A 60983-nucleotide genomic window follows, 5' to 3' on the forward strand; every position below is an offset into this window, starting at 1 on the left:
TCTGGGTCTAGTTTATGGTTTGTACTCTTCTAGATCTTGTGAAGAATATCTGTGGTGCATCCACTCAATTGTGGACATCCAATGTGAATCCTTCGACTAAATGTTTATAAATCTAGCTATTTGGCTGACAAGATTTTTATTTGTTCACAAACTTTTGTTACAACTAATTAAATCGTGGACTATTTGTAATACCAACTGATACCAGCTGTGGTTATTATACCAACTGTGGCTATTTGATATCAAAAAAATGGATTCTATTATAGGTTCTGATCAACTGGACGAGACATCTTCTACTTTATCTCGCAGTGTTGATCCTATACCGATAGTGATCTTCTGATATCAACTATGGTCTTCTTATATTTGCTATGGGTTCATAGGTCATCTTCCTTTCTTCAGGGTTTATTGTTGCTACAAAACCACTAGCTGACACTATGATTATAGTCTCCTAAGTGATTTCCCATGCATTCCCTCTTCTATGTGGATTATGGATCTGCTTCAGCTGCACCATAATCACCAGATTTTTCACCTTCATGCTTCTTATGTACCAAAATACTCCTCTGTTGAGGTAAAGCATGAATTTTTTTTATTGGTACTTCCTTCTGAATATTGTGGTCGCTTCCCACAACTTTGTTTCCTTTATCAGATGAACCTTCATCTAGTCTTCAGAATCTTCAGAATTCGTCACTTCCTCACACGATTACTATTACCCTCTAGATCTATAGCATCAAGTAAGGACTTGATATTGCAACATGCATTTGCATATCAAAGTCAAACTTCATGTATGGATCTAGTCAAACAATGAAAATCCATAAAATCCAAGAAGATTCAGCTTTGTGCTTATAATACACACCATCATAGGCCTGAATAAAATAGTTGAGTAAGACATCTCTAAACATCAGGCTCTGATGTGTAGTATATAACACCACATAAGATAGGTTTATATCGTGATACTTAGCACGAGTATATGGAATTCTACTATTTGTCTCAACATTTACCTTAATTGCACAATTGCAATGAGATAAACTTGACACAAAGTGGTCTGGAATAGTTGAAGTTAACCTAGTTTTGTTTGGAAGTACTAACAAAGTATTATACCATATATAAGTGCTATTGAGGACTATTTTGTATGATACCACTAGTTCTAATATGGTTACTCTGAATACATATTTATTAGGATATAGTTCCTATACTTCTAAGTGTTTCTACCATAAGCATCTGGTCATGTTGTGCTTGGCACACTTCCCATGGTTCTGGAACACAAATCTTGCTTTGTTGCTGAACAAATGGCTTCTTATTGTACTTCTCCTAAATTTTTATGATGCTCTAGTTCATCACATAATGATTCTCAGGTGAATCATATATGATTAACAACTCTACTCTGTAAGTAGACATGATTTATTTCTATTTCTCTTCCTTACTTCCCATGATTGACTCATCATGGTCTATACTACCTCATATAACTCATAGTTATCAGTTACTATCAATTGTTTCACATATCTAGATAATTTTACTTACTCATTACTTATCTTGGTCTGCATCTTCTATTAGGATATCTTAATTACCTTCATCTTTTGATATTACTCCACTTACAGGTCTGGATATATCTTACTTGACCATAACATGTGTTGGTACACATCTTCCAATAGGATAGTTTCCTTATGGTTGTATCCTCTCTTTGGACTACCATGTATTGTATACCAACTGTGATCTACTCATCTATTGTTTAAGGACTTAATGGTGCACTACATGTTTGGGATTAGCTGACTAACTTTACTTTATCTTGGTAAGTTAGGTAAGAAATGTTGACTCAAGTGTGTCAGGATTATTCTCAAGAGAATATCCATCTCAAGTCATAAGAATTATTTGGTTTACCTAGGACAACTTCCTATAGACACTACCAATCCTATAGGTCTCCTTTAAAGGGTTTTAATCCTAGGTCAAAGCATTTGCTCTGATACCAACTGTGGTGACCCGGCATACCACTGCATGGTGTAGTATGCAAGTCTGATATAACACCAATGAAACACAGTTCCACGGGTATTATATCGCTCAGAGTGGTACAACAGAAACATATGTGGGTCCAAGGCATGTCTATAGAATTACAACATCGACTCTTTACAAAAGATCCACACAGCCTCCTACTTTACAATGAGGTAAAACTGCAAATAAACTCCAGAAGAACGACTCGTGATCTAAGCCTATCACGAACTCTATTTGTAGAGTATTTCACTAACTACAGAGGCTAAGAATAGACTCTAGCTAAATAGGAGCTAGGTTTAGGAAGCTAGTTCCCTTCTATGGCTAAACTAGGTTTTCTTCTTGTTGGATGTGGTATTTGACTCCTCTGACAGGTTCCTGTATCTTGAAGTAGTTGTTGACTCCTCGTTCTTCGAGTTGCACTATGGATCCTCCTTCGATGCCTCCATATCTAAGCAGGGGATTTAAGAGTGGGATGAGTACGAGCGTACTCAACAAGTTCATTATAGGAAAGAGGTGTTTAATGCACTAGCTACAGCATTAGACCAGAAAGTCTAATACCAATGCAAGTTTTCATAACCATTTCTTCAAAAGGTTGCTTTTATTCAGAAGAACTATGTCCGTCAGCCTTCACCGGTTTACTAAAACTTCATGGAGCTCCTTTCCGGCAGCGTTCGCAGTTCCATATCCCGGAACAGGGAGTGACAAGTCACGGTTCATTACACTCTGCAGAGGTGTGTTGCTTTACCCATAAGAGATCTTAACCTTGGTGCCAACCGAGTCTAGTTCTCGTCCACACTTCCTTTGGTGTGGTCAACACCCGGATTTTTAAGTCCAGATGCCTATTATGCCGTACATCGCAATCCCAGGAATAATGTTTTTGCGAGACATAATAGTAAGTAGCATAGAGTCATCATTTATTACAACACATAATGTCTTACAACCATAGATCACATGATCCAATATTACACGAATATATTGTTCAACATCACGAATAGTAGCGGAAGCGAAGTAGTAGTGGACGGTCTATTCCACAGGCAACGCTTGACGTTAGAAGATGATCCTAGTTATCGTAGACGTCCTGTTGTCCGTCATCCTGATACTGGTGCTCTCCTTCATAGTCTGGCATTTGAATAGCCAGGGCAAAGCCATGAGTACTTTTAAAGTACTCGCAAACTAACTCTAAGATAAATACTCATTAAGTGTAAGGGGATGCTAAGCTCTAGGTTTATTTGCATAAAGCCAAGTTTTAGTTTCATAAATCTTTGATAAAAGCCTAATTCATGTGTTAGACTAACTCAAGGGGGAACATTAGTGTCATTCCCACCACTCATTATGGATCACCATAATGTCACCTTTCAAACCACCATTCATTTCTAGAACCAAAACATTTTAATGATAACGGAGATAGTATGGCCTTTCCAATCGTCCGTAACCGTGGACACGGCTATTCGAATAGGTTTAACACTCTGCAGAGGTTGTACTCTTGTGCCACAACTTTTGATTACATCCGTCGAGGGTAACCTCGAATCATCGTAGCACAGTACGCGGATCATCAATCGAAACCTTTCACTTATATATGCTAGTATGAGCACCTCTCCCCCATGAGCTTGGCCTCCCGGTGAAAACCGCAGTCAACCCGGGAACTGCACAGGGCTTGGGCCGTACATTCACCTCGTTTCAACATCAATCCACAAGTAACGGAGGCAGCCGCAGCGTAACCCCTATGATGTTTGTTCAGAGGGAACCCATACTAAAATACACAAGTTTCTAGTTAAGCCCTACCCATAATCAGGTATTGTGGGGGTACTTGTATAATTGGAAGGGTATCGCATTCAAACTCAATCATCTATTTTGTCAAAAATCACCATCTTCTCTTGGTCATATTCACCTTCAAAAATCTTTCACTTCAGTTTATTTCACAAATGTTCCCATCTAGAGTAGTCCATTTTAGTTCTTAGCAATAGCAACTAGTCATGAGGGGGTGCTATCTAGCTTTATTTGCTTAGGCTAACTTTGATGCTCTTGTTCTATCTAGACAAGTGAATCATAAATCAAAATGGTACTTTGAAATAAATGAGCAAAAGTAAATGTAAGTAAAAATATGGGATAGGTAATACATAAAAGTAAAGGGGGATGGTGCCTTTGCTCTTGTAGAGCTAGGCACTTGTGTTTAGCAAGGGTTAGCTTGCCTTGAGCTGGGTAGTTATCGAAGTTCTCTTCTTCTTCCTGTGAGTAGCCCTCCTCCTCTTGGTATTCCTCGTTACTAGCGTCTATATACGAATACGAGGTATAAATACTAAACCAAGCTCACATACTAAACTAGCAACACTCAAAGAGTTCACACACTAGTCCTAGTATCAATCAAACATGGCATGGTGGGTTATTTGATTTGTCTTTAGTAGAGAGAAAATAATTTCCTCTCATTATTCCTATTTCTTTAATTTGGTATGTAGGTCTTTAAAAGAATTCATTCCTTTTTATTACCTCTTATTAAGATTTAATCTCTTCATATAATAATAAGGTATGAAATATAGGTTGACCCAAAGTCAACATTTCATATCTATTATATGTGAGTTCAATTTAATTGAAGTGCTATACTTCACATGGTTTTAAAACTTAACATTTAAATGAATTAAAAATCTCTAAGTAATAATTCTCAAGGGTTCATTAGCCTAAGTCATTCCCCCTGGTTATTAGTACTTAGGATCAAAATTTTAAATGAGAGATAATTCTCACATTGGGGTTGAGTTTGAATTCTACTATAAAATGCTCTAGAAATGACTACATAGCCATTTTATTTGATCTAGTCCATGATCATACAAACAACAGGGCTATGTTATTGCATAATCAATTAGAGGACATCATTTGTGATTTATTAGAATTGGAATTACTTCAAAATCTATTTTGGTTGAATTTTAAATAAAGTTTGAAAGTGTAAAAGTCCTTGTCTTGTCTTTTTTGTCAAATTAAATCTACAAAGAAAATGGAGATGGGGCCAGTGGCATTGGATAGGTAAATTCATGGGCTTTCCAACGGTATAAAGTTTGCTAGATTTGGTTTGGTAGAATTCAAATTATTCAAATTTTACTAAACATTCAGCAGAGCAAAATTTGGATAAAGAATAAACTGGATTTGAATTGGTGGGCTAGGCGGGAAAAGTTAATGGGCCGAAACGAAATTCGGCAGCACTTCGCAGCCCAACACGCGGCTGGCGCGCTCGGGCCGCGCTGACAGGGTGGGGGCCACCTGTCGGCGCCTCTTAACTCAGCGAAACGGTATGCGAAAGAATAGCCGTAGGATTAGAACTGAGATCTACGGCTGGGGAGCGTCGTCGTCACCGACGGGATTCCGACGAGGTCACGGCGGCAGTAGGGGGTCGGGGAGCCTACCAGGCCGATGCAGGACTCAGGCAGTATGCGCGGTGAAGGTGTAGTAGATGGGGAAGAGGTTGGGAGCAGCGGCGGCGCTTGGGGAGGCGCCAATCGTCGACGGTGAGCTGCGTCCCCCGGCGGCTCCGATCTTGAAATTGCTCCTCCTCTGGCGGCAATCGATCAAGCTATGGTGGTGAGGAAGATCAGTGGTGAGAGGGGAGTCGAGTGGTGTGAGAAGAGCTTGCTGGGAGGGCCTCTATTTATAGCGTCGAGGGGTGCCGTGGGGTGCTGCAAGGGCGCGGCCATGGCGTGGCGTTTCCGGCGAGCGAAAGGGCAAGCGAAGGATGGCTATGGCTAGCTGGTGTACGGGAGATGCTCAACCTGTATCGAGACCGAGAAAAGGGTGATGGGAGAGCTCGGGCGCGTGCAATGTCTATCACTGGGCGCGCGGCATCATTTTGGGCTATGGCGACGGCGACGATGCAGGGCAGGCACGGGCGTCCGTCTAGCGTGTAGAGGGTGCCGAGGCGATGCTCGACGCGGTGATAGGGATGCAGGGCGAGGACGGTAGCGGTCGAGTGCGTGGCGTCCTTGCGCGTCCAGGGCGTGATCACCACGCCGGCTGGCACGTCCTGGCAAGGTTTGGACACGGGCGTTCTGGGCAGTGCCGTGCAGTGGCGATCGATCCAGTGGTACGGGCGTGATCCTTATGTATCAGAGATGCTTGCAGACATGGAGAAACGACGAGGGAGAGGCTAGGGAGAGGGGTGCCAAAGGTGGCCGGCATGGCATTGTTTGGCATGTTTTAGGGTTTCTCCTCCACTTTAATCAGCCATGCAAGTACTAGGCTAGAGGCAGGGGGTGTAGGGGAGGCTGATGATCACTTTGCAAAAGTGGTTTAGGGTCAAAACTGCTGGATAATAGCATGTATCACTTAGTCTAGAGGCTGCCTGCCACCTGTTCGACCAAATGGCCGCAAGAAACTTTCTTTCGAATTTTGAAAATATTTTTGGTGATTCTCATTTATATAAAAATTGTGATGTATTGGTGGTGGTGGCACTCAATTTGGAATTGATTTGCAACTTTTCAAAATTTGGGGTGATCTTCTTCTCTCTCTCGGGTTCCCTCTTTGCCCTCTTATTCTGGTCAACCTAGTCAACTTTAGGGAGGGTGGTCAACATCAAAGTTACTCACCTTGACATGGTCTTGGATGACCTGGCTTTAGTTGACCTTGCTTAGTTCAAGATTTGAGAAATACAGAGGGGTAAAGTAGTGAAGAAAATAAATTTGGGGTTATGTGACCATTATCACATGTATGAAGAAATCTTGATTTCTTTTGATTTGATTCTTGATCCAAGGATGCAAAAGGGTTAGTTTATCACATTGAAGTATTTTAGAAGCAAAGGGGCGAGCTAACTTGGCCTTGGTTGAGGATTGGTTATTTTACATAGAGTGTATGTGGGTGAGAGTTGGGGTTTTTCCCATTTTCTCAATTTCCCCTCAAATTAGGGTTTGGTGATCTTGCTTAGGGTTTACACAACAATACTTAGTCATACTAACACTCATCATGGCAATTGCAAGAAAGAAAATCACTCAAATGCATATATCTATATGTGGCACTATATGCATAGAAAAAGTTTTTGTTAATTGCAAAATTTGACTTTGGGGAATTTCTCTTTCTTGTTTATTATTGTTGAAACTTGGGATGTTACAGGCCCGGTATAAGGTCTAGCCAATCATGTTCCTCCGCTACCTCGAACACCCACCCTTTGTTGCATGCGCTGACCCTGGGTCCACGTCGGTCCCATTATTCCTGTAGATTTCAAGGTGGACCCCGACCACGACAACAGTGCTGGGCTCTACCATACACTCCTACGCCGGTGGCTGCAACCCATCATAGACCGCAATACCGTGGGGACTTAAGGCTTCCCCAGCCTACCGCTTGTTCTTCGAACGACAAGTGTCTACGGACTGTGCCGTGGGGACTTAAGGCTTCCCCAGCCTACCGCTTGCCGCTGACAGATACAAGTGTCTACGGTAAAGCACATCCGTTGATGAATGAGAGGTGGAAACACTTTTGACTACTCCGTCCCACTCCGGATCTTATGGTTAACACGGGTATTACGGCACAAGAATCACTGGCGACATTTGTTGTTTAATCCTAGATGGATATAAACCCGTGCAATGGAACCTCCACCATATCAACACAATCCATGGTTCCATTGCCCACCACATAGTCATATTCATAGTTATGAAAGTAGTGGTTTTGATTTTTGTGCAATAGTGATAACCATAATACTTTGCAAGTAATTTGATAAAAATACTCAAATGACATGAGCAAGTGATGAACTTGCCTTTCTTGACTGCAAGATTATGCAGGCAAGGTCTTCGTTACGCAATAACTCCAAATTCTGAAATAGCATCATCGTCTGGTAAGGACGATGTTTAAAAGATTGGCCAGGATGCAATAATGCATAAGTATGAGATGCAATCGCTCTAAGCGTGACCTAACCCCGATGATTTAGGATCAGTGAGTTGTAATGATTGGTTCAGGGTGTGTTGCACTTTTAGAATGATTCACAAACAAGGTTCTTATTAAGAATTGGTTGCTTGTTATCATAAGCAGGTGCTGTAATAAATCATAATAACAACAATAATAGCACACAACAATAAGGTTTGGTGTAATCCTAACAGGTACTGAATAGTGGTTAGTTTTAGTACTATATGTCATGGTTAATGATTGATTATTATATACTTCAAAAGAATAACTTTTGAAGATCATGTTCTTTAACAAAGAACAAGTATAGTAATCAGGGTTATGGGGCCTTATGGTTTACTATGGTTCTAATTGGTTTCTGGAGTAGGTAGTAGATGGATCACAACCTAGTTGGATTAATCAACACTTAGGGCTTGTAGGGTTGAGTTAAGCCTGGCATTCTAAGCAATTATTCATACAAGGTTGCTATCAAGACTGGTTCATCTTGTTGGTGATAGCTAGCTAGGGTTTATAGGTCCTTATAAGCAGGGTTGATGATGATTCTGTATTTTCTTCAAAAGAATAACTTTTGAAGAACATACTTCTTAAATAATAAGAAGTATATCAATTAGGTTGAGGTTGTTTGGGTTTGCTATTTAATTCCCTAAGTAAAGAATGGTTGGTTCCTAAATAGGATGTTTGATAATTATCTAACACTAGTAGAGTTTAGTGGAACATGGTTAGGTAATGCTCAAGATTTGGTATAGTTGCTCCTGAGGTTCATCACATTAGTGTGATGCTAAGCATGGATGGTTAAGGATGATTGTTTTGGTAATAGGATCTAGGGTTTACACTTGGTTAACCCTACTTGATCCTCTTGGTTTAAGTGTATGCATAAATGGAATACTACATGGCTAGTGATAGGGTTCTACATTTTATGTGGACATAGGTATGTATTTAGTTGCTACTATGGAGCTATGAATGAAAATAAGATACCATGATCACATGCTCTAACCTAGAGTTTAGGTTAGAAGTAATTTAGGTTTCATATTGATTATTGGAGCTAGGGTTTGGTGCATAATTGAATTAGGGTTTTAGAGTTTCCCATGAAATGATAGGATTATAATATCATTCAAAATGGAATTAGGGTTTTCTAATTACCATATAGGTCTATGATTAATAACTTCAATTTAAAGTTGAAGTTATTAATAATTTTGAAATAAAAATAATATTGAATTTGGCATTTTATTATTTTTAAATAATTAATAATCAAGATAATTATTAATCAGGATTTAATTCCTATTAATAAAGATTTAATAAATTCCAAATAAAGAAAATTAGTTTTATTGTTTTCTATATTTATTTCACTGGTTTTTATTTATTTTATACCTTTTTCCTAATTATTGAATTTTAATTGAATTTAGAATTAAAATTAAAGGCTTAAATAGCAAGTATTAAATAATTGAATTTTTATTAAAAATAAAAATTTCATTTTATATTTTTATTGGATAGAGTTTACTTTTATAAGAATTTTGATATCTTATATTTATTTTTCTGAGTTTTTATGAATTTTCTAAGCATTTGCAAAGTTTCAGCAATTTTCTGTATTTAGAATTAAATGAAAACACGATTTCTACCGTGGCCTACCCTAGCTACTGCCACTGACTGGTGGGGTCATGTCCACCTCAGCTGCCACATAGGCGAAGACTAGTCAAATTGACTCCAGAGTTGACTAGCCACGTCACCTCGCCGGAGAGAGCTCCGGCGATCGACGGCGACGCCGATACTGAGCTCCAGAGGTGGTGAAAATGATCTCGTTCGAACCGGTACTCGATGCGGAGTCTTATGGTACCATCGCCACCAACTAGAAGTCACCGGAGTAGCTCCAGCGAGCTCTACTGCGGCGGTGCGATTCCGGCGATCTCGGAGAACATGCTACGGTGGACCAAATCATGCAAATAAATAGTCCAAAGATGCGCAATCATACCCTGGTGGCGTTGGTGTGGTCGATGGCGCCATTCGTGGACGGAAACGAGCTCAACCTCGCCGATACCGGCGATGAGCTGCGGAAGGAAATCACCAAATTCGCCCGTCTCGGGCCATCACTGGAAGCTATCTTCCTCCCAGAGGGAATAGAAGATGGGGCGCACCTCCAGGACCTCACCGCTGGGCTTGAGACGGCCCCAATCGGCGGTGAGCCGAGATGGCCGGAGAGCTAGGGTTTCGGGATGGGGAGGAACTGGGGCAAAACGAATGAAAATGGAGAGCTCCCGCGCTACTTATACGTCTCCAGGCATGTGCTGGCGGTCAACAACGTCGGCGGCGACGCGGGACGTGGCCCTGGTGGCTCGGTGGCGAGCTCCTGTGCTCCCAGCGAAGGGAACGAAGACGACGACGTCTCCTTCGTTCTTATCCGAGGCGAATGGGTATTGGGCTGATTTGGGCTGTGCTTCAGGCTGGGCCTTGGGCTGCTCCTGGGCTGCCACGGCGAGCTGTCGGCAAGCTTCTCTGCAGCCGCCATTGAAGCTGCGAGCCAGGTAAGGTCCAGGTGAGTTTTTCTTTTCTTTTCCTTTTCCTGTTTTTATTTTTCCTGTTTTATATTTTCTATTTGAATTCATATTTGAATTAAATTTCTATTTGCAGGTATTTGTAATTATATTAATTCAATCAGGATATAGTATACTGACTAAAGTACCAGTATTCTATTTGGACAAGTATTTTATTTTGAGGATATTGCATACTTTTGGGCTTATTCAGAATATCAATTAAGCATGAATATAGGTGTTCTTTAAGTTCCTTTTTCATTTGGAATGCAACTCCCTTTTTACTGGTTATGGTTGATAATTCCCACTTCAATTAATTTTAGAGGTTATCATTAGGACTTGACCTCTTATTTTAGAAGTTGGTTAGTTGCATATAATTTCATGTGAGCACCTATTTGTTAAGGTCATTTAGATTTTTCTCATAACCCTATTTTGGATTTAGCTCTAGAATTATATTTAATAACACTTTGAATTACTTGGAGTAGATATTACTCTCATCATGGTTTGGTCTTGGTTATAATGTTAAGTGGTTGATCAACACCTATGGTTCTTAATAATATAATTTAGCACTATGGTAATCTTAAGTTCATAATTGAAATATAAGATGTAGTTTGTGAGCAATTCTAGGGTTCTAATGAGGTTCACCTAATGGCATGTGGTTTGGAACTCACATGTGCACTAGGTTCATATTATGATCACCATAGTGATGCATAAACTGGGGTTGAGATATACTTCTAGTTTATAGAATTTGGATGACATTATGTTGCATTAGCTAGGGTTTAATCTCCCCTAACCAAAATAGGATGGTTACTTACTTTAATTGTAATTGTTCTCATTTAGTTGTTAAGGATCTGAGAATTGATTCTATCTTATTCCTATAGACTTCTTTTATATCCTTAATCTATTATTAAAGTAACTAAAGTAGTTATACTTCTTTTTATAATTAACTTTGGTTATATTGATGAAGGTTTTCTCACCATATGAATTATAGGCTTTAACTCTAAGCTTTTCTTATGTGCTAAAATCCTCTACTTCAAGTTCTTAGGGTTCATGATCACTACACAATTTATAATGATCAAGGTTTGGCTTCCTAAAGTATTTCTAATGGAATGGTTTTCACTTCCATGATCAAGTGTTGTCTTGATCAACTAGGATATAACATTTCTATTTTACTTTCTAGGATAGGACTACTATGGTTACCTCAATAGTTTATATCCCAGGAGAATTCCTGAGATATTACTTAGGGTTCTTTCCAGAGAATGATGATATGATCGTCTGGGTATATGGATATTTCTTTCCCTCAAATCCAAGTGTTGCCTCAATTAACTTGAGGGTAGCACTATAGCTTGAGTTCTCTCATAGGAATAATTATTCTAAGGTTTAGGGTGTATTCACAATATCTCAACAGATATCAAGCCTAAAACTCCACTTGGGTATCTTGGTTAAATTAACCTCCTCCTTACTCTATCAATTCATGGATATGATATTATTCCATGTGATATTAGATTATCTCACCACTCCAAAGGAAATGGTTTACAACCTAACACTTTAGTTCAAGATTTGTTCTTGGTTCTTAAATAGGTAAACCTAGAATTGGTATGAATGGTCTCTCTCATCTGGGAAGGACTTCAATACTAACCTAAGGTTGGGCTCCATAGAGAATGATGTTATCATCAATATCTATGTTTAGAATAAATGGTCTCTCTCTCTCTAGGAATGTCTTGAATAATATCCTAGGATTACTCTTAAAGATAATGGTTTGAATACTTGGATGTATGTCCAAGGTTTAACTCAAGGTTTGTTAATGCTTCTCTAATAATTATAATAGAACTCTCACCTCTCTAGGTTTGATGCTTTACTATTTGGTATAGAGAAAGATATATTTCTAGAGTTGATCTCCTTGTTATGTTTCCTAGAATAAAGTAGAATAAATACCATGAGGTTCATGGTAGGATCAAGGATTGATTTAAGTCATGGAAAGGATAAGTCAAGAATTACTTCTCCATTTTATTGTTACTTGATCTGCAATTAAATGTATGTTCATATGTTGTGGCAAGGAATATCATGTTGTTGTCTTTTAATAAGATCAAGTAGTTGGTACTTGATTAATAAGTTATTGTGTTGGTTGTAATTCCATTTGATCTAACCCTTGAGTTCAAATCATCTCTACCCAAAACAAGGTTTTAGCAAAGTCACATTGAGGTTTATAGCGCTTGACTTGATGAGCTACTTCAATTCCACCAAGGTCAAGTGAAACTTCGATTCTTGTGGATGTTTTTACTTTAAAGCGCGAAAATTCCCCAGATTTTCTATGCATGAATGCAATGCACACTTCTATTTCCTCTATTATTGTAACCCCATTACCTGGGATATTACAAAAATTAGATCATATTAAACAGTAGGGATTACACGCAGTTCTAATTCAAGCTCTCGAGGATCAACATCTCGGGCCGAAACAAACCGAACAAAAGTTCTACTCTCTATTCTTGCCCAATTGGCAAGGCAGTGGCTTACCCTAACCTGCCCTCGATCCACTTTTACAAACTTGCATAGTTTACCAAAACTAGCTAAGCTTTTGAACTCTAAAATTAAATGTGTGTAATCTTGCGAGGAATGCAAGAATGCTACTACAAATTGCGAACAGTCAGAGTCAATAATGATCTGGAGTGACATTTGTTGGATAGCTAGTTCCAAGCCTTCACGATAAGACCGAAGTTCCGCCTCCAATGCTTCCTCACGTGACTCCAGAAACCGACATGTTGAGAAGATAAACACACCAACTTCGTCTCAGAGTATCATACCAGCACCTGCGGTTCCATCTTCCTTCTTGAAGGAACCATCGGCCGTAAGTTTTACCCAAGTAGTAGGAGGTTTTACCCATGGTTTATAAGGAGGTTTTACGCAGGGTTTATCAGGAGGTTTTCTTTTTCTTTAGCACACTAGTTCAAGTTCTAACCTGAACAAGCGGTTGCTTTCCTTCTAGAATCTGTTCCATGGGCATGTCTTGGATATCACACAACATCCTTGAGTAGCTGATGAGGAAAGTTTAGACCCTTCCACCAAAGGAAAATGTTTATCATGAGCAATTTTGTTCCTCGCATACCGTGCTCTCCATGCTACAAGTAACATATTGTTCCTTTCCTGATCAAGGATAATGCTACATTATTGATCGTTCCGCACATTTCTGTTCCTTGCATATATACCATGCTTTCCATGCCACAAATAACATATTGTCCCTCACCTTATCCAGGTTTGACACATCACAATGACTTCTGTCTCTAAATATATCTTATTTCTCACTCCTCGTCATTTTGTGTGAAAAATACTCAAAAACGACATTTATGTGAAATGTTGCACTCAAAATTATGTCATGAAAAGTACACTTTGTCTTTCCCTAAGAAAATAAGCATTGTTTAAATCAATGTCGAAACAAATTGAAAAGACAGACTGCTTGCGGGGTCTCACACTAGTCGACTACATGATGCTTAGTTGCTCTAGTTTCAGAATTTTGATGTTTTGCTGGTTGATTTATATCTCTACCATGCTTGATCGGTAAATTTTGTATTAACTACTTGATTTGGTTCTGAACTTATTAATAAAAGCCGTGTGTATCATCACGATGGAGAGGCTGGGTAGTTCCCCTTTTCGAAAGAAAAAAAAAAAAGACGGCTTGCTGGGTAAGTCGGGTGAGCACTTTAGCTCTGGCTCCGTCACTGGAGCCAGCCCGAGTTGATAGATATACAAGCTATGAATCACTTTATCCACAAATTGCCTTTTGTTTGCACTTCAATTCCCGATCGAAACCACATTACAAATTTACAAATTGCGTGGAAATGAACACGATACGATAAGCTGGCCCGATCGAAGAACGACGTTAACCGGTTTCCCGACTAGTTCGTCTTCTTGGTGGCAGGCGCCGAGCAGAAGTCCTCCCGGCTGGCGGCGCCGCCGCCGCGCACGACGTAGTGACCGAGCGACGGCGTGCTAGTCCCCTCCACGCGGTTCTCCTCGCACAGGAACTCCTTGGCGCACACGCTCTCCACCTCCCTCTGGAAGTCGTGCACTAGCACGTCCGTCTCCGTCCCCCTCGTTCTCGCCATCACCGCCGCCGAGTAGATCGCCGCCATCCTCCCCGGCGACCCCTCCGCGTACCCGTGGGGCCCGTCGACGAGGACGACGTCCCACGCCACGTCGTACAGCGCGTTGGGCAGGTCGGTGATGGCGAGGCGGCACTCGGAGTAGAGCAGGTTCTGCACGGGCCGGCACTCGGCGCGCCTGGACGCGCGCGCGGCGTCCAGGAGGTCCGGCAGCTCGCGCACGGCGGTGGCGTAGGCCACGTCGTAGGCCTCCAGCCCGGGCCCGTGCGCGCCCTCCATGTGCGCCACGTAGAACGGGTTCTCGTCCAGGAACACGGTGCGCCCGCCGTGGTTCAGCGCGCGCCACAGCGGCGTCTCCGCGCCCAGGCCGAACACCAGGAGGTTGCACGGCGCGCGGCGACGCAGCACCGACGCGATCGCGCGCACGTCCTCCTCCGGCATGCTCGCCGTCGAGTTCGCCCCCGCCGCCGCCGCGTACCGCACCAGCGCGTCGAACACGTGCGCCGGCAGCGCTCCTCCGCTCGCCCCCGCCGAGGCGGCGTCAGCGCCGACCGTGAACGTGACCCGCGGTGGCGCCGTCCCAGACGACGGGGCGCGCGCCGTGGAGAAGACGGTGAGCAGGGACACGCTGCCGAACACCGCGAGAAGCACGACGAGCCAGAAGGAGCGGCCGGACATGGACGCCGCCCCTTTCCCGAACTTGTTCGACGACGGGTGGACGATCAGTATCTTCGGTCCGGGCATGGCCTTCATCATCTCCTCCTTCCTGGCGTAACCAATCAATCAACGGAGGCAAGCAACTGGAGTGGCTGGTGCTTGAGTTCTTGCTTTTCTAAGTTTCTTGCTATTTATGTTTGCGTTCTTGTGCTCCGAGCGAAGGGCAGCAATGGCGTCAGTACAAGGGGTGGTGTGGATGGAGAGAATGGCTCACCGTACCAGAATGACATATCAGCCTTTCAGGGCGTGAGAGTTGGCAGCTGGGGCAGGCAAACGAGCCAAGCTAAGTTTATTTAAGCAGAGTAAAATAAGCCAGTGTTTTTTCCGTCTTTTTTGTGAATAAAAGGCAAATGTTGGATTAGTAGGTGGCATGTTTGGCAAGGAAGCAATTTAGGTGAAAATCCACCTCTCCGCAGATTTTGCTTCAGAGTGGCTCAAATTCTGGTAGGTTTGGATGGCACCCCTTTGATTTGGACACTGGAACTCTCCCATCAGAAGATGAACATTTTATCTGGACACCCAACACAAAATTCTTCATCTTAACTTTCCCAATTTACAGTGTTGTGCAGAGATTCAGCTGGAATGAACTATGTTCTGAACAAGATACATTCAGCTGGAATGAACTATGGTCTGACCAAGATACACGACTCCATTACCTAATAGGTACGGTATATGAGTAGCTACAGAAGCTATAGAAGATGGCTCCAGATTTCGGAAGACAGGCAGGCAATCACCACTCAGACATCAAACAAAAGAGTTGCAGATATATCCAACATTTGTTTTTCAATAACAACAGAAGATCTGCTGTTTTCATTGCAATAGTGGATATAACCATCATATATGGTGAGAAAATTGTTGAATACAAGAAGACTGAACCTGCTTTGACAGGGGCAACAGAAAAGAAGACTGGCCATCGGCTAACACTTGGGATTCTAGTGACTGGCAGATGTGGCAAGCTGGAGCTTAAGTTTTGCAGATGGGAGGTGGCTTGTCGGTCTATTCCACCATTGCCTTCAAGTGAAGCCTCGGCAACAAAAGTGGCATGAAACATACACTGACATGTAGAAGTCCTAGACGGCTAGACTATTTCATGCTCACCTGAGCTTAGAGATCCTTCAACAAAGATACACTGACATGTAAAAGTCCTAGACTATTCCCGTCAAAAAAAAGTCCAGACTATTTCATGCTCACCTGAGCTGAAAGATCCTTCCAACAAAGAACTAGCAGATTTTTACTGTTAGCAACAATCTCACCGAAGCATGGATTGGTCAGACAAACAAACCAGTTTTTTGTAGAAAGAAACTGAAACATAAAGTGAAACCATACATAGAAGTACGGTAGCAGGTAGTGACAACAGAGTTCTACTTTCTTATAAATCTGCTCTGAATACCACCTCCTGGTGTTTGGTGTTTGAATCAGCAAAACATAACAAAAACAGACATACCATCAGTTAGCTAACTTCCAATATAGTTTGCCGCCGTTTAATGACAAGCAGAAAATTTTCATTACAAGACACCAACTATAAGGACTCGTTGACCTAGAAACATTAACAAAGGACGATGCCCATCATGATTTACCACCAGCAAAAAGGTGCCATAAGAACGTTTTGTACTTGGTTCAGTGAACAGAAGATGTATCTCTTGCATCCCTGTAGCAAAGAAGAGGTAACCGAAAAAGAGAGCAGGTTTTACAAAATATCCCGCGCATCATGATAAATGTCTGGGGCGACCACTGATATACAGTAGTAGAGGAATTATCACCAGGATCATGCAGCCCCACACCAGTAGGCCAGATGTTCATCTTTGCGTGAAGTGCTGAAGAGCCCACCACATTTCAAGCAAATGAAGCTGCTCCCATCGCTGAAGGCGTCCAAGATAATCTGCTTCCTGCCGCACTCAGCAAGTATGCAAGCCTCGTCAGAGTCCAACATCACGACAGGGTCAGAACCAGGTGCTTGCGGCTGCGGGTTAGTGTTTGGTGACTGAGCCTCTGCTATTGCGCATCTTGCGAGGAAAGAAGCGAGCTCGTCAATGTTGGGACTGGGTTGAGACCTTTGCCTGTAGAGTTCACGTGCACGGTTCAGGGTTTGCATAAGAGCCTGATCACCACCTTTAGATCTTATGGCCATGAGTATCTGCATAACATTTTGCATCAATAATGCATGAGTTTAGTTCCTTAGAAGAACTAGGAAAAGTGAAACTTTCTGTGCCGTAATCAGCAAAAGACACATCTGAATAATCCCAACTAAGCAACAGTACCAACTCGGATTTTTTTCTCTATTATTTATCTCACTCAGAACCTTATTTTCATCAAAGTATAGAAGGTAAAAGACTCAATCGCAAGCCTCATCAATATTCACATACTGGTGCTGCACCTTAGTTTAAGGGAAAATTGATGACATACCACTAAGTGAATCGCCCTTTCCCCAAATAACACTCACTTGTTTGCCCTTGCCAAAATAACAGTCAGTTCATCCCTCATTAGCACTTATGCAACTATACTCAATGGCAGCTGATTTTGGCCACCTGCCCCTGCCAAAGCCTTCTTCCGCATCTGCGTATTGCTCAGTTCTTAACCCCCCCCCCCCCCCCCCCGTGCTCGCTCATCCCTATTTTTTATCCCTTCCAATGTTTGCTACTCTTACCTTGCTTCATGGTTAGTCCAGGCAGAAGAATGCAACAAATACTCCCTCCGGTTCAAAATAATTCTCCGAAAATGGATGTATCTAGACATGTTTTAGTGTGTAGATACATCCATTTTTTGGGCAGTTATTTTGAACCGGAGGGAGTAACACAAAAGGAAAGCAACCACTAGCACAATTCATGTTGGGTTCTGCCCTCAGGATTGATCATATATAAAGATCACGAACACACGCACATGAAACACTGTAGGCTTGTAGACAAGGGCATGTGTCGCACACCTCTTTTTTCTTTATTTGTTCCAAGTCTCACAGTTATGAATGTGCATTCATGTGTGTGTTTATAGACACATCAAGGCCTACTGGTACTAAATAGACCGATTAAAACTATAACTCAACTAAACATATCAAATAACTAGGTAGATAGTACTCCTCTACACTGACATGGAATAACATGAAGTCCAGACCGTACATGGCAACTAAACATAACTAGGTATAGAGTTCCAATAGACGCTAAAACGAAACTGACTCAAACTAACACATTCAAGATTATTCCAACAATTTGCACACATTGATTGGTGAGTATCAATAGGCAATTCCACCCATGTACAAGGAAATGCTAATGATGTTTGAATTCTGTTGTCCACAAACAAATAAAGAGTCCGAATATACATATGCGAAGGTCTTTGTGTAGAATTCCTGGTACTATAGTCCTGATGAAGACTACACATTGCTCATTCTATTCATCTTATAAAAATCCATCCCACGCATCAGGTGGGTAATCATATATGTATGGGCCAAAGCATGCCATAAATATCCATATTCTATGCTGCATATTAATCCATATATTTAGTAAGGTTTGGTTAGTACTATCCTGTCCTATATTAGCACCACTGAATCAACACTCGGGTGGTTTTAATCACCAATGTATTTTTTTCTCATGTGTGTCTCTTGTACCCGTATCTTTTAGCTTCACTGCAAATGGTTTAAATGGTATTTCATGTCACCAGATGCAAAATGCATATATACGCCATGACAACCCAAAGACATACTGCGTATGGCTAAGATGAAGCTATTACATGTTAAGGCATTTCATTCTACCTTATCCAGTGTGGCCTCAAGAAAACACAATAGTTTGAACACCGCAGATACACAATTCACAAACTAACAAAACCATGTCATGGGAGAAATAACTCCTGTTACGGCCCGCTTTGGTTGGCATGTTGGTGTTCATTCTAAGAAAATATGAATTTCTAGAGGCCTCCTTAAGAATTAATTGATTTATAATACGAATCCCTCCATTCCATAATATAATATTACAACAAATACATGAGTTAGCAGGTTGTAATAACATCTTATATTATGGGACGGAGAGAGTTCCACATTACCCAACTCAACTGAAGATGAAAAATCTTTGAAGTTCCACATTAATACAAAAAGAAATGAACGAAAAAGGTAAGGAACTCCCAAACTGATTAAGGAGGACAAGGATAGCGGTCTGCGCAGGCACAAAATGTAAAAATTGGGAAGAAATCATCAGAAGATACACTGCGTGAAAATGAAACTAACTCCAGCTATTACTTACTAAGAAATGTTTGTAATCTAGCTGCACAGTTATACGGGAAACTCAAACCCTTGCCATTTATAAAAAAGAAATAGTGTAACTACATGGGTAACTCAAACAATTTATCAAAAACTAGTGTTACAGCACGGACAAGCTCACGAAGACTGATAACATGCAAATCTACATTACAGCATGACAATTACAACCGGATATGTGATCTTGACAAGGATTAACAAAACACAGTCCTCATGAGTTTGTCCATATCATTAATACAAAATGAAATGAACCAAAAAGGTAAGAAACTCCCACATTGATTAAGGAGGACAAGGATAGCAAACTGTGCAAGCACAAAATGTAATAATTGGAAAGAAATCATCAGAAAATAGACTGCGTAAAAATGAAACTAACTCCAGCAATTACTTACTAAGAAAACTTCGTAATCTAGGTGCACAGTTACACGGGAAACTCAAACTCTTACCATTTATCAAAAAAAACTAGTGTAACTACATGGGTAAATCAAACAATTTATCAAAAACTAGTGTAACTGCAGGGGCAAAAATCATGAGGACAGATAACATGCAAATCTACATTACAGCATGGCAATTACAACCGGATATGTGATCTTGACAACGATTAACAAAACAGATTTGTAAGGCTACAAAACAGAATCGCTCTACTTTCACACTTCGTGTGGTCAGTCCTCATGAGTTCGTCCACATCATCCGTAAAGCTTACTCAGTGCGCTAACAAAAAAGCGTGAGTGAATAGCAAGTTGAAATACTAATAGGTGCAAGGTAAGTACAAGCCTGCAAGCACTGGACATAGTTGAAGCATTTCCCAGTGTGTGCATCACTTCATAATCTTCATCCCTTTAACTAAAGGAGGGGAAACATGAGAACAATCAATCCTAGCCTAAGAAGAGGGGAATATAGCCGAAAAGGACAATTGCAAAGGTTGGGAGGCACCGCCCAAGCGCTTAACATCCTTCTAGAACGAATCAAGCCTGACAAATCCTAAGCCTCAACGCCTAGTACCATAAGCCCTAGATCGAATCGCCCCATCTGAACCCGATTTCCTCTGCGAGCGAAATCCCGAGGTGGATTACGCCACGGTGAGGGCCGAGACGCGACGAAGCGCACGGAACGGAGGCGGAGCGCGAGAGGGGATGTGAGGGTAGGGAGAGTGGGGGTAAGGGTTCTCACCGCCTGCAGCGCCTGGGATGGCTGGCCCTCCTCCAGCAGCCCGCGGGCGCGTGACAGCATGCTCCACCCGTCCCCGGCCGCCGCCGGCTGCTGCTGCGGCGGCGGAGGCTCCTGGGGCGGGTGCTCCGCGGGCGCCATCTCGACGTCGGACGGGTCCATCGGCGGCGCCTCCTCGATCTCGCCCGCCCGCCCTCCCGATCGACTGCCCCCCTCTCTCTCGCCTGTGGTCCGCCGCCGCGAGGTGCACGGCGGCGCGGGGTGGTGGCTGGAAACTGCGGGCGACGGCTGCGGTGCCACGCCTCCAGAATCTAGATGCTTCCAGGTGTGTGTGCGTGACTCCTCGGGCAGTCGGGGGCTTGCTCCGTACAAAAAAAGGCGCACGCGATGGAAAACCTTTGAAAATTTACGAGTTCGTCCACATTTCGCCTTCTATTTTTTGCGGAACAAACTTTGTTTCTCTTTTTCTTCGGGAGGGACGTTGTGTTTTTTCTTACTTATGCAGATAAATAAATTTTAATACTCCGTACTTTTCTTACTTATATAGTAAGTCTTATTATTGGATTCTTTTTGACATGTTAGTTTATGTCTATTCTCTTTTAGGTCTTCCACAGCCTTGCAATTTATCTGTTCCCAACACTACAAGGAAAAGCCTTATTGCCGGCGCACCAAAAACGGCTATTGCCGGCGCACCAGAACCCGCCGGTGGGAACAGGCCGGTGGTAATGAGTTACCGCCGGCGTGCGCCAGCAGTAACATGAATTATCCCCGGCGAACCAGGCCTGGTGCGCCGGCGGTATGTTCTTTCGAAATTCAAAAAAAAGCCCGATCCAGATCTAGATCTAGATCTAGCTCGGGTTCATCTAGCTCGGGTTCATCTAGCTCGGGTCCTCGAAAACAGTGGCCGTGCGTTGCCTTGTCGTCGTTGCCGCACCGGTGTAGGAGGAGGAGAATGAGGCCGGAGGTGGTGGTTTAGGAGGAGGAGGATAAGGCCGGAGGTGGTGGTGGTTTAGGAAGAGGAGGAGGAGAAGATGGCCGGAGGTGAAGGTGGTGGAAGAGGAGAAGGTGAAGGCGGAGATGGAGGTAGAGTCCCGAGGAGGAGGAGGTTACCGGAGGAGGAGGAGGTCACCGGAGTAGGAGGAGGTCACCGGAGTAGTAGTCGTCTTCGAAGGCCGTCGGTGAGTATTGCAAGGAGAAGAGTAGGAGGTAAAGAGAAGAAGGGGGAGAAGTGAGGAAGGAGAAGAGGGATGAGGGCCGGCTTGGCTATATAGTGTGGGTTACCGCCGGCGCACCAAGTAGGGTGGTGCGTCGGGGGTAATTTTTTTATTTTTTTCACCCAAATCTTAAATCTCAAAAAAGTCCTGTTTCTGTTTTCCAAATGACGAATCCATTTTTTCTCCAAACGGCCATAGGCCGTTGAATTCGAATAGGAAATTTCGAGTAGATCGATTTTGATATAAAAAAGTTTTTCATCGGAGGTCGTATGCAACCAGAAATCCCGTTTTACCGAAAGATGACGCCATTTGGCATAATACATCGAAATTCAAATTTTCAAATTTTCACTAAAACTAGATCACATATTACATGGGCATTTCAAAGGATTTTATTTTTTGAATTTTCTATCATTTTCTATAATTTTTTCGAAAATTGAAAAGGCGATTCCGGGGGGGGGGGGGGGGGGGGGGTTGGAGAGAAAAATCTAGGCAACTTACCCATATTTTCTGTTTCCGGCCAGAACTCTTCGAATTTTATTCCCGGCGCACTAAATTTTCTTGTGCGCCGGCAGTATAGGTTCTTCGCCGACGCGGCCTAACATGGCTTGCCGGCGGTATTTTGCCACCGGCGCGCGTCAATGATGGTGCGCCGGCACCCTTCCGTTCAGCTATAGCCCTTTTCCTAGTAGTGCAAACCAGTTTTGGGGCATCGAGAGCCTGCTTAGGCGGTGCCTTAAATTGTTCTCCTTGATATCCATGTACGGTCCTAAGTACGGTTAGCCAGTGCATTACGCTGGTGTGGCAACGAGACGGGCTTAGGATGGCATGGCGGGTGCCCCACCACTACACCTCGTCGGTGATTGCAGTCCTCGAAGTTGTCCCAGATGTTTACCCATGATCCTGAGTACAGTTAGCCGCTATATTGCGCTGATAGGGCGACGATACGGGTCAGGATAATAAATTAATGGTGCGTAATTAGTGAAAATAATATGCATATAAATATGTACATATCTGGTTAAAAAAATAACAGTGTAAACCTAAAGTTTTATCCAGAGAATCTTGGTAACACTAAGATTCAACAACATGAGATTACTTTATAATCTTGTTTACTAAGCTTGCTTCACGTTGGCATTTGACATGAGGTCTTTCTTCCTTTCTCTATCTTTAACTTTAATTGTACTGTGATACTCGCTCACCTACGTCGTGTTTAGTAGGCCGGGTTTTAAAGGTCTTGAAGTATAATTTTCCAGCCCAGCACTATGTAACACGTTGAAACACTCCAGATCTTGTTCGCTAGACTGGTTTTGAACAATCGACCCGTCAATCTCTGGTCTGTTACGCTGAAATAATTCTCGGTTCCACGGGGATCACAAACACGCCACTTACCATATTAGTATATGCCAGTACTAGCCCAAAGTTGCCTAGTTTCAAAAAAAAAAAGTACTAGCCCAAAGTTAAAGGACGAATCACATGATACAAACAGAACGACGACGATGTGGAGAGGCAGAGAGAGATTACCGGAGAGAATGTCACTATGTCGTGAGACTTTTTCTTATCACAATGTCAAGAATATCACTCCTCCCACCCCTTCTCAATAATCACCTACATTAAATAGATTGTTTGAAGACTGGATGTCCAAACAAGTTACAATAAAATATGAATTATCATTCTATTATAAAAGTGCTAGTGACTTGCAATCAGTGGTCTCACACGGTAGCAAGTTAGCTAGCAAACATTTCAATTGAGCTTGTTAAATTGGGATTGAGCTTCGGTGACTTTGCCAGGCTAACTTTACCGTGACTTTAGGTGACTAACATGTGGACCCTTTATTATATGGGCCCCACTTGACCCCACTTGTAAGTGACTCAAAGTCACTAACTTTGAGGGCTGGCAAGTCACCGAAGCACTGTCCGTTAAATTGAGCTCTAAGATCTTTAAAATAGTTAATTCAGTGTTGTAAGTACCTCAACTACTAATAAATTGTAGCACCTGTATTGTTTTACATGGAAATACTGGGCAGTAGCCGTTTACACTTTTACGCATACCAACTTACAGGCTACCAATGCATACTCCAATGTACTACTCTTGAAATTATTCAAGCAGGTGAAGATAATGCTCAAAGAACCACACATCTTCCATGAACATATATCCTTAGTTTACAGTGTCTTTCACTAGTTGAGCATGGCAAGAAATAGAAGCAAGTATAGAATAGATAACATAAATTCAGGTATCGAAGTTCAGTTCTTAGAACATCTCTAGCAGAGCCCGTATATCGCGGAACCGAAAACGTCAAGTTCGGTCTCCCGAACTGTTGGAAATAGTTGGATTTTGTCACGGCGCAGAACAAAAACCGAACTCGTGAACCAAAAAAGCGGAAATCAAACATCGCGAGAAAATGTAACTCGCGATTGAACTCGATTTTCTCCGATCAAGCCGAATTCATCGATAATTTACAATAATATAGGCAAAATACATGCTTGTTCGACCTACATTCGGTAATAAGGGGTCTAATTAGACAAGATTATTCCCCGGATGGACTATACTGTCACCGGGGCGCTTCCCGTCGGCGGCGGAGGGTTTTTGGTCTCCGGCTATTCCTAGGCGACGATGAGCGCCGCCACCTCGAAGGCCGCCGCCTCGGAGGTGCTCCCGCAGGCTAGAGGCGGCCCATCAACGTCGGCGTCGGCGTCGTCGTTGCCATGCGGGGGCAGCGCCGGCAGCGGCGGGCTACACGAGCCGTCAGCGGGGGGGGGGGGGGGGGCTCGGCTTCTCCTTCCTCAGCCGCCTCCTCGCGCGCTTCACGGCACGCCATAAGTTCCGGCCACTTTCGTCCAGCCCGCTTCCATGCACCGTCGGAGCGCGACTGCCTCGCGCGGTCCGCCTCCACCCGTACACCCGGCAGACGCCAAGGTAATTTTCCGCTGCCGATTCGGCCACCTCCCCTACCTACGCGTCTTACCCATTGCGGAAGGAGGGGTGGTGGACGAAACGGCGCAGCGGCGTCAGAGGAGGCGGAATCGCTCGCTGGAGAGAAGGCGGGCGGCAGCGACAGGAGTGAAAGCGGCGGAGGGGAGTAGGGTTTAGAAACCGAACTATAGCGAGCAAAATTACTAAAATTAAGTGTGGAATATCAAAATATACTATAGCGCACTATTGACGAAAAAATATCGTGCTATTTTAAACCTTGCTCATATTTCAGATATCAAGAAAACACAGCTAAGTAGTACTCTCATAGTTTGAGCTAATCTATATCTATATCTATATCTATATCTATACCTAATAATAATATAATCTTTACCTACTAATAAAGGAAGTAAGGTTTCTCCCTAAATTTTTCGTCCGTTTTCTTAGTACCCTTATTAGTCAGTCAAAATTACTTATACTGCCACCGCTTATACGAACGTGAAACGTTTTCCCGTAGCGATTGGATTTTTCGGGACGAAGGCGAAATCGTTTAGCTACCTCAGCGGCTCAGCGAGTTTGGCTGGTCCAGGCTAGCACCGTACTGGGCCATGTAGAGCGTAGCTGGGCTGCTGGGCCACAAGAGTCACTTGCGTTTCAGAAATTATCTAATGGTCATCAAGGCACGCAAGTGCCGTTCAATAATCCCACCTCGTTTCCACAGGCTGAGTCATGCCAATTTATATACCTTACTTTCCTACAATCAACGAGCCATCCCAAGTTCAAAACAGCAGCCGCATTGGTTGGTAAACGATAAAGGAAGCAATAATGCACCAACGGGGGAAGAAAGCACCACCACGTTGCATGGTGTGTGAGCAAAATGGAAGAGGATTTTACATATGCTGCATGACGTTGGAACCACGCTGGGTGTTGTCGCCGGTAAAACCACTTGTGGCAGGAGGAAGGAAAATACATGTCGCGGAACCACGCTGGCTGGGTCGCCGGTAAAACCACTTGTGGCAGGAGGAAGTAAAATACATGTCGCATCCTTGTCGAATATAAAAAGTACGGTCGGACGGCTTGAGGGATGAGGAAGTAAAATACATGTCGAGACGATAGAGCCTTGGATTGCTCAATGCGGCCGCGAGTGGACCAGCCAAGGAAACGTAGCAATGTCACTCAACTAAGTTTATATTTTCGTACAAATATGTTTTTTGTTCAACATTGTTTCTTACTTTTTTATACACTTCTGATTTCATTATACTGGAGAAAATGATTAAAAAAACAACAACCACATTTTAGGCAGTTATGTCATATGTCAGTAAGCTAGCACTTATATATTTTTAAAACATAAAATTTGGTTTTAAAATAATCTTCTGACTGTCGATGTGGCAAATATAAACAAAGAGAGGCTAAACAGGAAAATTTAGGGACTTATGTTGAATTCATATACATCGGCAAACGATTTTGCAGAAACATCCCGTGCTGCCAATCAGGCTTCGCTGGAGCCACCGCTGCTCCGAGGGGCGAATAGTGTCGTGTAGGCTCTTGGCTACCGCCTCGGGCCGGGATCGCGTGCTCTTGCTGGCTGCCGCATCCAGACAAGCTAAGTGAGCAAGAGGAGAGGCGGGCGAGCTGTGCGGCTGCCAATGCATGGCCCAGAAGGTGTCCGAGGCTCACCGTCTGCGACGTACGGCGGCTCAAGTGATGAGGTTTGATTTGCGGCGGCAGTTTAACGTAAAGCTCCAAGCAAGGGAGACCTCCGCCGATTTAATCACCCGCCACATGCCCCCACCTAATTGCTCGTTGTGCCACCAAAAGGAGTCTGGCCTGGGTCATTGCCGCATGTGCATCCCACGTTTGCAGGGGTGTAGGCAGAAGGTGTTCTAGCACTGGTGGCCGTGCTCGTCGTGCTCACACTAGGGGCGCAGCCATGGGCTGGTGGGTGGGGAACAGCCCTAATACTCATGCCTCTGTGAACAACAAAAACTTACATTGTATGCCTATGTGAATAAATATTTTCTATCCCGGTGCAACGCACGGGTATTGTACTAGTAATAATAATAAAGGGAGAAGTGTTTCCGTGGTTTGGTCCGCTCGGTACGTCAAAAAATTCATCGTCCGTCGTCCGTTGTTTGTCTGGTTGAGTTTCCTTTCATACGTCTGCAGCGCAGCACAAACGTACCAGGTCCGGTCTCTAGGCCTTCGCTAAAAAAGAGTTCACGTCGTAGCGCTTGCGATGTGAACGCTAATATATACTACCCCTCGATCGACATACGACCACAATCTTTTCTTTGCCCTTCCGCCCCCGCTCAAGACTCCCACCTATCCGCCACGGCGCCACGACCAGCCAGTGTTCTTCATGGGAGCCGGCCTGTACGCCGCTTTCGCGCAGGATGGGATCGGACGCAACATTGGGTTTGCCCTTGCGTTCTCGATCAAGTGCAGCTCAATGATGGTCCAATATCAGCTCCTGTGGAGAGATGGACGGGATCGGCCAGAACCTTGAGTTTCAAACTTTCAATGATGATCGACATCAGCTTATCTGGACGCTGGCCTGGGCTCTGCCGATGGACACGATGGGAGAGTACTGCCGATGGACGGGTCGACCAATACTCAAATCTGATTCTATAAATATGAATATGGGAGCGATCGATTCTGGTGCATCAATCAATCAAATCGATTCAAAGGTTACGATCTAAATCGTGAGCTGGCGATTCCGTGAAATACATCAAGCGACGAGATGATGTAGTGGGCAAGGAATCAGCAAGTCCGATGGCGTGCGTTTTAAGATTACTACTAGGAGGTGGTGCTCCGCCACTCCTGCCGGCGGAAATCAGCAAGTTCGACGCAGCTAGGATGACCGTATGTGATCACCATGTTGCCGTGTAATTAATTGGAGGAGGCGGTCGAGCAGCTCGGCATCGCCGACGAAGGCCTACACAGGTATCATGCACGACATCGTCATCACGATGTGCGACCAAACTGTCGTGGACCGATCTCCTGCGACGCACACTATTGGAACTCCTCCCATACAATCCTGCCTCGATTTCCTTTGACCTCGGCCGACAGGCGCGGGTGCAAGGACGCGCGTGGGAGGTAGCCTCAGGGCGCACGGGGATCACTGTTAGAGCTCCTCCGACAGGAGTCTGCGCCTTGATCCCCTCCGACGTCGACCCTGTACCGCGCGCGCCGGACCGGCGGCTGAAAGGCGGAATTCCATTATGCCGATGATTCTGATTCTGCTACAGTAGCTTAATTCGTACTGTCGCGTCTTAGCAGCGTCAGGAACATTGGCCGGTCATTGAACTTGCTCCCGATGATGATGATGATGATGATACGTACAGACGAGCAGGCCAGCAGCTTCTGAGTTTGGCCAAGGCCGCCGACGCCGCCTACTCCCCCGCCCGAATCAACTTCCCGGAAGGAGCGCACGCGCCGGGAGCAGCTCGATGGTCTACGATCCAGTAGACGCTCTCGGGGATGGCTAAGGCGCCAGGCAGAGCGCGCGGGTAACGGGCCGCGTCGCCAAGTCCTGTCACCAGAGCACCATGATCTCGCGCGATGCGTCGGCATAGGAGACCACCACAGGGAGTCCATGGTGGAGTTGCACTGGCGGCCGTGGCGCCGCGAGCCCGGCGCGTCGACATCTGCTGACGCATAAGAACGGGACGATGGCTAGGACTCCAGGAGGGGGCATGAGCACCTAAGACAGAGCCAGCGATGGCCATGGCCTGATTTCTTTCTACGTCTTCGATGCACAACATAAGAAGAGGAAAGCCATACTGTTACGTCACCACCATTCTATATTGCTTTCTACACGGACGATAATTAGTTCCTCTAATTCTTGTCCAACTGCCACGTAATTTTGCTTTCAGTTCACAAAAGCTAAGATGTCAGGCAAGGAATTGAAAGGTACATATGCTTTGACAGCCTGCAGACATAGCAAGGCCATGTGAGCTTGGTCATCTGGCTATGAAAATGATGATTAGTAGATAATAAATTTTTGTAAATTGTTTTGATTAATATCTTCATAAATTTAAGCTTGGCGTCCATCATAATAAAAAAGTTTACGGTATTACAAGTCGGTGTATCGAGTGGCACGCGACGCCTAATATCTTCTTAGGGTTGATTGTGTTCCAAATGAATAGCAGAAAACATAACCACCATGAGCCGATTGTGAAAAGAGGGAAAATATCAACGTGAAAGGTTTGCTGAAGCGTGTTTTATTTGTTTCTCCCGGTGCAACGCACGGGCACTTTTGCTAGTCTATACCTAATAATAAAGAGAGGATTGTTTCCTTGGTCCAATACTTTTTTAGACCAATTTACCCTCCCACGAAATTAAATATTACCCCCTCTAGCACTCTAAAAAAGGGTTCAAAAACGGGTGCCACGACCGCTGCTCCATCTCGGCTCCCCCACGCCTCCATGTTTCTCCTGGAACCTCCGCCTCCTCTTGGCAGTAGACCAAGGTGCCCCCGCCGTCACGTGTTTACTGCGTCACCCCACGGACACGGCGAAATTATGTCAATTGCCCACCTAGGTACGAGCTACGAGGAACGACATTTGGACGCCGAGTAATAGAAGAGTTGCGCGTGGTGGTCTGCGTCGGCCGGTTACCAGCGGCGGCGTGGCCGATGGACCATGGCGGCAGGGGTTACACATGGCTGGGGCGGAGCAGGGTGTGGCGCGGCTCGGCGCAAGAGGCGACCAGGACGTTGACGGGTGGCGGACTACGGGCCGGAGGCGAAGCTAGCAGCGGCGGCACGGCAGAGAAGCTTTGCGTGCGTGCTGACCGAGGGGAGAGGGAGAAGATAAGATTGGGACGCGTTCGTCCGCAGGTGCCTGGCCTGGGCCTTGGGCCAGTTCGAATGGATCTAATTTGGCTGTGGTAGTGTCGCATGTATTACTCCCGCGAAAAAATGTGACTGTGTATACACGTTATAGTTTAGGCGGTATAAATAGTGACTGGAATCAGCTCGATCTGAATTCCAAAGTACGGAGTGAACAATGAATGAATGAAAACAGCTAAAGCAAAAAAGATTTCTTGTTGGTCCGTCTGTTTTTACCTTTTTTTTTTAATCAAAACTACATAAGATGCCACCGTCAAAGTAAACGAACCGATTCGTTCGTCCGCGGTCGCACGACGAGTCCCGGTCTCCGCTTCCAGTTCTGGCATGACCAAAATCCGACGCGAATCGCCCTCGCTCGCCCAATCCTCCACGCCCCCTCGCCAGTGGCTGCCACTCTGCCGGAGAAGGCGCTCCCTCGTCGGAAGGATCCGAAAACGAATGTGCGAATCCAGTGACGCGCCAAATTCCCAGTCACCTCCAACCTACCACCCCGATCCACGTGACGCGCACCCCACCCCGTCGCTAGCCTGGCTTCTGGCGCCGCCATCCATAGGCAGTTCCACGCCTGGGATGGGTACGTGCAGGGGGGAGGGGAGGGGCAGAGGAAGCCAGCGCCGCACCTCGTAGGGGGGAGCCAGGCAGAGGTTACTCAGGAAGGATGATGATGGGGGGCTCGGGGACGAGAGGAATTGCGAATTCTAACCGCTGGAAATCCTAGCTGAGGAGCTGCCACTGATTTCGAGCACCGGCTGTGAATGGAGGCAGCGAGAAATTTTAGCCGCTTCCTGATAAGTACGATGGAGATGGTAGTGCAAAGGAAATGAGCTATGCAATTGATAGTTGAGCTATTATTGCGTTTAGTCAGGAAGGGGACACCATGCTGCTGTTGCTATGTTGCAATTTTCGGCAGAAAAGATTATATAGAAGAGAAAAAGTTAAACTACTACACATGATCATTTGAGCAGCATTAGTTAGCAACATTAGTTAACAAATATATTAGTTGGTGATAAGGAATTGTAGGTGAGCATTTTGAATCATCTGCATGGTATATGCCATGTACGTCTGCCTGCATTTTGTAATGTCCTTCTAATTGTACATCGTAATGTTGGCTGGGTGTTGTACATTGTTAGTTTTGATTCAGTCTTTACTTAAGGGAAATACAAAATTCAATTGGTTCCATCTAAATATCACCTATACTCTCGATTTAAACTAAATTATTTGGATCTCATCGCTGATTTCAGAAATCTCGCTGCTGCCGCAGTCCCGGGAGTGCGGCGGCACCATAACACTTGATGAGAAGAAGGCTGAATGTTCCTTTTTTTAATGTTGTAACATAGTGTTTATCTTGGATAATGGAACGGGCTAAGCAATGATAGATTTAACATCAAATATTTCATCTAAATAAGTCCACAAATCTTTAAAACTCGGTGACATGCGCCGTTGCGGTGCGGCCAATCAATATGGTCATTAACTTTGGCACATGGATTTTTTCATGACCTACAAAACATTCACCCGTAGCGAAGCACGGGCAAATGTCCTAGTAAATCTTTACTATTAAATGGGAGTTGGTTGTTTGACACTCAACGCAATTTGATGGTCGTCATTGAAACCATCTCATCCGTCCAATCAATCTCACTGTTTCCGCTTCGTTGGATCTAATTTCATAGCAATCATGGTATCATCAATCACGCCATCGATCAATTAGGAAAGATATATTTTCTTGCCTTGGAAAAAAATCACAACCATCACGCTACAAATTAAGTTGGAAACGATCTAAAGCACTTCGCGTCCAACATAATGATGGTATCAATCAATCAGGCTACAAATTAACTAGGAAAGATACCTTTCCTTTTCTTATTCCACGCTTCCTTTCTCTCAGATTCGATGTGATAGATATGGATCCCATTATATTTGTATTCAGGATGCAATCTGTGGCGACCCATGCCATCTCCCCTCTTGTAGCTTCACACGACCTTCTTCCCCTCTCAAGCGGCGGCGCACCTACTCCCCGACGTTCCTAGGATCCACCAGCGCAGCAACCATGTTTAAGGCGTCGGCTCGGCGCCAACGTCGGTGTGGTGAGGCGCAATCTTCCGCAGCTCCAGTGCCACATCAGCGATCGAAGTTCGAGGACAGAGGCTTCAACGCCACCACTGCAAGTAACATCAACATCGGGGGGCTCCTCGTCCTCCTCTGAGTCGTCCTCCGAGAGCGCCGCATGTGGTCGGTGTCGTCTCACCGCGCTTTGGAACCTCCGGCGCTCATCATCCGGCGCATGTGTGCAGCAAGCAGCAAGCCATCGCGCGCCAGGACAATCGACTCTTCCTCTTCAAATTCTCCTTCAAACACGCTGGCAATTCTCTCCGCCTCCTCCAAAGGGGCCACTTTGACCAGACATTATTTTGTCTTCCACTGGCTCAATAGCCATTGAAAGATGAGGTGCCAATTGTTGATGCTGGACCACCGAGGAACTTTCGACGGTGGCAATGCCATCTTCTTTCCCAGATGTCTTTGTCTGGTAGGATTGTTAATTATCGTCGCCTCCTTCTGTACAAACACCAACAAGATGTATGATCAAATACTCCTACGTACAGGTTGTAGACTCATAGTTAAAAGCAAATCTGAGAACATTCTTTCAGAATAGGCTAGGACCAATGTCAGGTTTTATCTACTTTGATGGAGCTAAAAAAAAAGTTGCTACTTTTAGTTTGCAAGTATCTCTTCTAATTTTTTTTAGCTTGACTTTGTCACGAAATTGTAGCTTCTTAGTAGGCTAATCTTGCATTAATCTTCTCTGAACTTTCACATGATAATTTATATATTAAAATTATTTTTCTTTGTATTGTTGTATTGCAGGCGTCAACCGCACATCAGGATACATTCCAATTAACATTTGGCCACTGAATGGGTTTTTACTTCAAGCTAGATAGGGTTAAGCTAACCTTTTCTGATCCATATTTCCTCTTTTAACCATGTACATGCATTATATCAACACGAAAAAACAAACAAAAAATTAGAGTGACATAAAAAAATCCCATTAGATCTATTGTGTGGTGTCATCTCTGTTCATAATTATCTAAATATATTTATCATTTGAATCAGAAGCTTTCCTCCCAATCAGGGCTTATGCACACAAATACAAATATTATGTATCTTCTACCTGGTAAAAACTATGTATCAATCAAGGTTTGCATCATGTCCGATCTAAATATATCATGTTTCCCTGTGTTGTGGGAAATCATCGAGGCCTCCATAATAAGATCTTGTGGGATGGAAATTATTCTTGTTTTTGGACTAATAATAATATTCAGAGAAGTATTATGAACTCTCTTAGTCCTGACATTGTCACCATTATCGGAAGAAGGTAGTGGAATCCTGCTAAGTCCAAGACACTTTGCAGGACAATACATATTGTAAGATATAACAGGTGATCTCACCATTCATGCTCTTGAACAATTTTTATTCTTAATTCTTGAAGTGTCTCTGTCTACTGATTTAATATTCTTTAATGAAAATCTGAATTGAGATAAGTCCTAATTGCATATTGAATATTTCATCATTGAATAGTTATCTATGTTAAGATCCTACCGTGTCAATAAGAAATTATTTTGCAGCTCTAGGAGATTAGGACTCTCTTATTCGCGGTCGTAATGCTTTAAGAATGATTCAATATCCTAATAAATGGGTCTCATAAATGTCATATGCATCAATTAGTCGTTGACGCCAATAATTTCAGTGAACTGAGGATTCAATTGACGCCGCTTTTTACCTAAACAAAATAACATGTCTTGTCGGATTAAGAATGTGATACATTTCATAATGTAGCAAGAGGAAGCAAGCTGAGTATGATTTCCTTCTAAAAATTGTATGCTATATGCAACATCATGGTTCTATGGTACATTATTTAAGATTGAGTGCATTTTTAAATTGGATTGTTTCTGGCATTCACTTCAGAGTACATTTTCGTTTTTAGTGATTTTGGACTTTTGTCTTATTCTATATTCAGCCTGGTCTAAAAAAAATAGATAAAGGACTGGTGACCGTGTACATTTAGAGCAAGAGATGATTGAATGCAGAAATAGCTTACATATATGTGCACAGTCTAAGTAGTTTGGTTCAGTTAGCTATGAGGTAATGGTTCTAAGTGGGAGATTTTATAAGCATGCTGAACTCACGTGGTGCCCCTCTAACTGTCAAAACTTCTGGCCTGCTAGGACCTAAACAGCTACATTCGTCTTTGCTAAATAGAAAAACTGAATAAGAACTGGTTATGTCCTTCCCTCTTTGTATCTTGCTGGAAATTTCATAAGGCTGCACTTGCTCTAAAAAAACTGCACATTATTTGCTTACTCTAGCTAGATAATATTTGATGGATTTTAAAATTCTGTCATCCGTAGTGCTCATGTTAGGGAAGCTTCCGAAAAATTTCACATTCAGAATTGATAGATTCAAATAAGTGATGGAACAATATTTACAGTGATGGTACCGTTTGATATTAACCCAGTATATATATGTATGTCATTTATTGGATTTCCCCAATTGTCACATGCTCAATCTCCTGAGATATCAGCATGGTAAATATTTCTGGACATGTTTTTTCGTCTTTGCTGTGATCATTGAGACCTTTATCAAGAATTACAAATTCTTATTCTCTCTGTATTCGACTGTTTGAGCATTGTTGTCACCATCTGCTATCTTTTAAACATTGTTTCATGTGCCATATTCTATTAGAAAAATCCAGTTGAATCGAATTATTCTTCTATCAATTTAGTTTGCCTTCTAGCTAGATATAGTCATACGAAGTTAACAAGCTATTTAACTACTACAAGCCTCGGTCTGTCCCATTCCCAGATTGCCTGCCTCGTCTCGCTCGCCCCCGCCAAAATCCGCCGCAGATCCGTCGTTTCCAGGACGCACTACTACCTGTCCTTCTTCGGCTCCTCCCAGAGCTTCCTCCAGGCGATCAAGCGCTGCCCTCGTCTCCTCTCCGCCGACCTCGAGAATCCAGTGAAGCCCAATGTCGCCTTTCTGCAGGGGTGCGGGCTAGGTGCTTGCGATATTTCCAACACGTGTCTCGCTAGGCCGAGCATGCTCCTCACCAACCCGGAGCGTCTCAAGGCGATGGTGGCCAATGCGGAAAGTCTAGGTGTGCTACGTGGCTCTGGAATGTTCAGGCTCCTGCTGCGTGGTGGCGGGCTTCTGAGCCACGGGAATTTTACAGCCAGAATGGAGAATTTGAAGAACACCTTCAGGTGGTCGGATGCTGAGCTCATCACTGCCGTGTCCAAGAATCCGATGGTGCTCAAGAGGTCTAAGGAGACACTGGAGAGAAGCTCAAAGCTGCTCATCTCTGAGATCGGGTTGGAACCGGCATACGTTGCTCGTCGGCCGTCAATGCTCAATTACAGCCTGGAGGGCCGGATCAGACCCCGGTACCACGTTTTAAAGTTTCTTAAGGGAAACGGATTGCTAGATCGTGACCGGGACTACTATTCTGCATTCAAGGTGACCGAGAAGGTGTTCGTGGACAAGTACATATGCCCTCACAATGAAGTTGCGCCGCACCTTGTTGAAGACTATGCCGCCGCTTGCAGAGGGCAAGTGCCAACTAATTTCAGATTTGCTTGAACCAAGGACAGGCTATGAGAATTGGTAACTGTGTGTTGGGTTGTCTGCTGTTACATGTCTGTTTGATGCTGGTTTGGTCATTGCTAGTGTGGGATGAAGCTAATAATTTTATTCTTAAATACTGACATGTTAACGGCATTATTCAGTAGAGAAGAAACCATGGCTTGGTTGTGAACTTGTTTGTCCTACTGCAGGTTTTAAGCACACACATTGGATCTAAGAAATTGTGAGACCAGACCATTCTCCAACACATTAAATTTTCTACCTTCAGTTTAGTGCATTGGGACAATAAGCCAAGGTAAGGATGATGTCTTCTTCGTTGTGGTAACGAACTCCTGATTGTTCTATTATTTTGTCGCACTTCATAGTTGATAATTGGAGGATCTTTCCAATGCATGCCCAAATTTAGATAAAAAGTCTTTTGGGGAGCAACTCGAGGGGATGTTGCCTCTTGTTGTTAGCAATTCCTTTTTAGGACCCTAGTATCAATTCACCTGGCTTTGGATTAATCTATTCTTCAACTGTGGTCTCACAAAAAACAACGTTTTCATTTGCTCATATGCAGATTCACAACGATCTGTTTTTGCTTAAACTAACTAAATCTAAATGTATTCGTTCATCTATTAAAAGTGTCTGGAAGTGAGTTCTCTAGGTTATGCTAGAACAAGATGCCTTTAGTTCAATCACAGATAACATTTTGGAGCTATTGGTCATATTGGAAACACCTACTGGGCTGCACGATGAGATGTGCAGGGCTCATATCTGTACATGTATCTGCTAAAGAGAGATGCTCACTTAACTAAACTTTGAACTATCGCATGGAGGAGCATCTTAAGCATTGGCATCATTTATGTAAGTAAACATTCAGACGCATGCCCCCATGGTCTGTGGTACAGGTTCCACTAACATTTCTCTAATATATCTGTTCAATAGTTGATCTGAAGATTACATAAATGCTTGCTTGCTCATCTTTGTGAAAAAAAATCATCTCCTAATATCTAATTTCTTTATGAAGTGTATGTGTTAGCATTTTACACTATTTAGTGAGGCATATAAATAGATCCAGGTCAAATGCAATATTTTACAATATTTACTGAGACATTGATCCAAGCCAGGTTCAAGAATAGAAATGCATACATTGTTTGTTTGTTTGTGTAGTTCATTAAAATACCTATTTACCTATGGTTTGGTTCATGCTGCCTCCTGTAGCCATCATCTCCTCCGCTTGGCATCAAGGGAGATTTGCATCCATGTATGATTTCCTGGGAGTAGCGCTGTTGGCCTAGTGACATGGTGCGGAGAGACAACGATGGAACGGTGATTCCGTTTGCTTGGGACACAATCGACTGGTGTGTACCGGTAGGAGTTATTGCCTGCTTGGAAGGCGCACGTAAAACTGTAGTCAATGATGAGCCGATGATAGTGATTCCCTATTTTACAACATAACCAAGAACATAGTGGCACAACAAGTGGTACTAGGTACAAAGTACAAACAAGGACCCAAAACTGTTATTCCAGTATCAGGCCCCATATGCTCAACATACTGCTTTCACATCTATGTAAAATTTACTCACATGATCTTCCATTCAAATGCCTTCATTATTTGCAGTTTCTGAACACAGTATTGGTGCTTTTCTGATTTTTTTTCAGCTGACAAACCTGTCCTAACTTGCTGCACATTTCTTGTTCAGTGTCTATGGCAAGAATAAGCGTTGGTGTACAGACAAATCCTTCAGTTTCTGATCGAGTACTTGAAGGACTCAGATGGATCAGTTGTTGGTGATCGGCAAGCTGATTGGTCCGTACCTCTGCCACCACTTCTAGTTCCCATTTCCACCAGTCAGTTTCTCCCTTTCTTTGACCATATTTGGTAGTACTATTATGAGATATCTTTTTCTACACCATGGGGAAGAATTAGGAAATAAGTGTTGTATGGCTGTAGCTACTGATTACCTTTTTTAGTCTGGTTATAGTTTTCTATAATTTAGGCAATGCTCATCAGTGCTTGACGTGCTATAATTGAAGGCATGCCGATTGGTTTGATAAGAGTTTTAGAAAACTTTGTATACAATTATATAAAACGGAAGTAGGAAATAATACACCCATATCCAAATGAATCTATCTTCTACCGTAAAGAGTAAATGAATATATATTCTACTATAAACAGTATGCAAACTTGCGTACATGTCTGATATGCAAAGTTTCTTGATACAATCGTTAGAATCACTCAGAATATGGTGAAAATGGTGAGCATGGCATTGGGGTTATAAAAGAAAATCTTGCGGAGGTCTGGTGGTATCTTTCTGTCATTTCCCATCTGAAACATTTATCTGCTAAACCAAAAGAGTCAAAACTGATGTGTTGCTAATCGGAAGAGCGAAGAAAATGTAGAAATCTAAGAGACCATGCTAATTCTATATAATGGACAAACATCAAATGAATCATTTGTGATAGTGGAACATAGCATACATTCTACCACAATATAGGCAATTGATTGTAGTTAACCGCTCGATTAGATGTTATCATAGCTGGTTCAGAAACCTTATGTGATTCTTGTTGATCCTCTTTGTCAAGGCTGTTTACTCCTGCTCATGGTGACATCTTCTTCTCCGGTGATGTCTCCCGTTGCCTCCTCCAGTCATGCTCTAATACCAAATCTTTGGCCAGGCTCGATTACACAACACAATCTCATGGGCATTTTTGGCACTCACACAAACATGGAAGAACACACCAATACACAAAGGGAGATGTTTTGGGACACATTAACCTTGAGTCTTTTCTGCTTTTTATTTTATTTATTCAAGCTCAAAATATTTGCCGACTACAAGGCGATGACCCGCTTCATCAATAGAAAGGTAAGCATACCGCAGCCTCAACGTGAACAAGCACGCTTCTGGGCACATACAGACGCGTGCACATCCACGTTCCTTATTTGCAATGAGAAAATAAACAGTCGAGAAACATATACGACAGAAATATTACCATCAACATTGATCAGATGGAGATGCTGTTGGGGATGCCCTTGGCCGTGATCCCGGTGGCGCTCTCGCCATCGATGTCAGAGGTGTTGGGATAGAGCAGCATGTAGGGGAACTGTGCTGGCCCATTCCGGTTCTTGAGATTCTCATCCTTGTTCCTACTTATGATACTCTTTTCAATGTCGATCAGGCTCTTGCTGAACTTGTCGAACACCTTCTTTGCCCTGTCATCTGATGTCCAGTGTGGGTCATCGCGCTGCCCTAGGTACACCTCGTCAGAGGAGTGGTTGGACAGAACCTCGATCACAGACACTCCAATGATGCTCTGGAGCTGGCTCGTGATGGTGTGGATGAAGGCCATGTCCGGATTAGTCTCCACCTCCTGGTACTCCTTGGTTCCTAGCTCCGGCATTGGCCGCCGGCTCACTGTTGGGCGGTTAGGGAGGTAGCCAGCATAGGAGTACTGGCCAAAGTTGACGGCAGCGTGCAGCGCGGAGGCGATCCAGATGATGGTAGCGCAGGACCTGACAAGCTCCTGCACTGTTGTCATTTTGGGCCACCAGGGCTGGTCCTTGATGTCGCCATGGCCGACCTCACGCACCTCCTTCCACCAAGCCTGCAGCTCGGCGTCGTCTTGAACCACACTGTCACTTGGGTAGTAGATCTTGACGTACTCCTCGGCCCAGTTCTCGATGGCTGACCAGACAGCAAGCCCGTCCACCGCGTACGGGTAGTCCTTGATGAGCAGCGACACTCCACAGGGGCTGGTGGAGTCATGCTTCGCCACACCCCTCTTGATGAGGTCTACCGGCAGTGCCTGCTCGGTGAAGTTCCAGTTCTTGTAGACGTCAGAGGAGATTCTGAGTGCGTACTCACCGGGGCAGACAGTCATCTCAAAGAAGCCGCCAGCGCTGATGAGGACTTGGCGTGCTAGGGCGTTGATCATCATGGTGTCGCGGTAGTGCGGCTGCAGGAGCTTGTAGATTGGGTGGGTGACGCTGAGCTGCCGGTTGGTGGCGATGATGAACGGCTCGATCACCGCATGGGTGTGGAGCCAGTGGCTGATGAGCCCGTGCCAGGCGGAGTCGTTCACGGCGGCGTAGGCCTTGGCCAGCTGCCAGATGGTGTCCTGGACCTTGTTGTCCGACTCGGAGCCTGCAGAGGAGGGGGGCGTGTAGACCTTGCTGTCGGCGCCGACCACTTTGGTGCCGATTTCATCAAGGCGTGGCCTGCTGAGCTCGATGGCGATTGGCTTGAGGGTGTCGTCGTCCTGCAGGATGAGCAACGTCCTGGTGGCGTAGACGAAGGTGTTCTCGAGGCTGTTGATCTTGAGCAGCTGAGGTATGAAGTTGTCGTGGTGGTCCAGGATGAAGAGCCTGCCGTCGGTGATCGCCTTGTCGACGGTGAGCTTGCCGAGGTAGGGCTGGATGTGCTCCACCTTGATGGTGCTGGTCTGGTCGCCGTACCCGTCAAGCTTGCTCCTGGGAGGAAACTCCTGCAGGCGCGTGATGATGTGCGGGTTGAGGCCGGCGAGCATCTCGCGGGCAAACTCCTCGTCCGTGCGCCACGCGAGCTTGTCGTTCTTGATGACCTCTGGCATGGGCATCTTCAAGAGGTAGGAGCCGCCGGAAGGGCAGATGCTCTTGAGCGGCGGGAAGACTTTGAACATTAGGTCCATGACGGGGACGTCGGGGATCTTGATCCCGCCCTCGTAGAGCTTGTACATGTCCTCGAAGTCGTCGAACTCGCGTGGCACAGCGGTGTCGAAGAGCTCCCTGGCGAGGGGGAGGATGCCGGCGCTGATTGCCTTGAGGAGGTAGGAGGTGAAGTCAGCCTTCTTGACGTGGTTGAAGCACTCGTCGCGGGGCACGTAGAACTGCTGAAGCACGGGCACGACGTTGCGGCTCTCGCACGTGGGATCGCTCTTCATGGGCTTCCTGCCGGTGCGGCCGCGGCGCGGGTAAGGGTAGGGGCTGTCGGGGCCGCCGAGGGTGGGGCGGGGGCTCTTGTTGTCGGGATCGCCGAGGTCGTTGTAGAGGTCGTAGCGGTAGACACGGTCGTGGTCTTGGTAGGCGCGGTCGTGCTTCTGCTTGGGGTGGTCGCCTCGCAGGATCTGGAGCTCCTCCTCCCGGTACGGCTGGAGCAGCACCGGCATGTTGCTCGGCAGGCAAGTCTGCACCGCATTGCATATGCTTGTCAATTTTTTGTTCATTATTCTTGTTGTTGTTGGTATAGAAGTGAATTCAGGAAATGAAGCTAGACTCGTACATCGTTGGTGAAGAAGACTCGGTCGTAGTGGTACTTGTCGGTGTTGTAGACCCATGAGTTTGCGATGAAGACGATGGGGCCGTGGTGGCCGGGGACGTGGTCGATGGTGATGGTCTTGAGAAGGAACTGGGTGGCGTGGTAGTTGCGGACGATGACGGCGCCGGGGAGGCCCTGCTTCTTCACGTCCCAGTCGAAGGTGACATCGTAGGTGGTGTCGCTGTGGGTCATTGGGGGCAAGTGCATCACCCAGTGTTCCACGCGCTCCTCCTCACCCACCAGACCCCGGCTGGCGTCGTCTGTACATCGATGATGGCCCATTCTTGTTAGCTGCTTAGCTAATTAGCTATATTTCACTTTATTTTTAAAAAACTGTAGAAAGAAACCTATATGAGTATTTTTTGCACTGATACTTTGATCGGCGAATAATAGATGGCCGGAGACTATTACCATGATCATTTTCTAAACATTATTACAAAACGCTTGTTGAGCATGTTCTAGATCTTCATGAAAGACATAGATAGATATAGTATTTGTGACTCTGGATATCTATTTTGAAAGGAGGGAAAGGAGATCATGCTAAGTAATACTACTAATGCAGTAGGTAGGCTAATATATAGATGGATGTATATATGCATGTATTCAGATGTTAATTACTTTGATCGGCGACGGTGGAGCTGATGAGCTGACAGGTGACGCCTTTGGTGGTGAACTCATCCCAGGTGTCGTGGCTGAGGGGGGCGCCGCCGGAGTGGTTCAAGTCGAGGACGTTCCTGCGCTGGAGCAACACCTTGCCCTTGAGCTGCGCCCGAGTAAACAATCCGAACATCTTGGCTAGCTCGATCACTCTCACTCCCAAGCTAACTAAGCTTAGTGATTAGTACTTGGCAACCTGGTTGTGCTTGGGATGGAAAGCTCACGAGCTGCTGCTGCCTATTTATAGGAACTGAAGAACACAGTGCTGTGCTGGAGCTATAGCTTGCTGCAGTACCGTACGTGCGTGCGTGTTACACGGGCGCGCGCGCCTACCCTTGTTCTGTACCTCGATCCACGTCCTCCTCCTGGCTTCCAATTCGCAGGGCACGACGTGTGGACGGCAGGCTGGCGTCGATCGCTCACATTATCGCCTCTCATCGATACAGCCGATTCAGTCGCTGCCTTGCATGGAAACCTCGTGAATTACGCATGTGTGTACATCGTAGACGGCCCAATATATCACCCGGAGACGGAATTGAAGAAAATGCATGAATTAATTTGCCACCGATCCTCACTTGCTAACAAACAAATTCAACCCAGTAATAAATTTCTTACCTAAAAAAAGTAATTAATTTCTGTTACGGGAATCTGAAAACGCAAGACCTGAAATCTGACGCACATACTGTTGGGACTAGATGAATGCCCGTGCGTTGCTACGGTGCTCAAATTTCTTTATATAGACACTCCACTCCGATAACGCGTCACTTTACCCTGTAGTCCCCGCTCCAACATTATTTGTGTTTGTATTTTCTCAAACTCTCGCAAATCACCATAATCATTCCCAAAGCCCATGATTTCAGAGTTGCTACAAACTAACAAAGAAATATAGCACGTACACACATCATTGGAAAAGAAAACAAATTGTACATAGCAACTTGTGGCGATCAATCTTTCCGGTTAGATTCTTAACATCGCCTTTTGAGTTGTAGTACTCTACTACATGCTGAGTTTTTAAAATTCCGAATCCTTTCTTGGTAGTCTTAAAGATGATGTGTGGCCATCTTGAATCCTAAAAAGTCTATGTGAGGCTGTGAAAAATATATTGGTTTGCAAAAGCATGTAATAGCCTTTTGCATACAAATGGATATATACATTCTAAACATTGTCCTTTGAGTCATAGTACTGAGTTACAAACAAACTGGATTCTACATAAATTTGGAAATCTTTTCCGGATAACATCAATGTTATGATCAGTTCTTACCTGAAGTTGACAGAGAAATTAGAATAATGTTGGAAGCAATGAAGAGATTTCTTCAAATAAAATCTAGCATATAAACATACGATAACACAAAGTAATTGAGTCCTAGAAGACGCCCACCCATCTTTTCCTCGGAGCAATCAAATAATAGCACAAACTCAGGAAATATGTAGCTTTCTTTAAAAAAGGAAAAGGAAAACATCAAGTGTCATAATTTTTTGAACTTAGGACTTCCACTTATACTTATTACAAAAATGAAAAAAACGAAGTGAGCTTACCTCATTCTCTAATGCACCGAGAAACTTTATGTTGCACTTCTTGTCACAACTTCTTGTAATACCTTCGTAGTTATCTCAGGTGGAACAATTTTCCCTTCCTTTTATCAGGTTACCAATCACTTCTATGTAAAAAACATAAGGTGACGAAAATAGCTAAGTGTAATAACTAAATAGTTATGAATGTAGCCTATGTGGTAGAGTGGGTTTGTTGCACAATCTCAGAATGAGACATGATTTCTACGCACAATAGATTCAATGCTGAGACATGCATGTAAACCCAAAATAGCCCAAATATTACTACAGTGTGTTCCTTCTCCATTTCCACGATCATCTGTTGACTGTCATAAAGTGAGAAACCATGAAATAAAAGCATAATAATAGGTAATGATACTATGGAAAAGAAGTTGTAAATATCATTTCATAATTTGGATGTTACCTAAAAAATAGATACAGATGCAACTTTCTTGCCACTCAAAATGTTCTCAATAGCATTCTGCAATAGGAACAACCATATCCATGAAAGAAAGCATGTGAGGATTGAATCTAGGCCCGGTAACAAAAAGGCAAAATTCGTTAGAACTTTGGGTAGGCAGGTGGAGAGAATCCGTAGTGGTGTCTTCCTCCACCATACCTCCTTGCTCCTCCGCGGCCACACTATCTCCACCCTGCCTCCCAGTGGCCCGCAATAGTGCCCTGTTTTGGCATCACGGTGATCCGTTATGTGGTGACACTGAGTACTGAGGGACGAATCAGATGTTTAGTTTTCACCTTCAGGTACACAACAACACATATCCCCACCGTGTTAACCTCCGAGTCGGATAATTTCCACCAACATGCCCGTCTTATGTCCATTGTTCACCCGTCGCGCATCTCCGAGCTGTCCATCGCCTGCTACGTCTTCTCCTCCTCGCCTACTGATGGAAGCGCAAAGGCCTTGATGGGGTCCTAGATGCGCGTGGGCCTTGGCATGGTGCCTGCGGCTTCCTGGTGGGACATCGACAATCCGTGCGACCAAACCTTCTTTCTGCATCCCACGGTTATCCCTATTGCGCTCCGGTGTTGTTCCTTTTCTACACAAAAATAAAAATAGGAATACAACAATGTATTCGTAGCTTCGTATGATCATATTTGTAACCCTTGTATCCCTGGCGGGAACCTCATGGACACGCCGAGCCACGCCGGCAAGGACGAGACACCGCTGCAGGTCAATCTCAATGGCATCACCACCATCATTGGCAAGTTTGGGTTTGCGGTGACCGTGCTCACCTTCATCATGCACATGGATCTGTTTCTGTACACCAAGGCAGATTCCCTCGGCGGACTGCTGACTGCTGACATGGGGGATGGACGAGGCGCTTTTCGTGCTCAACTTCTTCAGTGTGGCCGTCACCATCATCATCGTCGCCATCCTAGAGGGCCTGCCGTTTGCCGTGACGCCCAGCTTGGCGGTCGCCATGAAGAAGCTCATGCAAGAGTGCGCGATCATTCGGCACCTCTCGACATGCGAGACAATGGGGTAAAAAGGCATTTGGAGCGACAAGACCGACACACTTACCACCAACCACTGGTCGTCGAGAAGGTCAACTCCGCCAAGGACTTCGAGGAGCTCAACTCCGCAACGATATGGGAGGTGTTCGCGGAGCTTCTGCTGGAGGGCGTCTTCCAGTGCACTTGCTCCAAGGTCGTCCGCGGCAAGGATGGCACAAACACTGTCCCGTGCATGCCGCACGCCTACCGAGATGGCCATCCTTGAGTTTGGGCTCCGGCCTCGAGGTGGATCTGCCACGAAGGGATAGTTGTGCTCGGCCAACAGCTCTGCCTCACGTGGCATCTGCATCTGGAATTGTCGATGAGAATGTTGCAGCGGTGGCCGAAGTCGCGGCTCCGCCCTCTAGTTCTGGAACAAGCCGCATCCATGTCCTTCTGTATGTGGTGTCCAGCTGCCTTCCCTGTGATGAGCGACACACTCTTGAACAAATGCGAAAATTCCCAGAGCCCTGTATATTTTAGATACGGGGTGAACCGTTTAGGGGGCCTGCTAGACGGCCATTTTCGCCCGCACCCCGTATACCGCCGGAATTATACAAGTCCGGCGTGGTTTAGGGGGTCTGTTAGACATGCTCTTACATATTTCAGTAACAGTATTTACGTTGTGCCTCATACCTTCTTATATATGTACTTCACATTATGAAATAGTCAATAGGTATATAATTTTCTAGAAGGTTTCTAGAGGCTTGGTCCTATTTCAATGTCCAGAAGGTTCTCCTCAATCGGTTTTGGCAGCTCCACAAATGGATGCTACGGGTCTAAACAGGCCTCGTGCCCTCTAAATGTTCAGTTTTTGGATTCTATACCCACCTAAAGAAGTTGCTGCTAAGCAATTCATGTTAGAGTCCTTAAAAATCCCTGGGCTGGTAGAAACCAGAGGCAGCTACAGCTACTGATAATCAGTTTGGCTTTCTTTACTGCCTTCAAACAGAGCTTCTGGTGGCTTCCTAAAAATGTGACAAGGTATCCATTTCAAATTTTCACTGGTTTATTAAGTTTGGTTTTATTTTTCTGTTAGTTCTCCAGTTTCTTAATAGTTACCCTTCTTTGCAGAAATTATGTAGGGGATTCTTCAGACTATATTAACAACAGGCTTATAACCAATTTTCTTATCAAAATTGTTTGCCGAGATTACCTTCAATTGTCACTATGGAAAAACATGGATGTTGTCCCCAGTTCGTTCTCTTAAAAAGTCATTGCTGGTGGTGAATGTGTGCCACCCTATTTACTATTATGAAGATTCTCATGTACAATTTATATGGTTCTGTAGAAGGAATATAGATGGGCAATTGACATGTGTTCTGGATCTTGATACACGTATACTCTATGTGCTATAATATCATTCTTTTTAGTGTAACTGCAAGGCAATTGATATGTGTGTTTGATGTTTTGTCTCGGATTATAATTGTTGAGATGGAATGTTGTGTGCATTTCGTTGAGTTGCTTTATAAATGCCGTTACATGTACAATTCCTCATTGACCTTCAGGTTATCACTAATCTTAATCAATTTTCTACAACTTATTATCGTCTTTATACAAAGTCCACATCTACACGAGTTCAACGGGATCGTGCGCCAAGGCGCACTTCTAAATCTAGTCGGAGGTAGTATTTCAGATATCAAGAAAACACAGCTAAGTAGTACTCTCATAGTTTGAGCTAATAAATACTCATAATAGTAAAGAAAATAGACTTTAAAAACAGAACAAAAAAATGGAGGGCGGAGGCCAACGGAACGGACGCGCGAGCCCATCTTGCTCTTGCCGTGAGAATTGACGATGGAGGCCCAGCTCTGGGTTTCGCTTCTCCACACGACTCGATTCCCCACCGGAAGCGCCACCGGCGCCGTCGCCTGCCGCCATGCTCCGCCTGCGAAGCTGCGTCCTCACCCATCTCCTCTCTTCTCACCCCGCCGCCTCCCCTCTCCACCGACTACACTCAGCGGCTGCCTCCCCAAGCTCCGCGTTCGCCGTCGAGCAGTACCTCGTCGACACCTGCGGCCTTACCCGGGCGCAAGCCCTCAAGGCCTCCACAAAGCTCTCCCACCTCAAGTCCCCCACCAATCCCGACGCTGTCCTTGCCTACCTCGCCGGCCTCGGCCTCTCCAGCGCTGACATCGCCGCCCTCGTCGACAAGGATCCCGAGTTCCTCTGCGCCGGCGTGGAAAGAAACCTGGCACCCACCGTTGTCCAGCTCACCGGCCTCGGTCTGTCCCATTCCCAGATTGCCTGCCTCGTCTCGCTCGCCCCCGCCAAAATCCGCCGCAGATCCGTCGTTTCCAGGACGCACTACTACCTCTCCTTCTTCGGCTCCTCCGAGAGCTTCCTCCAGGCGATCAAGCGCTGCCCTCGTCTCCTCTCGGCCGACCTTGAGAATCCAGTGAAGCCCAATGTCGCCTTTCTGCAGGGGTGCGGGCTAGGTGCTTGCGATATTTCCAACACGTGTCTCGCCAGGCCGAGCATGCTCCTCACCAACCCGGAGCGTCTCAAGGCGATGGTGGCCAATGCGGAAAGTCTAGGTGTGCCACGTGGCTCTGGAATGTTCAGGCTCCTGCTGCGTGGTGGCGGGCTTCTGAGCAGCCAGAATGGAGAATTTGAAGAACACCTTCAGGTGGTCGGATGCTGAGCTCATCAACTGCCGTGTCCAAGAATCCGATGGTGCTCAAGAGGTCTAAGGAGACGCTGGAGAGCAGCTCAAAGTTGCTCATCTCTGAGATCGGGTTGGAACCGGCATACATTGCTCGTCGGCCGGCAATGCTCAATTACAGCCTGGAGGGCCGGGTCAGACCCCGGTACCACGTTTTGAAGTTTCTTAAGGGAAACGGATTGCTAGATCGTGACCGGGACTACTATTCTGCATTCAAGGTGACCGAGAAGGTATTCGTGGACAAGTACATATGCCCTCACAATGAAGTTGCGCCGCACCTTGTTGAAGACTATGCCGCCGCTTGCAGAGGGCAAGTGCCAACGAATTTCAGATTTGCTTGAACCAAGGACAGGCTACGAGAATTGGTAACTGTGTGTTGGTTGTCTGCTGTTACATGTCTGTTTGATGCTGGTTTGGTCATTGCTAGCGTGGGATGAAGCTGATAATTTTATTCTTAAATACTGACATGTTAACCGCATTATTCAGTAGAGAAGAAACCATGGCTTGGTTGTGAACTTGTTTGTCCTCTTGCAGGTTTTAAGCACACACATTGGATCTAAGAAATTGTGAGACCGGACCATTCTCCAACACATTAAATTTTCTACCTTCAGTTTAGTGCATTGAGACAATAAGCCAAGGTAAGGATGATGTCTTCTTCGTTGTGCTAACGAACTCCTGATTGTTCTATTATTTTGTCGCACTTCATAGTTGATAATTGGAGGATCTTTCCAATGCATGCCCAAATTTAGATAAAAAGTCTTTTGGGGAGCAACTCGAGGATGTTGCCTCTTGTTGTTAGCAATTCCTTTTTAGGACCCTAGTATCAATTCACCTGGCTTTGGATTAATCTATTCTTCAACTGTGGTCTCACAAAAAACAACGTTTTCATTTGCTCATATGCAGATTCACAACGATCTGTTTTTGCTTAAACTAACTAAATGTAAATGTATCCGTTCATCTATTAAAAGTGTCTGGAAGTGAGTTCTCTAGGTTATGCTAGAACAAGATGCCTTTAGTTCAATCACAGATAACATTTTGGAGCTATTGGTCATATTGGAAACACCTACTGGGCTGCACGATGAGATGTGCAGGGCTCATATCTGTACATGTATCTGCTAAAGAGAGATGCTCACTTAACTAAACTTTGAACTATCGCATGGAGGAGCATCTTAAGCATTGGCATCATTTATGTAAGTAAACATTCGCACGCATGCCCCCATGGTCTGTGGTACAGGTTCCACTAACATTTCTCTAATATATCTGTTCAATAGTTGATCTGAAGATTACATAAATGCTTGCTTGCTCATCTTTGTGAAAAAAAATCATCTCCTAATATCTAATTTCTTTATGAAGTGTATGTGTTAGCATTTTACACTATTTAGTGAGGCATATAAATAGATCCAGGTCAAATGCAATATTTTACAATATTTACTGAGACATTGATCCAAGCCAGGTTCAAGAATAGAAATGCATACATTGTTTGTTTGTTTGTGTAGTTCATTAAAATACCTATTTACCTGTGGTTTGGTTCATGCTGCCTCCTGTAGCCATCATCTCCTCCGCTTGGCATCAAGGGTGATTTGCATCCATGTATGATTTCCTGGGAGTAGCGCTGTTGGCCTAGTGACATGGTGCGGAGAGACAACGATGGAACGGTGATTCCGTTTGCTTGGGACACAATCAACTGGTGTGTACCGGTAGGAGTTATTGCCTGCTTGGAAGGCGCACGTAAAACTGTAGTCAATGATGAGCCGCTGATAGTGATTCCCTATATTACAACATAACCAAGAACATAGTGGCACAAACAAGTGGTACTAGGTACAAAGTACAAACAAGGACCCAAAACTGTTATTCCAGTATCAGGCCCCATATGCTCAACATACTGCTTTCACATCTATGTAAAATTTACTCACATGATCTTCCATTCAAATGCCTTCGTTATTTGCAGTTTCTGAACGCAGTATTGGCGCTTTTCTGATTTTTTTTTCAGCTGACAAACGTGTCCTAACTTGCTGCACATTTCTTGTTCAGTGTCTATGGCAAGAATAAGCGTTGGTGTACGAGACAAATCCTTCAGTTTCTGTTCGAGTACTTGAAGGACTCAGATGGATCAGTTGTTGGTGATCGGCAAGCTGATTGGTCCGTAACTCTGCCACCACTTCTAGTTCCCATTTCCACCAGTCAGTTTCTCCCTTTCTTTGACCATATTTGGTAGTACTATTATGAGATATCTTTTTCTACACCATGGGGAAGAATTAGGAAATAAGTGTTGTAAGGTGTTGCACCGATATTAGTTTGGTCACATATAAAAATGAAATTCAATCTCAGTTAGGCTAAGTGTCCATTAAAAGGTAGCACAATGGGCTAGAAGAAGTCTATGCTAGATTTAGATGAGTTCTAAATATTGTGATAGATTCTACAAACGAATGCAGAGTATATCATTGTTTTAACAATGACCGAGGGTGTTTGAGTCGAGGGGTTCTTTGAGAACTTGGTGTAGTTCTGGTAGTGTTAGAACTATGAAGCTATATTGTCTGTGACAATATTGGTAACATATTTCAGACCGCGGTATTAAGGTTCCACCAGAATACCAAACATATACGATTAATGCCGACCCTCATTTTAAAAACTAAGTGTCCTGGACCTTGTTGTCCGACTCGGAGCCTGCAGAGGAGGGGGGCGTGTAGACCTTGCTGTCGGCGCCGACCACTTTGGTGCCGATTTCATCAAGGTGTGGCCTGCTGAGCTCGATGGCGATTGGCTTGAGGGTGTCGTCGTCCTGCAGGATGAGCAACGTCCTGGTGGCGTGAACGAAGGTGTTTTCGAGGCTGTTGATCTTGAGCAGCTGAGGTATGAAGTTGTCGTGGTGGTCCAGGATGAAGAACCTGCCGTCGGTGATCGCCTTGTCGACGGTGATCCCGCCCTCGTAGAGCTTGTACATGTCCTCGAAGTCATCGAACTCTCGTGGCACTGCGGTGTCGAAGAGCTCCCTGGCAAGGGGGAGGATGCCGGCGCTGATTGCCTTGAGGAGGTAGGAGGTGAAGTCGGCCTTCTTGACGTGGTTGAAGCACTCGTCGCGGGGCACGTAGAACTGCTGAAGCACGGGCACGATGTTGCGGCTCTCGCACGTGGGATCGCTCTACATGGGCTTCCTGCCGGTGCGGGTAAGGGTAGGGGCTGTCGGGGCCGCCGAGGGTGAGGCAATTCATTGTAGTTAACCGCTCGATTAGATGTTATCATAGCTGGTTCAGAAACCTTATGTGATTCTTGTTGATCCTCTTTGTCAAGGCTGTTTACTCCTGCTCATGGTGACATCTTCTTCTCCGGTGATGTGTCTCTCGTTGCCTCCTCCAGTCATGCTCTAATACAAAATCTTTGGCCAGGCTCGATTACACAACACAATCTCATGGGCATTTTTGGCACTCACACAAACATGGAAGAACACACCAATACACAAAGGGCGATGTTTTGGGATGCATTAACCATGCGTATTTTCTGCTTTTTTTGCTATTTTATTCAACCTCAAAATATTTGCTGACTACAAGGCGATGACCCGCTTCATCAAAAGAAAGGTAAGCATAACTCGTCATCAATATGAGTATTTTTTTGCACTGATACTTTGATCGGCGAATAATAGATGGCCGTAGACTATTACCATGATCATTTTCTAAACTGTAGCTAATTAGCTCATGCGATTCTTGTTGATCCCTTGCGGCCTGAGCCATGGATGGATGGAATCAAGAGAAATAAGACAGAAAACGTTGACCAACGGGGGAATGATCCCTCCCTTGGCTATACGTTGTTAGGTAGGATGAGACTCTCCCCGCGGATGGACGCTAGGATGATAACCCGGTTTATTCGCCCCTCCCTGCGAAATTACCGCGAGATGGGGATTCGAACCCGGGTGGGCTGGCTGCGCACTCGCTTGCCTTGCCACTGAGCTGGAACTCAGTTCTCAAGAGAGAAATAAGACAGATACAGAGGAAGCTGAGCCAGGAGCCGTAAACCGTACCTCAAGCTGGATTCATCGATCAAATAGGAGGAGATCCATCTCTGCCTCAGCGCTGCCTCTCCCAAATGATCCGGAGTGACATGCCCTCTCCTCCCCTCGCCTCGCCTCGCCAAAGTCCAAAGTCACAAGTCACGCACGCGATGCCGCCCGCGGCTGCTGCATCAGTCTTGTATTTATAGACTCTTTTTTGGAGGGAAAGAGGTTCGAGTTTTTGAGAGAGAATTCTGGGGTGTTTTGATCCGACGCTTCTCCTCTCCCCACCGTTTCTTCTATCGATGGATGGGATGGGCAGCACCACGGATCGGTGACCTGGCGTCAAAACATATCTCGTACCATAATGGCAGCCGTGAGGAGCCTAACTAATTATGGGGTGGAATCCTAGTAATCAACCAGTCAAGCAATAAATAACGGTGTGAGGGGCCGAACTAATTATGGGGTGGAATCCTAGTAGTCAGCCAGTCAAGCAATAAATGACGGGCGTTTCCGTTTTTCATCTCGACAACCAAAACTGAGATTATGACTGATTTCTGGCTCCTCCCACAAATCATGCTTTCCATATCTAATAAGTTCTGCCGTCCGTGCTTTCATTATTTCTACTGCTCAGCACCGTTGACAACTTGTGTGCTTTTGAATACCTTTTTTTTTTATCTTCGCCAGTCAAGTCACAAATCACACACTGCATGCGCCTATAACCATGGCCTTGTATTTATAGACTATTTTTTGGAGGAAAAGAGGTTCGAGTTTTTCAAAGATACTTCAGGGCATTTCGATCCGATGCTTCTCCTCTCACCAGGATCGGTGACCTGGCATCCATCCCATAATGACAGTGGCCGGTGATGAGATCCACGTACTAGCTAATTATGGGATGGGGTGGGCGCCTCGGTTTTCCATTCTTCCTACTATACCAGCCAGCCAAAATGAGATCACGGTAATTATGCCGGTTTCTAGCTTTTGGGTGTCACTACCAGATCTCTTTTACGTGCTTCCCTTATTTATACTAGCAATATTGACAACTTGGCGTGCCGGAGAAAGATGGAGGCTGATGGTAGAAACGCAATATCGGGTGGCGAAAAGTGGCAAAGTGTATTTCTAGCATCAACATGGAGGCCGATGTATTTCCAACATCGACATGACCGGCCATCCGCCCTACTCTTCCCGTCCACACTGCAATATTGTGGATTTTGGCTAGCTATGGTGTGCACAAGTTAATTTGACACACATGAATTTGAACTTGTGCGCAAGTTCAACACACATGAATTTGCCTCCATCAAAAATCTCTCCTAGATTTCTTCTACATGCTACCCTTATTTCTACAAGCAACACCGACAACTTGCCATGCTTCGGAATACCTTTTTCTCGCCGTCGCGCCTGCAAAAGGAAGCGTGCCGGATGATGATGGAGGCAAGAGGTAGTAGTACACAAGATAGGCGGTGACAAGTGGCAACTGTATTCACAGCCTCCAGATGGCAGGCCATCCATCCTCCTCTTCCTGTCAACACTGCCATATTGTGGCTCGAGATTTGGCCAGCTAAGTTGTCCACAAGTTCGGCAAAAATGGATTTGCATAGCATGTTGCTTTCTCTCCCAGGAACACAGGACGAGCAAACCTAGCTAGAGAACACAAATATTCGTGTAGCAGAAAACCATACATACACCTTGTCTCTCTCTTTTCGGACATCTACACAAATGCTGATAGTAATAACTTCCAATATTGCATACAACACCAATCATGCGGCCTTTGTTACCAGAGGTTCTTGCTTCCGATCTAGCACACATCAACAACTTCCTCTTCCTACTTGTTTACAATGAAGCTCGGATGCCAATCTTCCTCATGAATTGTTTTGGCAATACATAGTCTTCATGTAGCTTTCTTGACACCACCTTCTTGTCAGACTGCAAACATACAAAACAACTAGTAGCTCCAACACTCATCCAATTCTCAAGTGCATGCTCATGTACAAAACAACCTCAAATTAGGAATTTTCTCCAACAATTAAATGTACTAGCTAAGCTCAATTTAGTGATTTTTGATAAATTGTTTTCCGTACATTCACAGCACATAACATCCTCAAGGCATTTAAATACATATAAAGAACTTAGCACAAGATATTGCTTGGCCACCAGCGAAACTACAGTATACACGACAGCTGCAGCAAGCCAAGCGACTGGACATGAAACAACACCTAGCTAGCTAGCATGTACAGCAGCATTGGTGGAAAATTTTGGCCAGATGCATCTTGTCCACACTTTAGCTAGAACCTGAATGATACACCACACACACAACTAGCATCTTCGCTAGTCCAGCCGGAACAAAACCTGAACCAACACACAGCTAGTCTAGCTCCTTTTCTCCAAGCCACCACCCCGCGGCTACATTTTACCCTCACTGTTGCTGCTGCCGCCGCTGCATCAGTGCAGGCCCGCGTACATCTCTCCCCTTCCTTCTCTCTCACCACCAACCGTTGTTAGCCAGCCGATCCTCCGGCGCAGCGTACATCCCAACCGGCTACCAAGCACCGCAGGTCCAAGAACATGGCTCCGTTGGCATCTCATATGTACATCCGTCCACTACCTGCATTCACCACAACAAATCAGAAGGTAGCAACTAAATGAGAAAAAAGGTTGGGGTGTTCCTTCGAGTTGAGCTTCACTGTTTTTTCCATCATCATATCAAAAAACGACAGCTAGCTAGGCGACTGGACATGAAACAACACACAGCTAGCCAAAAAATAATTTGCTTCATGACAGTGGAAAATCGGCTAGCATCTCCCTAGTGCAGCCAGACCAGAACCTGAAACAACACACAGCTAGTCTAGCTCCCTTTCTCCAAGCCACCTCCCTGCAGATCCATTTCTCCCTCACTGTTGCTGTTGCCTCCGCTGCATCAGGGCATCCGCCAACCACATGTATGCACGACAACAAATCAGAAGGTATCAACTAAATGAGATAATGCCTTCATGGTGTTCCTTCGAGGTGAGCTAGACACATGGTTTCTTACATCATCATATTAGATAAATAAATAAAATGGCAACAACATGAGACTCTCCTTTCTCTCTTTCTTTGTTTACGTGCATGGACATTCAGTCAACAACATGGGATTAATGTCCAACCAGTGAATTTGTTCCTCCGCTATTTTCTTAACCAGAACTAGAAAAGTGTAAAATAATGGAGCTATACTCCCAAAACAGGACAAGATCAAAACCACACAGTACATTGAGAGCTATAGAACAGCGAGCTGAGGCTACTAACACAAGATCATTGAGTCCATTAGCTTTCCAAGCACACAAGCATCAGGACCTCAAATAACCAGGCATATATACTAGATTCCTAGCAACAGAAATTAGAAAGTTAGATGGCAAGGTAGCAAGCCAGAGAATAACATAGCCACGGTAAGTGCAAGGGACCCAAAGATAGAAGGGGTGAACCAAGAGCTCACCACATTGGCTTTAACCTGGGCCAGGCAGATAACAGAAACAACATCATTAAAATGTTCATTACAAATACTATTCGGTGACGCACAGAACGAACTAAGCACCAGACCAGGAAGCAACACATTTAATAGCCAAAAGCATCCAGCCATCAACAAATAAGCAACAATTGACCCCTCTAAACTAAAAAGAAAGCTCTAGACTACAAAAGGGGAACCCACTAAAACATGCTATACCAAGATGCTAAAATTTCAAATTTGCACAAACAGCGCAGCCATGAGGCAATAATGTCATTCATCATGTAAATCAACCCAGCCAACAAAGCCACTTGGCATACCAAAATTAAGCCATTAGCAACTTCAAACATATAAGCAGTTGTGACCAGAACCAAGCATGCATGTGGATCTAACAAAGACCAATAAGTGAAAGCGGTTCAACATCATGTTAGTGTGCTATGCAACTGACTCCTTGATTAAATGACTGAGATTTTCCTTGTACACAACATTAAAATGAAATATACTGGCTCGTAAATGGCAATCGCGTGCAGCGATGAGGAATTAGCAAATACAAGTCAGTTACTGGTGAACCATAAGAAGGTACAGTTTGGACAAGAGTTGACAAAGGATTGAAAATTGGGAAATCGTACAAATAATGGAACTCTGGATGTGGGAGCTCAATTCGACAACTCATTATGTGAACCGAGATGAAGGTGCTATGATTGGTGAAATAGCAGAATAATGAACCATAATATAAAAGAGATCATGCCAAATAAGACATCATGGATAATGGGTTATAAAAGAGAATAATGAACCATACTTTTGCTTACACGCATAATCAATGCCCCAAAATAGAGCTGAACTATCTGTGATGCAAGTACTCAAATTTGGAAAAAGAGGAAATCATGTGGCACTTCTCCCCCCGAGAGGCAGGGTAAAACACATTAAAATAGAGATGAATAAGAAAAAAAAAAGTTTAACATCACAACGACCAAGCTTATCTAAAACTCACTAAAATGGCTGCAACTTAACATTATGCATAATCATCCTTTCTACCATAAAATAAATGATCTACAGGCAGAAAACAAACCTTTGCTGACATTGCGCCCAAAAATGTTGTTCTGCTTCAGTGGATCTACTAAACGTCCCTGTAAGCATTTATGTACTTGTTTCAGAATCTCCTCCCACTCAAGAAACAATCATCGTGAGTGTCTGCTGAGTTGGCTGTGCAAGAAAAGCTATGTGATGACCAATGACAACATGAAAAAATCGATTATACACAAAGGTCATGCCGCATTCACTTGCTATGCATGCTTTGAAGTTGGAAATTGTACCTCAATCAGATGGTATATCTATCCTTGCACTATAATTGTTGAATGCTTCCTCAATCCTAAAAAAAAGATAAATAGGAAGTTAAAGGCAAAGTAACAATACTATGAGCTTGAATAGGAGGCATGAAAAGGTAGGAACGAATTCTTGGGAATAGTGGATGGTAGAGATCCACCACACTAGTAGTAAAAGTTAAACCTTCAGACTGACCTAACAAAGAAACTACTAGTAAAGGCTTTTCCTAGTAGAGATTCATTGCCAATACTCTGAAAATATCAAGTCTAGGAAGATAGATACTCTCATCACCCAGCTGGAGATAGCATTCAACATGACTAGCTTAGCTACAAAACTGAAGGAACTACCAGAGCATAGCATTTATTATTTCATCAGCATTTTCAATACGGCAGAATTGCAGAGGATGCAAGGCGATAGGCGACCAAATCTGAGCATGATGCCATTAGGTTCCTGGCCGTCGAATCTCGTGGCCTCTTCCTCGTCAGGGTTGCATCTCCTAGACCAGATGTTACCGCCAAGTTTCACTAAGGCAACAAGTTGAGTGACCTGGGAGCTTATGTGGCGGGGATGGTGCTCGACAGCTCCAGGATTAGGGCTAGACACTCTAGTCGCTTGTTAGTTGTTTTGATACAAAATATATTACTAAGTGGTTCAGAAAATGAAGAATAGTTGGGTAATAATGTGCATAAAAAGTACTACAGAACATCCCACCAAATTAACCAGATTCGTTAGTGTCACGGAATTATAAATATCAGCAGCAATTACATATACATGAGCAAATTATTTATTCCTAATATGATTGCTTTTTTGTTAATATGACAATCATTACTACCTACAAAACCACAGAACTAGTAATTAAGCACGAGAATTAGGTTACAGTAATTACTCACACGCTTGTTTTTTCGATACAGACAACACCACTACGTGGTTCAGAAAATGTAGAATAGTTCAATAAGGTAATGAAAACAGAGTTGGCTAATAATGTACATAAGGAATGCTACAACTATGTTTCTGCATGAAAACATTTCACCAAATTAAAGAAAGGATATGAACTTTTTCCTTAGAAAGGACCATTTAGCTGTCATAAAAAGATAGTACCTCAAACAAAATTGTAGTGTGCCGCTCAGGATATATTGTGCCCTTCACCACACTCCTTGCCAAGTAACTGCACTCGGTAGAAATCCAAGTGAAGAAACATTGGAGAACAACATAACAAAGAGGATAATTCCAATAGCTTACAACTAAGATATGGAGGAGCAGTCATAATTATTTCTAGAAAGAATTCCATGTTAGGCAACAACTCAAGCATATGGCAGCAAGCAATAAAAAAAGAATGGGAAGCAAAGTAACATAGGAAGCATGATCAACTGTTATTACAAACTATAGAAAATCACCGAGACATTGTATAAGCATACCTTTCTCTGAGTCTGAGGTAGTCTAATACACATATGGGATGCCTTTCCCTAATGCAGTAACACAAACAGCTAGTGCAACCTGCAAAATAAACATAAGCATAATATTTCTAGTTAGTATTTTGCGTCCTTTTCCCAAAATAAAGCAGAAAAGTGCAGTAAAACTGCAACTGTCTTTATTAGCCATGATTCCTATGTTACTGAAATAATATTCAGTAGGATAATTATAACAGCAATCTAAATCCAATGATAATGCCTGATGCAACATTTTTCCTGAAACACACAACTAAAAGAGCCTGGTAATTTGATATTAATAAGAAATGAGGTAGCCAATTAGCTTGAAAACGCCAAGTTTGTAACTGAAGGCCGAAGTTCAAGACAAACAAATACTTCACTAAAGAAAAGACAAATAGCACATGTGCACAACAACGCCTTTTCTTGCCCAGACACACCCCCATGATCATGGTAGAGTAGGTATTACTATGTAAAACAAGTACCATAAGGACAAACAGTTTCGGTGAGATGATATCACGAAGTAGCCAAATCGATTTCACCTGCTTTTAGCCTCCGGCAGAACACAAGTCTGAACAAAAATCAGTTTCGAAAGTTTGTGAAAATCATGGTATAATACTTGAATGGAGCGAGCTCAAATCAAGAACAGATTCAACCAAAATAGGCAAAGGCCTTGACTTCATCAGAGGGGAAAAAGGAAAAAAGCTTTTAAATTTAGCCATCAATCACCATAAGATCAAATAATACAAGCTCAAATTATCCATAAGTTCAATTTCAGGCCACAAGAAGAAACCTAACCTTGCTGGTTCGCAATTTGAGAAGAAAAATGAAACAACAAATAATTCAAAGGAAATACAGTAAACTCAAGCACCTGTACTGCAAGAAAGGTAAACAAGAGGACCATATTATCTCATGATCTTTCAATTCTCGAAGTAAATCTAACACTGGCACAAACACACTCAATATTCACACCTGACGAAAGTCTTCGAACACCGCAAGAGAGGGCAAATAAGTCAAATTTTTGACAAATAGAACAAATAAATACTCAGCCATGCATGCCATAAACCAGCCATGAAAGAATACATAACGACATCACAAACACATCACATAGAAATAAACCTTGTGTGCAGCAAAACTGGCGGAGAATGACAAGCCCAAAAAAGCACAAAATCATCAGAGAAGGCAGCAAGAGGCAAATACATGGCACTAGAGCCTTGGCAATGTCTGAAAACTAATTAACTTCACGTTGTGCAGAGGTCCAAAGATTGATACTAGGGCCTCGGCAAATACCATGTTTTACAGGGGACCTTATCTTCTACGATGCTTCTATAGCAGATCAGGGTTGCAGCTACTCTTTAAGATAATCCTACACATGAAAATTTTAACTTGTAAAGATAAAGGAAGCAGACTTTTTTGTTGGCGCTGAGATATAAAAATAAAAGTCAATATAAGAGTACGATAAGCTAGTTTAGTTCATAAACTAGTCAATTTGAGAAAAACCAGTCAGCGAAAGTACTTGACACTCTGACAGCAAACAAGCACTAATGCCAAGCAAAATCGTAATAGTTGTACTTTTTCAGTCCGTGAATAGCAACTCCATAGTTAGTATTATTCAATGCTGGCTTTAAACACAATAGTAATAACCTCTGTAAAGAATTAATAACTTACTAATCACATTAACATAAGAAAGCAACCATCATCGTAAATGACAGCCGAGGAGTGAATATATACAATCAATAAAAAGGAGATATTGACCTATCTGGGCAAGAAAGGGATAGCATCGTTCAACTCCACATGATATAAATTAGATTGAAAAGAATGCTTAATTACACAAAAACCAAAAGATCTAGCTCGGGACCAAATGCAAACACTACATAAACTGTTTTCGTGGACCAAGTTTTCGACAAATATTCAAAGCTATAACTCTGAATCTAGCTAAGACATGTAAACAAATAGGAGCACCACCGATCAAAGAATGAATGCATCACATAACGTGAAGTGTTAAACATCTGTACTAGCAAAAATTACATGACAAGTTTGCAATAATTTGGGCAAAGAGAATTTACTAGAAATAAGTCACGGCAAGGCATGCATACGTGATACTGAATCAGTGAGAAAAAACAGAGGAGTTAATTACTGTTTTCCTTGGCTGCTAGAAGTAACAGCAACGTATCTTCCAACCTAGCAGCAATGCATATACGTATCTATTAAGTTGCACAAGCACCGGCCAGCAAACAACACCTATGTATGTTTCAACCGAAACTAACTCCACAAAAAGACGCAGATAATCAAGTACTAGGACTAGTAAGAACCGCACATGACAAAATTTCACCATGTTCAGGCCACACAAATTAGGAGAGGAACCACCAGATAGATGGCTGCAAGATACAACAAATCTGAACGACAACGACGAGTAGCAATCATCTCATCAAGCTACGGTCCAACCAACCAGTATACATAGTTGATGCAGCGATGTTTTAGCAACAGAGAAAAAGACGGCGGCAGACAGGAGTCACCTTCCTAATAGCAAGCCGTAGCAGTATCCGTTCGTCCGAGCAAGCCGTCGCCCCTCGCGAACCCGCCGCCGCCTCCTCGAGCTGCACCACCATCAATCCATCTGTCCCAAGCTTCTCCTAGGGCTTTCACCCACACACACGCATATGCAGGGAGAGGAAAAAACGCAGCACTCCATTAGCACGAGAGGAAAGGCCGTGAGGTGAAGGGATCACTAGAATGGGCCACCTTCGTGCTCACCTCGCCAGCTTGTGGAGGCTGCCGGCAGTGGTCCGGTCAGTAGCAGGTCTTCGGAGTAGGATAGCGGCGCGGTGGCTGGGTGAACTAAAGCGGCCTTCGTGCTCCGGATGGGCGCCGTGGCAGGAGCTCGCCGATGGAGGCGTGCCCAGGGGATGTACGTCTTCCCGGAGCGCGGCGCCGAGGGTCGGAATCCGCACGGTGAAGGATCCCCAGAGGACGGCGGAGATCGAGTTGACCTCGAGGGTGGAGGTCGCCGGTTCTTGACGGCGCGGAGGTGGGTCGCATGCGCCGGCGAGGATCGAGGGGAAGAGATCGCGTGGGTGGTGGGGGATGCGGCCGCCGGTGGGGTTTGTGGTTGGAGTGGGGGGGTGGGTTGGGGTGGAGGAGCCGGAGCTGCGGTGGCCGGCGAGGTGCCGGGGCGGCGGCGATTGAGGTTTGAGGGAGAGAGGAAGGGGGATTCGGGAGGGAAATCGAAGGCGTTAGATGAGGGCGTGCTTTGCGTGATTTCCTTTTCCTTTTTTTCTTTTACACATAATAATACACATGCGTGTGCTGGTGTTGCTCCGTGATCAGTGCCAAGTTTTGATTTTGATGATTTGCTGGATTCGAAGAGGCTGTTTATTCATCCCAAGCGAAATTTAGTGCCAGAATTATGCGTCGAATTAACTAACTGTTGACTCGTGCATGATTTTGGATTAGTACCGTCCAAACATGGAAACCAAAAAGGCAGTGCACGCATGTGCAAGCACCTACTCCTCCATCTTCATATATACGACCATGGGCCATCTTTGGTATATGTACATTTGCTCTCTCTTTCTCTCTCGCGCCAAGTTGTGGAAGACGACCCGACTAACCCACCGACTGTCGTTTAATATTTAATTAGTCCGTTGGCGTGCACGTGTCCCGTCAACACCGCTATGATGGCCGGTGAAGAGGGATAAACACGCCGAGGTCTAGTGGGCATCTTCTCGTTGCATGTACAACTCATCGACATCGGCTTCCTAGTCACCCTCGTCCTGTGTTGGATCGTCATTCATGCTAGCTCGTTATTCATCTAGCTCGCTTGGTGCTAAACACGCGCACCAGTGGAAGTCCATTTGGTGGCCATCACCCGTCGTTATCTCGCACCCTCGAGGGCCGCTACCTCGACAACTAATGAAGGAAACCATATGACG

General features: G+C 44.4%; 4 protein-coding genes, 1 long non-coding RNA gene and 1 pseudogene across 7 annotated transcripts; 2 read left to right on the forward strand and 4 right to left on the reverse strand.

Moving 5' to 3' along the window:
* Nucleotides 1-14126: 14126 nt before the first annotated feature.
* LOC127308256 (protein IRREGULAR XYLEM 15-like) lies at nucleotides 14127-15618 on the reverse strand. Its single transcript, XM_051339038.2, has one exon. The coding sequence runs from the start codon at nucleotides 15221-15223 to the stop codon at nucleotides 14261-14263; it is 963 nt and encodes a 320-aa protein (XP_051194998.1). The 5' UTR covers nucleotides 15224-15618; the 3' UTR covers nucleotides 14127-14260.
* Nucleotides 15619-16610: 992 nt separating this feature from the next.
* LOC127308257 (uncharacterized) lies at nucleotides 16611-20949 on the reverse strand. The gene is made up of 2 exons (XM_051339040.2): nucleotides 20589-20949; nucleotides 16611-17318 (listed from the first exon to the last, which is right to left on the reverse strand). Exons 1-2 carry the CDS (start codon nucleotides 20745-20747, stop codon nucleotides 16950-16952), a joined length of 528 nt encoding a protein of 175 aa, XP_051195000.1. The 5' UTR covers nucleotides 20748-20949; the 3' UTR covers nucleotides 16611-16949.
* Nucleotides 20950-24406: 3457 nt separating this feature from the next.
* On the forward strand, nucleotides 24407-37166 carry LOC127308255 (transcription termination factor MTERF8, chloroplastic-like). Its single transcript, XM_071822102.1, has 4 exons — nucleotides 24407-24537; nucleotides 34385-35207; nucleotides 35378-35481; nucleotides 36875-37166. The coding sequence occupies exons 1-2, from the start codon at nucleotides 24407-24409 to the stop codon at nucleotides 35181-35183; spliced, it is 930 nt and encodes a 309-aa protein (XP_071678203.1). The 3' UTR covers nucleotides 35184-35207; nucleotides 35378-35481; nucleotides 36875-37166.
* Nucleotides 37167-37933: 767 nt separating this feature from the next.
* On the reverse strand, nucleotides 37934-41326 carry LOC127308238 (putative linoleate 9S-lipoxygenase 3). Its single transcript, XM_051339007.2, has 3 exons — nucleotides 41084-41326; nucleotides 40430-40725; nucleotides 37934-40334 (listed from the first exon to the last, which is right to left on the reverse strand). Exons 1-3 carry the CDS (start codon nucleotides 41253-41255, stop codon nucleotides 38178-38180), a joined length of 2625 nt encoding a protein of 874 aa, XP_051194967.2. The 5' UTR covers nucleotides 41256-41326; the 3' UTR covers nucleotides 37934-38177.
* A 4637-nt stretch (nucleotides 41327-45963) lies between these two features.
* On the forward strand, nucleotides 45964-47197 carry LOC139829832 (uncharacterized; annotated as a pseudogene).
* Nucleotides 47198-52860: 5663 nt separating this feature from the next.
* Nucleotides 52861-60307, reverse strand: LOC127308253 (uncharacterized). Of its 3 annotated transcripts, none has more exons than XR_007856373.2 (8): nucleotides 59809-60307; nucleotides 59571-59693; nucleotides 58345-58420; nucleotides 57046-57124; nucleotides 56729-56795; nucleotides 55621-55676; nucleotides 55377-55510; nucleotides 52861-53434 (listed from the first exon to the last, which is right to left on the reverse strand). It is a non-coding gene; the product is annotated as an uncharacterized lncRNA (long non-coding RNA). The 3 variants fall into 3 exon arrangements; XR_011746710.1 differs by lacking the exon at nucleotides 58345-58420 and adding an exon at nucleotides 53654-53741 and having other exon boundaries at nucleotides 59809-60306; XR_007856372.2 differs by lacking the exon at nucleotides 58345-58420 and having other exon boundaries at nucleotides 59809-60167.
* Between the last annotated feature and the right edge of the window lie 676 nt (nucleotides 60308-60983).

Source organism: Lolium perenne, chromosome 6 (genome assembly GCF_019359855.2).
Source record: "Lolium perenne isolate Kyuss_39 chromosome 6, Kyuss_2.0, whole genome shotgun sequence".
NCBI lineage: Eukaryota > Viridiplantae > Streptophyta > Magnoliopsida > Poales > Poaceae > Lolium > Lolium perenne.

What these genes read in the sequence shown, in the direction of transcription:
- LOC127308257 (XM_051339040.2), bottom strand. Translation starts at nt 20,747, where the DNA reads ATGGACCCGTCCGACGTCGAGATGGCGCCCGCGGAGCACCCGCCCCAG. An exon ending in CATCCCAGGCGCTGCAGGCG is followed by an intron (nt 17,319 to 20,588) that starts GTGAGAACCCTT and finishes AATGTTATGCAG; the next exon opens with ATACTCATGGCCATAAGATC.
- LOC127308238 (XM_051339007.2), bottom strand. Translation starts at nt 41,255, where the DNA reads ATGTTCGGATTGTTTACTCGGGCGCAGCTCAAGGGCAAGGTGTTGCTC. An exon ending in CTCCACCGTCGCCGATCAAA is followed by an intron (nt 40,726 to 41,083) that starts GTAATTAACATC and finishes ATCGATGTACAG; the next exon opens with ACGACGCCAGCCGGGGTCTG. An exon ending in GAGTCTTCTTCACCAACGAT is followed by an intron (nt 40,335 to 40,429) that starts GTACGAGTCTAG and finishes AATGCGGTGCAG; the next exon opens with ACTTGCCTGCCGAGCAACAT.
- LOC127308256 (XM_051339038.2), bottom strand. Translation starts at nt 15,223, where the DNA reads ATGATGAAGGCCATGCCCGGACCGAAGATACTGATCGTCCACCCGTCG.
- LOC127308255 (XM_071822102.1), top strand. Translation starts at nt 24,407, where the DNA reads ATGAGCGCCGCCACCTCGAAGGCCGCCGCCTCGGAGGTGCTCCCGCAG. An exon ending in AGCGGCGGGCTACACGAGCC is followed by an intron (nt 24,538 to 34,384) that starts GTCAGCGGGGGG and finishes AACTACTACAAG; the next exon opens with CCTCGGTCTGTCCCATTCCC.